Here is a 71,392-nt window from a genome sequence, read left to right on the forward strand (position 1 = left end):
CAACTGCAAGCAGCTTCTAGAGTTTTTCTTGCAGTGATTGACCCCTGACCGCTCTAATGATATCATCCTGCATACATTGTTAGTTGGTTGGTTGAACTTCCTGAAGATATTTCACATCATACTTGAAGTGCTACATGCATAGAAGGCCTTTTTGAAATTATTTTACCATGGTTTAGCATATTTTTCTCAGGTTCTTTTTTTATCTACTTTTGTTATCAATCACAGATTAATGAGGAATATTTCAACATAAAATTTCATTGGAGAATTTTTCTGCATATAAAACCCAGAAATATTGTGTTTTGGGTCACATCCATTATGCAGCAGCTACAATCTTATCCGTTGCCAAATATCACTACTTTGGTAGTTTCTTGGTCTTTCTACCACTATATCTCATCCCAGCGTGGGAATTCTTCCAAGATATTGTAACCAAAATGTTGACAAGACCCCAAAATTTCATTATGTACCTTTACTGACCACAAAATCCCCCAAATGCAGCAACTACAGTATGATCAGTTTCCAAATATCACTACTTTGGTAGTTTCTTGGTGTTTCTGCCACTGTATCTCATCCCAGCGTGGGAATCCTCTTTCCAGATGGTGACAATAGTGTTTACAAGCCCCCAAAGATTCATTACGTACCTTTGCTGACCACACAACCCCCAAATGTAGTAGCTACAGTCTGATCAGTTCCCAAATATCACTACTTTGGTAGTTTCTTTGTGTTTCTGCCACTATATCTCATCCCAGCGTGGAAATACTTCTCCAAGATGGTGACCAAAATTTTTACAAGCGCCCAAAGTTTCATTTTGTAGCTTGACTGACCACAAAACCTCCAAATGTAGCAGCTACAGTCTGATCAGTTCCCAAATATCACTACTTTGGTAGTTTCTTGGTGTTTCTGCCACTATATCTCATCCCAGCATGGGAATCCTTCTGCCAGACGGTGACCAAAATGTCGAAAAGCCCTCAAAGTGTCATTATGTACCTTTACTGACCACAAAACCCCCAAATGTAGCAGCTACAGTCTGATCAGTTTCCAAATATCACTAATTTGGTAGTTTCTTTTTCCGCCACAATATCTCATTGCAGATTGGGAATTCTTCTGCCATATGATTACTAAAATGTTAACAAGCGCCCAGACCACAAAACCCCCAAATGTAGAAGCTACAGTCTCATCAGTTCCCAAATATCACTACTTTGGTAGTTTCTTGGTGTTTCTGCCACTATATCTCATCCCAGGGTCATTAAAAGTACATGATGATTCTTTGGGGGCTTGTCAAAAATTTGGCAACCATATCGCAGAAGGATTCCCACGCTGGGATGACATATAGTGGCAGAAACACCAAGAAACTACCAACGGAGTGATATTTGGAACTGATCAGAATGTAGCCTCTGCATTTGGGGGTTTTGTCGTCATTAAAGGTACATAATTAATCTTTGGGGGCCTCCCAATATTTTTTTTAACCATATGGCAGAATTATTCCCATGCTGGGATGAGATATAGTGGCAGAAACACCAAGAAACTACCAAAGTAGTGATATTTGGGAACTGATCAGACTGTAGCTGCTGCATAATGGATGTGACCCCAAACACAATATTTCTGGGTTTGCTACGCAGAACAATTTTCCAATGAAATTTTATGTGGAAATATTCCTCATTAATCTGTGGTTGACAACAAAAGTAGATAAAAAAAAGAACCTGAGAAAAATATGCCAAACCATGGTAAACTAATTTCAAAAAGGCAATCTATGCATGTAGCACTTCAAGTATGATGTGCAATATATTCAGGAAGTTCAACCAACCAAATGAACAATGTGTGCAGGATGGTATCATGAGAGAGGTCAGGGGTCAATGTTTTTCCTTTTTTGAAAAAAAGTAGATTTGGAGACTTCTCATAACATCAACAGTGCAAGAGCTACGCTACTCAAAGCGGCAGCGTAGCGAAAGCGTAGCGGTTTTAGCCTTGCGTTGCTCAGCTTTTTGTAGCGGGCTTGGCGCTTCGCTATTCGCTACATTTTTTATGGGGAAAAAAATAAAGAAAATAGCGCGCTTTTTTTAGCGGAGAGTAGCGGCAATTTGCTACGCTTCTCGCTATAGTAGCGTAAAAAACGCTACTGTAGCGATTTTGTTGCGCTACCGTAGCACCATTCAACCATCAATACTGACCATCATAAAATGATGGAGGATTGATGTTTGTGTACTATTTCTGGCATTTTCCACCAGAAGGCAGACATGCCCGCTACTCTTTTGGCACAAAAGCAACCCGGTTCGCTACGCTTTTAGCGCTAAAAAGCGCTATTAGCGCCAAAAAGCGCCAAAAAGCGTCAATTTTTCCGCTGCGCTATACTGTAGCGAAGCAGCAAAAAAAAGCGCTTTGCTACGCACAGGCCAAAACTGCAGTAGCGGTTCTGGCGCTTTGCTACCGCTCAAAGTAGCAATTTTTTGCTAGCGCTAACGCTACTCTGGATTCAGAGTAGCGTGTTTCCGCTTCGCTACGCAAAAGCGCCGCTTTTTGTAGCAAAGCGTAGCTCTTGCAGTGTTGATAACATCAATTGTCGAAGTAAAAAAAAAAGAAAAAAATATTGATCCCTCTCAGCCACTCTGGATTAATCCTAAAACTTGCAATGTCTTTTTTTCATGAAGAAGTGAATGGTGTATGTAGAAATTTATGAATGTTATCAGACAAAAAAGGAAGATTCCTGTGGCTTGAAGCAAATACAGGGGGAAGGAGAGAGATTATAGAAGAGTATTAAGGAGACATGGAACACAGACAAAGGTATCAAGATGAATAAAAAAAAATTGATCAATATAAATTGATCAATATACGCTATATTGATCAATATACGCTATATTGATCAATATAAATTGATCAATATACGCTATATTGATCAATATAAATTGATCAATATACAACATCGCAATTTCATCCATCTTGGTAGTGAATGCCCCTCATGGCTCCATCAACCCGGCCATTGATGGCCTCTTGAAAGTCCCAATCCCCTGTGACTCTCACCCGGCCTCCTTCCTGTCAATCAAGCGGGATAATCACGCCCATCAAGACCTTGGCGAATTACATTCGGCCAGACAATGAAAACCAAAGGTCTGTAGCCCGCTGCAAAACAGTACAGGAAGGTTCAAATGCAACTGATCTCCCTGGTCCATCCCAATCCCAGAGAACTCCTGCCAATTCTAGACAAAAATCAAAAACAGTTGCCACCTCCAGCTTGTTGACCCATAGTGCTCCCAGAAACCAACAGTCTACCGTCTCAAAGCCAAAAAAGAGGAAGTGGAATCCTGCAGACATTTCAGAATCCAACCCAGATGTATCAACAATGAACATGACTCAGGATTTGGATGAAGATAATGAAAGGGGAAGAAAGAAAGCAAGGCCAAAAAGAGGTGTAGATGATGTTGACTTGTATTTTGAGCCTCCGACTCAAGCCAACGGTGTGGTGGTCTAAATGGTAGTCAGCTTCAGATCCAAACTTCAAGATCAGCCCTCAAGAAAACCACCCTCAAGGCTCAAGATTCTCTCAGATCCTCCTTCTCCCTTTTCCCCACTCTCCTCTTTCTCACTTTTGCTCTTTCTTGGTCCTAACACAGATCTGTCTGTGGGTTTATTCCTAGTTGTTGTCTTGTTCTGGTTTTTGTTTCTTCCTTGTCTTTTGTCATGTTTATCTCCATTTCTCCTGGTTCCTCTCTTATTTCTTATGTTTCTTGTTGGTTTCATGTTTTATCTCTTTGTTCTATTTCTCTGCTTCTTTTCCTCTTTGTGTTGTCTGTTTCTTTTCTTTTCTCCTTTGTCTGTGTTGTGTGCGCGCGCATGGCGCGCGAGGAGATGATGACATGTCTGTGACAGGCCTCCAGGAATCCAAGTTCCGGGCAAACTTGGAGGATAGGAGGCCATAGCATCTGCTCTGATCCAAGGCGGCTATCAAGAAATCTATCCAATCCTCGATTCTTTTCCGATCCATTTATTCTGAGCGCGATACAACCGCCAACGAAGATCCAACCTTTGTTGTACCCCCAAAACCACTTCCCCCCCCCCAGCTATCACTTTGAATCCTTACGACTCATCCGGACCATCCGTGAGGGCAGTCACTCGACACCTTTTCCCCTCCCAGCGCTGCCGCCGGCCTAGCACCGAGCGGAGCTCCATATTTGGTCCCCCGAGCCGGGATCGAACCAGCGACCTCAAGATTTACAGTCTCGCACTGTGGTTTTGAGGCCGTTTGGCGGTTATAAATTTCTTTTTTTTCCTTCTTCTTTTGGTTCCCATCCGTTCGAATCTTAGAATCCTAGCTGAACGGGGCTTTGATTCTCTTCCAAATCAATTCTCAAGCATTTGCGACAGGAGGCGCGGATCCCTTTGAGGCGCCAACGGTGCCTCAGAGCACATCCCATCCATCCATCGCCGTCGATCTTGTCTCAGGATTCAGTCTAGTCCGCGTTTTAGGATCAAGACGTTTCTGGTCCTCGATCCTTCTTTCTTTTCTTTTTTTAGGTGTTCAGCGGCGGGGCATTAAGGTTGTAAAAGTAAGTCCCCACCAAATCAGTTGCACCTCCGAAGTCTCTACATCGTCATCAAAACATCACCGCCACGCTGTGAGCCGCCTTTGTCCGTCAAATTCTTTTCCCAGATCCAAGCCGGACGTTGTCTGGCCGGAGGCCAGCTCGGATGGTCAAAATCGACAATGAGGATCGTGACCTTGAATTCGACGGTACGAATGTTGAGGTGTTTCTCGATGCATACCAAACGGCGGCTAAAGAAGACGGCGCATCAGAATTTGACATGGCCTATCAGCTCGCGTGCTTCATTTCGACGTACGATGTTCTAGATGTGGTCGAGACCCTCGGTGGATTCGAGGATCACGACTGGGCGAAGCTCAAAGCATCAATGCTTGCTCACTGGGGTCGAGCTGACGTATCTCGGTTCTTGCGTCAAGATCTTGAAGCTCTAGTGCAGACGTGGTCCGCTAAAGGAGGAATTTCTTCAGTTCACGACTACCAGATCTTTCGGCAGTCCTGGGATCCGATTCAGTCATCCCTGCTTAGGAACAATCAGATCGGTACCGTCGAAGAGATCAAAACCGACTTCTATCTCGCCTTCTCTGTTGGCATTCAGGAGCAGATCCGCACTGAGCTCATCAGGCAGAAGATCAGGATCACAACGCGCGATCGTCGTTTTCAGCTCCCCGTTTTTGAGAAGCTCAGCGAAGCCGTTGACAAGGTCATGCAGAAGCTGGAAGACGACCATTATCTCAAGGAGTTCTCTGGTCTATCCAAACGTTCGGCAGTCGCGGACAACAGCTCGGGAACGCTGCAATCCTCAAAGCGGCGCTGTGAGATGGAGCCCTCGGATTTTCAAGTTCCTCAAGATCCTATGTCATATCCCAATTGCCCCGTTCGCCGCGTCAACATCGTACAGTTCACGCTTCAGGATCTACAGTTTCTAGCCCGTTCGTGGTTGGAAGAAGAAGGCCGCTCATTTGCTGAGGATTGTCCAGCCTTTCGTCGATCTTGGGATTCACTTGTTGCTGCGCTAGTCGGAAAGTTTCTTTATATTGACACCCTTGAAGAAGTGAAGAGCTTATGTTATGAAACATTCTCTCTGATTGCCCAACCTCCATTGCCGAGCTCACCCGAACCGGTACATACAGCAAGACTTTCCTCAACTCAGTGTGGAGATGCGGTCTTAGAGCGAACGACTGAAGATTCAAGAGAAGCTGGATTCGCGTTTGCCGAACGCCTTTCGTGGTCGGATTCACCCGCTTCCCCGTCAGAAGTTCTCGTCGCCCAAGAGATCAAGAAGCCTGTTTCAGATCATAAGCCTCCCTCAGTCATCACAGCCAATCCCTTTTCTCGAGCCAATCAATCGGATCCTTCTCAAACGCAAGACAAAAATCACAAGATTTCAGATTTTCTCCCTGTGCCTTGTCCCCCGGGTCTCGGACCTTTTGAGGATCCCACGCGAGATGAAAATCTAGAGTCCTCCGACCTTCCCTGTGTTTCCTTTCCTCCAGGCCTTAGGCCATATAAGGAGCTTGCGCGTACGGGCTCAGATTCAGAAGAAGAATACATGGACGTCGAGACCAATCTTGTTCAGGGATCAACTGGAGAGCTGCATTCAGCGGAAGGACTTTCTTTCAACTTGATCCCGTCGTCTAATCCTCCTGTCTTCCAGTCGGAAGCTGGCCTCACTCAGGAAATCTCCGTCAACACGTTAGATCCTTTTTCTCAATCCGATCAACACAATCCCTCGCAGAAGCAAGATGAGAATCCCCTGTCTTCGGAACCTTCTTCTGTTACTCCACCTACGGAGGGCATAGCCTTTTCCCCTGAGCTTTGCGATCAATTGGTCGAAGAACTAAGTCCAGCTACACGCTCTTTGTTTGAGCTAAGTTTGAAGCGCTCTACCGCTGGTGTTGGGAAGAGAATACTTCCTCCGGATCGTGCCGAGCTTCATATCAAAATGAGTCTAATAATTGACAGCTTTGGTCAATCACCTCACTTTTCAGATCGTCAAATCAACTCAAGCGGTTTTTTACTTCCTCTCGTTTCGCATGGTGAGGCCGATCCTGGACTTGCATGGAGCCGAACCGGAGTAGGTTCCAATTCCCTTCTGACATCCAAAGATCGCCTCCGAAATGAGGGTAAACTACCTTTACTTCAGCTGGAGCGCGGTCGAGGAGGTTTAATTTTAGCGGAGGGGGAGAGACTAGAAGTAAGTTCTCTCCTTAGTATGCGCCTCCGGGTAGATACCCATCACGTCGCCAAAACTCTACAATCTGCCACTTTTGTGAGCTGTACCCAGTTGCCCTTTTGCGTTTTCAGTTTCATTTCATTACGGTCGACTATTCTCGATCATCGGAAAAGGACGGCGCGGGCTTTTCCATGTCAAGTTGGCAACGGGCTGGAAGCGTTGAAGGATTCATTTGTTACGCTAGTGGGAGAATTCAACGCTCTAGCCTTTGTTTTTGATTCCCAACTGGATCCTCTTCTTTTCCTCGGTTCCCTTCCTCAAGCTAATTCAGGAGAGTGTTTAGTTTTCAAGATTCCTCATGCACCCAATTTTGATTCTAGTCGACCTCTGTGCCATGAAGTTGCTTCTCTCCAGCATTCACTACCTTCTGTCACGCTCAAGACTGGCTGTGGAGGTTTCAAGTCTGGAAATCTTTTCGCTCGATCTCTGCCCTCTGTCCATGAGTCAAATGAAGGATGCGCGGACGTCCGATCCGAGCCTTTTGATCGATCAATTGCAGAGCGGACAGACCATCCAAACGATCTGGGTAGCAGCTCTCAAATGATCTCCAAGCTTGAAGCCTCTCTCCAAAGCGTTCGAGCCTATTCGGATCACACCTTATCATCTTCTCAAAGGACTGATCATCAAAAGATTGCGAACATCACTAGAAGCAAAAACAAGAATGTTTCCTTTTGCGCGACAATCCGACCCATTGCTCCTTGTCCGATCAGCCAGCCCCGCCAGCTTGCAGAGCCCTTGGTTTGGCTTCAAGAACTGCAATTTTCTAACAATTCAAAGCCGCTCCACACACCTGAAGATTACCTCCGAAATGAGGTTAAACTACTGTTGTATCATCTCAAGCAGGATTTGACTCCGGTTTCGTCTCAGGATCCTCGTATGAATGGAATCAAGACGTTTCAGGATTCCAGCGCTGGCTTTTTGTTTCACAATCATGTTTTGGCTCAATCTCGTCTCCGCAATGAGAATAAACTACCTTCCGACTCTCGTCTCCGCGACGAGAATAAACTAGTCTCGTCTTTGAAGACCCTCCGCGATGAGGTTAAACTAGGCTTGTCTGCAGAGACCCTCCGCAATGAGGCTAAACTTCCGAGCCTCCGCGACGAGGATAAACTAATGATCCTCCGCAATGAGGTGAAACTACCTCTCCCAAAAATAGGAACTCGAGCGCAGGAGGAGGAGTTTGGTATGCCGCGGAGGAAGGAGGAACTAGAAGTAAGTTCTCTCCATGTGTGCACCTCCGGGCTAGATGCCACTCTGTCAAAAACCCTACGACCTGCCACACTCGTGAGCACCTGGCAGGACCCTTGTTTTGTTTTCTTTATTGCTCCAGGTTTTCCCCTACATCCTCAAGACCCAAGACAGATGAAGAGCAGTCTAGGGACAGACTGTAAGTGGTGGGTGGATGTGGTGGTCTAAATGGTAGTCAGCTTCAGATCCAAACTTCAAGATCAGCCCTCAAGAAAACCACCCTCAAGGCTCAAGATTCTCTCAGATCCTCCTTCTCCCTTTTCCCCACTCTCCTCTTTCTCACTTTTGCTCTTTCTTGGTCCTAACACAGATCTGTCTGTGGGTTTATTCCTAGTTGTTGTCTTGTTCTGGTTTTTGTTTCTTCCTTGTCTTTTGTCATGTTTATCTCCATTTCTCCTGGTTCCTCTCTTATTTCTTATGTTTCTTGTTGGTTTCATGTTTTATCTCTTTGTTCTATTTCTCTGCTTCTTTTCCTCTTTGTGTTGTCTGTTTCTTTTCTTTTCTCCTTTGTCTGTGTTGTGTGCGCGCGCATGGCGCGCGAGGAGATGATGACATGTCTGTGACAGGCCTCCAGGAATCCAAGTTCCGGGCAAACTTGGAGGATAGGAGGCCATAGCATCTGCTCTGATCCAAGGCGGCTATCAAGAAATCTATCCAATCCTCGATTCTTTTCCGATCCATTTATTCTGAGCGCGATACAACCGCCAACGAAGATCCAACCTTTGTTGTACCCCCAAAACCACTTCCCCCCCCCCAGCTATCACTTTGAATCCTTACGACTCATCCGGACCATCCGTGAGGGCAGTCACTCGACACCTTTTCCCCTCCCAGCGCTGCCGCCGGCCTAGCACCGAGCGGAGCTCCATAACGGCCAAGTGGGTTCCAATCTTCATTAATTTTTTTCTGGCTGTTGTTATCAATAACTTATTATATGTATCTTGTTCTGTTCTCTATCAGACTGAAGGTCCTAAACTTTATTACAAATGCAGATGGTGCTCAAAGACTTACAAACAAGGAAAGGACATTTGATTAAACTTGATAAAACATTGAGACGGCGACAAGGGACGTTCGGCATGTGCTGAAAGACAGGCTGCAATCAAGGACGGGGAAAAATTACCTGTCACTTTGAAGGATAAAGCAGCTGATGCAAAGACCCACGGAATAAGCACAATAACAAAGTACATCCAAAGTGCTGCCTTTGATAACCGTACTCTGAACCAGATTGTCATCATCTGGCTCATCAGCACAACTCAACCTTGGTCGCGTTTCAGTGATGCGATTCTCGTATTCTTGTACAACTACACCCGCTGTGGGGTAAAGCTCTATTCGCGTGTTTGGGCTGCGTCCGAGGCCCATTGGCTGTACATCAACCTTCAAGACAAATTAAAGGAAACATTGAAAGTATGTAGTTAATTCTAATTTCCTTTCCTTTCCGATTACAAATTCCTTATGTTGATATCCTGGGAGTTTAGTCAATCACCTCTAAGATAAATTTAATCCACAACGTATGGACAACAAAAGGGAATTGTCAAGCATTCACGGGCATCTGTTTCACTTACATTGATGATGATTGGACGTTGCGAGTAGGTCATCTGGCTTTGAAGTACATTGCTTGGACCCACAAAGGAAAATATCTTGCCATACCTTTTGCTCACATCATTAAGAAGCTCGGACTTCAAGACAAGATGATTTTTTTTTATCTAATTCATATTTAACTATTACTTTGTTTGCTAATTGGGTCTCTTCTTGATCTACATACATCATAGGACAAACAACTGATTCGGGCTCTAACACTTCAAGGATAATTAAATTCCCCAAAAAAATTACTTAAAGTTTGAAGTTGGGAAAATCATTGAAAAAAAATCACTTCCTACTGAAAAAAAATGCTAACTGAGCGTGCTCAGCCAAAAAAATAAAAATGTGTCAGAATGAGTAAAAAACAATGGGGCACATTTCTGGGGTGATTTGTTAGATGGGCCTGCATCAGGCCCGCATGGGCCCATACCAGGCCCGTTGGGCCCATTGAAAAAGCAGTATTTGTTTGGAATTCCCATGCTCTGCTAAAATATGAAATGGGTCAAACCAAATAAATAATGAGGGGGCACATTTTTTGGGAGATTTTTTTACGGGCCTGAATGAGGCCCACATGGCCCCCACAAAGCCCACTGGGCCCATTGAAAGAGTAGCCTTGGTTAAGAAAGCATATGCTCAGCTAAGAAAAAAAAATGTGTCAGACTGAGTTAAAAACGGGGGGGGGGATTTTTGGGGAGGCTTTTTGGACGGGCCTGTATCAGGCACGTACGGGCCAACAGGTTTCCTAGGGGAAGGGATGGGCCTGGACCTACATTCTGTGAGTGCACAAATGTCATACAGATGTCAGAAGCCCTTCAATATCTTCTGTTGATCAGTGGCCAATTGGTGCTGTTCTGAAACATCATATGGGCATTCTTAACCAAGAATACTTTTGAGTTGGCCCAACCAGCTTTGGGTGGGCCCGTATGGGCCTGATTCAGGTCTGTCAATAAGCGCACCCCAAAAGTGTGGCCCCATATTTTTTACTCAGGTTGACACATTTTTGTTTCTTAGCTGAGCATATAAGGCATTCTTGACTAAGGCTACTCTTTCAATGGGCCCAGTGGCAACACTGAAACAAATACAATACATGGAGTGTATCTGGCAAACATTTTTCATTGAAGATGCAGACCTACATGTCCTATTTTTTTTTTAGCCATTATTATGTATATGATGGCTGAAAACAAAAAATAGGACAAGTAGGTCTCCATCTTCAATGAAAAACGTTTACCAGATACACTCCATGTATTGTATTTGTTTCAGCGTTGCCAGTGGGCTTTGTGGGGGCCATGTGGGCCTCATTCAGGCCCGTAAAAAAATCTCCCAAAAAATGTGCCCCCTCATTATTTATTTGGTTTGACCCATTTCATATTTTAGCAGAGCATGGGAATTCCAAACAAATACTGCTTTTTCAATGGGCCCAACGGGCCTGGTATGGGCCCATGCGGGCCTGATGCAGGCCCGTCTAACAAATCACCCCAGAAATGTGCCCCATTGTTTTTTACTCATTCTGACACATTTTTATTTTTTTGGCTGAGCACGCTCAGTTAGCATTTTTTTTCAGTAGGAAGTGATTTTTTTTCAATGATTTTCCCAACTTCAAACTTTAAGTAATTTTTTTGGGGAATTTAATTATCCTTGAAGTGTAATAACCGTACCATGACAACCACTGTTGATAATATTATCCTGGACCTCAACCTCGCTGTGAGCCCCCTTCCAAGGTGTCACACAAATATCACAAGACACAGAGCAGGACCCATATAGTCCCGGCTCCTCCTCACCTACCTAACTCTGCAGAGATACTGATCTCTCAAAGCTAGGTATGTCCTCTTTCTCTCTTCTCATCTCTCCTCCTCTTTTCCCTCAGTTGTAGATGGCAGAGATACTGATCTCTCAAAGCTAGTTCTCCTTTCCCCTGCAATTCACCACTGTTGGGCACTAGAACCTCCGAGACAAGTTCTCTGCGCCACCTACTTGGCCTTCAGTAAAGAGTCCAAACGGGACTCTTACACTTGCCGGGAATTGTCAGGTTTCCAGTTTCTCCGCTCACAATTCTCTTCCCTTCCTCTCTGGCCACGTGGCCCCGTCTCCTGTATGGCCAAGTGGCCCTGTCTCCTGTATGGCCAAGTGGCCCTGTCTCCTGTCTTGTCCTGTAGTCACTTGTCCAGCTTAGCTGGACAAAACCCTGTTCCTGTCCCCTGTCCCCTGTCCCCTGTTCCTGTCCCCTGTCCCCTGTTCCTGTCACCTGTCCTGATTTGTTTGGCCGAGTGGCCATGACTTGTCTCCTGTTCCCTGTCACCTGGCCTGTCCCCTGTTATTGTTGTTAGGCCCCCCTTTGGATCTTGCTGGGGGGCTCTCTAGTTGTTTGGCTAAAGTCCGCTCCTCGGACATGAAATAAAAAGGATCGAGTCTGAGCAATTTTCATCCAGAGCCACCTTTGGCAGCTCCTTGTTCCTGTTCTCTTTCACCCAAGAACAGTCCCCCCCTTCATCGCCTCCTCCTGTTGAGCTGAAATCCTAAGAATCACATCCAATGCTTTTGCCACAAAATAGCTCTTATTTTGACGGCTGGACTCAAGTCAATCAATATTTCAACCAAGGGTTTGGCTCCAGCAAGACATAGCACTCTGGGATTTGTCCCAGCACTTGGAACCATTGCTGAAGGTGGTGACATAATCCCCGAGCAAGGTTTTCCACCAGCTGATGCCTCAGACGACAATCCACTCCCTGCGGGCTGTTCCGATGGCAGTGGTGATTGTGATTCTGATGCTGAAGGTGCGGTGCACAGCAGCGTTACACCATTCCAGGTCTCGGAAATATTGACAAAGGTAGACTCAGTGATTCAACAAATCACAAGCTCTGCCGCCAGAAGAGGTGAATTTGATATTTGGCACAAGAAGCTTGAGTACACCGGTCCAACACTTATTGCCGGTTATGGGATTTGCTGGAATATCAAATGGCAGAGCCGGGACTGTGCCTACCAGGCGCGAGAGATTATTGACAAGCTCATCAAGAATGAGAAAGACCGACAAGATCGTGATGATACCGGGACCAAAAACTTCTTCCACAAGTATGAGATCAGTCAAAATGATTGGGATGTTGTAAAGAGATTGAACAATATACTTAGTGTAAGTATTCTATTTGTTTTTTCGTGTTTTGAACTGATACTTTTACTGATTGGATTCTTTGTGTTTATATAGGAATTCTATTTCATTACAAAAAAAATGGAGGGTGATCATTCCTCCGGATCTCTCATGATTTGTGAGTACAAGCACATCATCAACTTCTTGACAAAACAACGCGGCTCCACCTCCAAACCCAAGTTCAACACAATGTTGGATAAGATGATTGAGCGGACAAAAATCTACCTCAATGAGACACTACAGTGTGACACCGTCATCCTAGCCACAATCTTGAACCCAGCTTACCAACTCTCAGTTTTCACACTGTGGTTCCAGTCACATCACATCTATGCCAAAGGGTTAATTGAAAGCAAATTCGAGCAATGCAGGATAGAAAAAGCAGCATACTCAGCTGATACTTTGCAGTTGTCTTCTGCCCGTGTCTTGAATCAACCACCACCATCCCAACATTGCCGGGAAGTTGAAAATGTTGATCTGTTCCCTGACTCCGCTGAATCCGCACCCAACAACCAGCTGAAAACATACCTTGGAGGTAAATACAAGATTGCTGTGGACTGGTCAACACAGATCAATTCCTCAAGTGGTGGAGAGTAAGCCCTCTTTATCTCACCACAACTGTTTCTTTTAACATTAAACCAAGCTAACACATTTTAAATTTATATCTAGGACCATCACCAAGAGTTTCCAATCCTATCATCAATGGCCAAGGATTTCTTGGCGTGCGCAGCCAGCTTGGCAAGTGTTGAGCGGTGTTTCTTGGCTGCCTCTGACATTTGCGGATGTGATTGCAGGATGGATACCAGGCCAATGGAGATTTCAAGCAGGCGCAGGCTTTCATCAACGCAGGATATGAAGAACTCAGGGAGAAAAAGAATGAAAATCAACTTCCAATTGCAAGTTCTAGCAATTCTGAAAGGGGGTTGAGAAATCGACTCCCAAATCAAGTTTACGTCGCGCGGACCGCCGCGCGACGTCTGTCCCGGGTCCCCATGACCCAATTTTGACCCGGGGGCATTTTGGGAGTCGATTTTGTAATTCCGCGATCCCAAACAGGAGTCGGAATTTTAATTTTGCAAAAAATGCCAGAAAATAAAGAAAACTTTATACCTCCACACTGGGGCACCCAAAGCCCCCCAAAATTTTACAGCACTCTAAATACAATCTATAGAGCATATGTTAAGCTTCACGGCATTAGCACACCTCAGGGAGACCCTGTGTAGCCGGGGGAGGATTTGGTGGATTTCCTACTGACGCAATGCGCCATGTCCTGAGATACGGTGATCCAAATGCCCCCAAAATTTTACAGCACTCTAAATACACTCTCTAAAGAATGTGTTAAGATTCACGGCATTTGAAAACCTCAGGGAGACCCTGTGTAGCCGGGGGGGTGGATTTGGCAGATTTCCTACTACTTATCCTCACTTGAACCCTCTATATATTCTGATCAAAAAGAGATAAAAAAAACTGAGGGCGCTCAAAGGATTCCCTGCCCTCCTATCTACAATTACCAATACAGACCGCAAAAATATTTTCTCAGGACATGGCACATTGCGTTAGTAGGAAATCCGCCAAATCCGCCCCCAGCTACACAGGTTCTCCCTGAGGTGTGCTAATGCCGTGAAGCTTAACATATGCTCTAGAGAGTGTATTTGTTGAGGCTAAAAACCCTTGACTTTACATTGCTCCTCCCCGACCTCCTCTTGTCTCCTGATACTCCAAATGTGGAGTTTGTCCACCCCACACTACAACAGTATTTATGTGGCAGAAAAACTTTGGGGGCATTTGGATCACTGTATCTCAGGACATGGCGCATTGCGCTAGTAGGAAATACGCCCCCGGCTACACAGGGTCTCCCTGAGGTGTGCTAATGCCGTGAAGCTTAACATATGCTCCAGAGAGTGTATTTAGAGTGCTGTAAAATTTTGGGGGGCTTTGGGTGCCCCAGTGCGGAGGTATATCCCTGAGGTTTGCTAATGCCGTGAAGCTTAACATATGCTCTAGAGAGTGTATTTATGTGGCAGAAAAACTTTGGGGGCATTTGGATCACCGTATCTCAGGACATGGCGCATTGCGCTAGTAGGAAATCCGCCCCTGGCTACACAGGGCCTCCTTGAGGTGTGCTAATGTCGTGAAGCTTAACATATGCTCTAGAGAGTGTATTTAGAGTGCTGTAGAATTTTGGGGGGCTTTGGGTGCCCCAGTGTGGAGGTATAAAGTTTTCTTTATTTTCTGGCATTTTTTGCAAAATTAAAATTCCGACTCCCATTTGGGATCGCGGAATTACAAAATTGACTCCCAAAATGCCCCTGGGTCAAAATTGGGTCATGGGGACCCGGGACAGACGTCAAGCGGCGGTCCGCACGACGTAAACTCAATTTGGGAGTCGAATTTTTAATTTTTGGGAGTCGATTTCTCAACCCCCTTCTGAAAAATATTAATGTGATTTTTATTTATTTTTTTGTTCCATCCCTAACTCTCTTCCTCCTCCCCCGGCACCACCACCACCAAAAATAAATTTATATAGTTCAGTATGCTTCTAATGCCAAAAAAAAACATGATTGGTAAAATAAATCCACCGCTCCAACTGATACTGTAAATGTAGCGCATCAATTTCTTGATGCGCTATAGTGATTTGAGAAATAATGAATTGGGGGCACCAATACATTGCAGCGGTAGCGCATTGGCACAGCAATGCGCTACACAGATTTCCAAATACATGCATTGGTGACCATTTACGATACACTGTAACAGCCATTACGATACATGTATCGTAATGGTTTCAGCGTGGCTAAAGGCAAGGAGAGAATTGGAAGTCTATAGTGTGATATTGGGGAAAATGGGAGAGCATAGGATCCTCCCTGCCATTTGTCTCAATCCTGTAGGGCCAGACATGCAACTTTAAAGGCAGGTTGCTACGCTACCCCGAGGAGGGTATGCTTGTGTTAAGTTTGGCTCCGGGGGTGATTTTTGGCTTCGGCCTTGTTTGACAGATGTCAGGTTAAAACTCAGCAAAAAAAGATGGTACATATGTCTTAAAAAAATACTGAGTTGAGGCAGAAAAGGTCCAAGCTTTTTGGTAAAGACAATAGCAGTTTCTAGAGTTTTTTTTTCTAGTGTCATGCACAACAGTTGTATTTTGAAAGCTGTCTTAATCTAGGATATAGCAGGGTACCTAGAGATGTCTTAATGTGGACAGGAAGCTACAGGAAGTCTGCCGTGTGGTTGGAGCCATGGTGATCTGCAGATTACATGTGCATTGCAGACAAATATTTGAGAGGTAAGTATAAGGATGTGAACCTGACAATAAGGAACATGTTGCGTCAGCACAGGCGCGGCACAGGTATTGGTCTCCAAACTCGGTAAAGAGAGAGAGAGGAGACGGTACCCGGCTCTGCCAAGAGTAGACTATGTACTACAAGTGTAGCGCCGCAGTAACTAGGTCTAGTATGATGATGGACTAAGTTATGTGCGCATACAACTATTGTCTTTACCAAAAAGCTTGCGCCTCTTTTGCCTTGACTTGGTATTGACATAAGACATACAGTTGTTTTTTCTCCGGGGTTTTATCCTGACATCTGTCAGACAAAGCCAACGCCAGAAATTACCCTTGGAGCCACCATTCTCCAGTAGATGATGTTGGAGTAGAGCTAGTGAAAATCCGGGCAGAACCAGGGCAGTTTGTAGACCCTGGGACCCATCCCTCGAACTTAGCTAAGTCCCTCAATCGGAGGCACGCAAGCGTTGTCGCGAAGCAACCCTCCGAAGGAGGGACTTATGCCCTACCTCGCAAAAGAGTAGGCAGCAGATGTCTGTTTTCAGCTTTTTTTGCTTGTCCCTCCGTTGAGGCTACGCAAGGACAGCTGGGGCCAAGTCAGCTGCTTCAAGAGATAGCCAAGAAGCATGGCTCTCTGCTGGTATCTTTCTTTTATCTGTAACACATGAGCTTGATTTTTTTAAAAAAAAAAATAAGAGCTGCTAGGTTTTGACAGGTGTCAAAAGTATGGCTTTGACCGAGGCCTGTTTGAACAATGCCCTCCCAAAACCCATGAACTCCTTTTTGTTTCATTTGGGATTCAAGAGTGTTTTTGGAGGGATCCGACCTCAGGAAGGTGGAAAGTGAAAGGGCAGATGTAGGCGGACAAATCTGTCTGCTCAGATTCTCAATGGCTTTTACTTGAGTCGAGATATCAAGAGTTGAAGATTCTGAAAATTTTCCCCAGCCAAATGGGATTTCTGCTGCCTACTGTTTTGCGAGTTAGGGCGTAAGTCCCTCCTTCGGAGGGTCGCTTCGCGACAGCGCTCGCGCGCCTCCGATCGAGGGACTTAGCTAAGTTCGCCCATCCCTCAGCTTTCCAACTCATCGCCCTCTGCTCCAACGGAGGGGCCAATCAAGAGCCCGGCCGCTTTCCGACCTGACAGGGAGAATGAAGGCCGTGAGACATCCAAGGCAGAAACACAATTTCAAGTTTTTACATCCTCTTGCATAAATCCATAAAAAGAGAGCGCCAGGTCCAAGGTTAACGGGAAAGATAATATGTGATTTGCAAGGGATTTCCGAAAACAATTTTTTTAAATTCTGTCCAAGCTTAATCTTGGAAAAGACAATATGTACAAACTATGTTTGCACTCTTGGCTACCCGTAGCTCTAACAGTAAGGAATGAGTTGTACAACCTCTACTATCAATCACCGATCATCATCGAGCAAGAACAAGACCAATACGGGCGATAGCGAAAAAGAGGTGGACGTCAGAAACTTTGATCTCTGCCTATAGAGTGACACCAAAACCTAGGTTGGGATTAGTGAGATGTGATTGATGTCGAGACAAAAATCGGGCATCAGACTGCCATGGTTGCGTCAAAGATTGGTAGGCATGTGGGCTTAGATACGATGGGGCGGGGGACGCTAGTAGGAGGAGCGAGGTAGTAGAAAGGATAGCAAGTTGAAGAATAATAGTTGCTTGTATTACCGGGGTCTGTTGCTCTTCAAAAGACACACGACTGGATGAGTGCTGATTGACGAGAAGAAGATGGGATGTTGACATTGTGGGTAGATGCGAAGTAATCGTGGAGGAAACAAAATTCTTCGCGACCTTATCAATGTCGTGTTGGATTAATCTTGGCTTTAAAAATATCATTTTGACCCCTTCTGAGGTGGATGAACGCCTCGATCCCAGCAGACGAAGTCGCAATGAGGCGAATCAAGGGACTCCGAGCTCGGGAGAGGCGAAAGAGTGGTCAGAGAAGGGGCTTCGAATGAGCCGGGGGGAGATGAGACAGAGGGATTTAGAGCTGATCGATCTCATCGTCATCATCCTGAGGAGAACAGTTGCTCATCTTGGCAAGAGTGGGAGTGTCGTCAGACTGCTGGAAACTCTCGAGGGATGGCAGCTTGAGCGAACTGACTAGTTCGAGATAGGCAGGGGAAAGAACACAGGTGGGGTCGAGTGACTGTGCTCGTTCGAAGTAGGCCTTGGCTCTACCAAACATGACATGATCCGAAATCGCGTCCAGATACTCTAGACGAGGCACGACAGGCCAGAGAGAGAGAGAGAGAGAGATGAATGAATGGGGTTGATTAATACGCTGGGCAGACGCGGGCAGACCGAGTGCCGACGCGTACCGGTGAGTTTCAGGGGTCTTCCCTCGGGCTCATCAGGATCATCGGAGGGTTGTGGGGGAGGGATGAGGGATAGGGTGACAAGGGCGGCATATTCATGGAGTCCAGCATGCTGAGAACAGGGGAGGGATGATAGCCAGAGCTGGAGCTCATCGAGGGCCTCTCTGAGTCGACCAACAGATACCAACACAGAAACATATTCGATCAAGACCTTGGCGGTCTTTTGGAGAGATGAGCCAGAAGAAAAAAGGGACGCGTGAGCTAAGTGTAGCAGGGAAGTGGGAAAGCGAGGACATACCTCCTGGTCGCTGAGGTTTCTGCACGCCTTGAGGTAGTTGAGATGATTGTCGATTGCGGACTGATCAGCGAGTGGGGTGGAGGGATGGGGCAGATTCATGACTCGAAGACCGAGGTCCCACAGCGCAGGGAAATCGACCTCCCGGCATCTTACGAGGATAGACCAGATCTGTCTGGCCTGGTCGTGTTGGCGGCGCAACAAGCACAGCTGGAGGAGGTCGAAGAGCCGACGGATATGGAACTTGCGAGGGCCTCCAGTGGCGGGGTTAACCGACAGCCGCTCGGCTGCCCTCCTGCTGGGGAGGAGCTCAAAGATCACGGAGGAGGGGTTCATGGGGGGAGGCCCTTGTCCGGCGGTGGCCGGAGGGAGTGCCTTTTGAAGGCAGCAGGGCCGAACCACAACTCGGCCGGGGTGCAGTTGCATATGCATGTGCATGTGCATATGCATTATGCAGGCTGCGCCGCCCACATTGCATACAGCAATCGGCCCACTCCAGCGTGCGCCGGACTCGCATACACCCACAAACACTCACACACGATGACCGCCAGCAAGACCGCCCAGCAGGCCCACCACCACCGCTCCACCCTTTCCCAGACCAACAAGCGATTCAAGGCACGCCACGCAACGAAGGGATCGCTCAAACAGGTCGCCAAAGGTTCGCCCGCCCCGTCTGGCTGGGCTGCGCGCTCTTCTCATCCGGATGCTGACCGCTCCTCTTGATCATCTATCCAGGCAGACTCGAAAAGGATGCGAGTCAGGGCAAGCCAAAACATGCCAGCCAGTCCGGCCAGAAAGCTCACCGGAAAAACCAAGCAAAGCAACTCCAGGCACACAAAGCCGCACTCCAGGCAGGCTGCCAGAAGGTGTTCTCCGGGCCCAACCCAGCCCCCAGGGTCATCGCAATCCTAGCGCTCTCCGGAGATCTCGACCCACTCGCAGACGTCTTGAACCCAATCCGAACAGCCGCCAATCTCGCCGACCCCATCCACCCAGACTCCCGGACGATCACCTTCACTTGGCCCCATTCTTCCCGCTCATCCCCAAGTCTGCTCCAGTTCGTTCTCATCCCACATCGTGCCCCGCTCGGCCAGGTCCTCTCCACCGTCGCCGCTTCCGACTTCCTGATCACCTCTCTCTCAGCCGTAGAAGAAGTCACCCCCTGGGGTGAAACGACCCTCAGAGCTATCCAAGCCCTTGGGGGTCCAGCCTTGGGTGTCCTTGGACTGGTCTCCCATCTCGAGTCATTAAACGGAACCCGTGAAACTCAAAAAACCCGCGAAAGTCTCACGAGCTTCCTCCGATACTTCTTCCCTGAATCTCTCCTGCTCAACCGGCTCGTCTCAGCTGATAAACCTGAAGAAATCTTGGTTGCTATCCGGAGTATTCTCGCCAAACTACCCAATCGAGCCGCGAATGGTCTCCCCATCGGGTGGAGAGAGGGTCGAGGTCGGTTGGTGGCCGAGAAGATCGACTGGGAAGATGGCACGTTGAAAATAACCGGCCATGTGCGGGGCGGACGTTTCAGTGCCAACAGACTGGTCCATTTACCCTTCTTCGGTGACTATCGGGTCAGCACGATTACTATGGCTGAAAATGGAATGGTCGTCTCGGCCCGCACCGATGAGGAAGCGGATGATCTCGTCTCAGAGAATTGCCCTTCGGCGGGTGATGAACTGATGGCCGAACAAACCTGGCCAACCGAAGAAGAGATAGCTAGTGCACCAGCCCATCAACAGGCGAACAAGAAAGCACGACGTGTTCCCGTTGGTACCAGTGAATACCAGGCTGCGTGGATCGTGGACGAAGATGGTGAAGGTATCGAAGATGATGACGAAGAAGATGAAGAGATTGAAGGAAACAATGAGTTAGACGAATCCCCAAACCACTCTCAGGGAGATGAAGACGAAGACGAAATGGAGGATTTGAAAGTCAACAACCAAGCCGGCTCGTCCAAGGATGTACACTTCATGGATCTGTCCGAAGAAGCTGAGCAAGCCGATCTAGCCCAGTACCGTGCCGATCGACAACGCGAGCGAGAGCGCGCTGCAAAAGAAGACGACGAGTTTCCCGATGAAATAGATACTCCTCTAGACGTCCCAGCTCGACAAAGATTTGCAAGGTATAGAGGGATGAAGAGTCTTCGCACAAGCGAGTGGGACCCTTACGAAAATTTGCCGATCGAATATGGCAAGATTTTCGCTTTCCAAGGCTGGAAATCTATGGGTCGAAAGCTGGCTCAAAAAGCAAATGAACGGGAAGCAGGAGCTGTAAGAACGTTTGAAATGCAACTCTACCATCTTACCCAGAAGCTGATTTAAAGTCTTTTGGATCTTCAAGGGACCTGGCATGTTGATCACCCTTCACGTCGAGCAATTCCCACAGTCGGGCTTCGAAGCTTTAGTATCCTCTCCTCAACAAACCCTAGTCGCCTTTTCACTTCTGAAACACGAGCACAAATACTCCGTGATGCACTTCACAACCCAAAGAAATACGGAGTTCGAGGGAGAAATCAAATCAAAAGACCCGCTGATAATGTGTGCCGGGTTTAGATTCTATGAGGTCCGGCCGATATGGTCGCAGCCGTCGATTCGAGCCAGTAACAATGTGCACAAGTTTGAACGATATCTGCGACCTGGTAAGATGAATATCGGGAGCGTTTATATGCCTGTCACCTTTGGCTCCACAACACCCGTGCTCGTTTTCAAACAAGAAGATGATCCCGACCTTCCAATCAGCCTCGTCGGTAATGGAACTTTGATCGGTAGTGAACCGCAGAGGATCATTGCCAAACGGATCATATTGACCGGCCATCCGTACAAAGTTCACAAGAAAACAGCGACCATTAGGTATATGGTAAGTCACGCCCACTCGAAGCCCGATGAACCTAGTTTCCTTCAGACCTGTTCCCAGAAAATCTTGATTGAATCTGGTTGGATTCTCTTTTTTTTTTCGCAGTTTTTCAATCGAGAAGATATTGAATATTTCAAGCCGATCGAGCTGAAGACGAAGAAGGGGAAAGTTGGGCACATCAAAGAACCACTAGGAACGCATGGATATTTGAAAGCGAAATTTGATGGACCAATCGACCAGATGGATACGATCTGTTTATCACTCTACAAACGATGTTTCCCGAAATGGTCGACCACCAAATTGATCAACTTGGACCACCATCTTGCCACTGTTTTCTTCAAGTCCAATCAAACTCATAATACGATCCCTTCCGCCACGATGGAGATTGATTGTTGAACACCCGTAACCTTAACTCTTCTACCCCCTGTCATCTTCACTATTGTTTCTATGTGATGTCTTTTTTAATTGCTATGACTTGATCAAAAAACTAGAAACATTTGTCGTCCATTTCACGCTGTCTCCGCTCTTTCTACATGAACGCGTAGTTCTGCTGAGCAATGCATATCCGTATTACTGGCCAATCCAGGGCAAAATACTATGCTTTCTTGCGGATATGAGAAACAAATGACCTGGGGATTCCTGCAGAACAATCAGATGCTTAGCCCTAGAATTGACACAAAAATGGCCTGAGAACTTGTGCGCCAGCTGTGTAAGCCTGGAACAAGAACACGGATGAATTTTGCGAGGCAATCGGTGAATATTTCCCTCACACACGTTCTACTTCCAAGAATCACGTTTTTTTTTTCGAAGTCCATCGAGCTATGCACCTAACAAAAACTTGCCTGTGTTTGATCCAACGGAAATATGTAATACTTTGTGCCAATGTTGCAGTTAGGTAACTTGGCATGATACACAAAGCAAAATTTCGAGGAGATTTGATTTCAGATGGATCATGGATGGATAGTATGATCCATAAATAAATAACTTCATAAAAAAATTGAGGTTTACTGCACAAATGTGGTACAAGACTTCAGCTTGGTTTTGATTGGAGTTCATGAGTCTGACATATAAGAGTTACAACAGTTAAGGCTACAACTATGGCGCTAAGATAATGAAAGTATAGAAGCTTATAAGGATACAATGGTTTTCGACTGCCTTTGAAACTAGGCACAAGGTGTAGATAGAGAAGTAGATATTTTGATGTGTTACAGTACAAGAAAGGGCGGAAGGAGTGATAGATTTGGTAATCTTTTGATACATGATGATCCTGGACACAATTCTGCAGCAAGAGAAAGTACAGAAAAAACAAGAGAAAGCCCAATATTACAAGCACTAGAATTACAAAGAGGATTGGCATGAATGATTAGAAACAAGAGGAATGAGAAAGTCTGCGATAATCGATTGCTGTGGGGAAATGTTCAATGGAAATTAGCTTTCCGCTTTGGACTGGGGTCTAAGGAGAAAAGAGAAAGAATTGAATACTCACTAGAATTGTTCATTCAAGCGGGTTTGGTAACGCTTCCCCCAGCAAACTTGAGGTCCTTGACTTCTTGAGGAAGGTCGTTGGCGGTAAGAACCATGCCGTTGCGTCGTGAGGCTGGTGGTGGGGGTGAGGGAGGGAGATTCTTGAGCTCTGGAGGGAGCTCGTTGGCGGCAAGAATCAATCCCTTGCGGCGCTGAGAGCGCAATGGGGATGGGGGAAGGGCAGGGGGGGTGGTGATGATCATGCCCTTTCGGCGCTCTGCTCGGGATGAGGGAGGGGGAGTAGCGCATTTAGGGGCCGGCTTGGATGCTGGCTTCTTCCTCTTGATGATCGGGTCGCGGGAAGGGGCCCCAATTGGACAGGTGGACGAAAACATCTTGCGGATAGGCCCGAGATTGCTATGCCCCCCAGGCAAAGCAATAGGGCTTTCTCCTTCTTCATAATAAGAAAAAAGTAAGATATATCAGAATTTACCTCGAAGAGAATGTTGCCAGGCCAGAGAGAGATTCGGCGTCACAGGTGTGAGCCTCACCTGTTATGGGCTGCGCGCAGAAAGAAGAACACGTTAGAGATTAATGGATAGCGGTGAGAATGGGCAGAAGAGGGGGAGAATCCGACAGGAGATGGCTACTTGCCTTGGATCAGAAGAGAGAAACATAGGACGCAGGAGTTAGACTTTTTCGAAAAGGCTTGGAGTGTTCAAGGAGCTGAGAAGAGCCTTTCTAAGGCGTGGTTGTTGCTGCTGTGGAGGGGGGGGAGGAATATGGGGAAGGGAATGTGTTACTATACGAGCTAAGAGGAAGGAAAGGATGTAGAGTAGGTATGAGAGGATTCCAGGCAGTACCTACGCGCTTGGGTCAGGGAGAGATGGGCGAGAGGTAGAGGGGGAAGGTGAAGAAAGAGACTAGGGGAGGGAAGATGAAGAAACCCAGGCAAGCTGCGAGTGTATTTAAGCTATGTAGATGGCTCAGCAGTGAATACTGCTGCTGCAACGGTTTCCTACTACTACCCTTTGTTGCCCTTCACAAGTACGCGCGCGTTTGATTTGGCCCTCTGCTGAGCCGATCCACGATCACAACTCAGTAAGAAACTTGTTGTAAAAGCCAACCTTGGACTGTGATTGGCCAAACTTTGATACTATCTGCTCACAACGCGGATGTAGTTTGAACAGACGCGTTGCTCAGAGTCTTCGAATCATTCCCGCTGCAAGGATAGATTGAAATCCAAAAATTTGAAGTAATGCAATCTCATTCTTTCTTACAAAAAGTATCCGGAACCCCATGGAGCTTTATGAGCTCATCATCACCAGCGCCTGTAAATCTTTTACTCGCCTTCGAGAACAAAATGAATTTCCTAAAGAAGTACGAGAGTCATAACACAAATGACACAATTAGCAATGAAACTAGATTTGATGATAAAAGCTCCAGGCTGCATGAATTGCGACTGCCTTTGAAACTAGGCAAAGGTGTTAAGAGGTCCATGTCCAGACCATACAAGTAGATACAAGAGACTTCTGTATGTTCTATAGTAGAACTAGTGCAAGCAAGACAAAGTGTCCGAGGAAGACGAGGTATTCATGAAAGACGAAGTATACAAGCAAGATTTGAGAGAAAATATGAGAAGGGAAATATAAAAGAGTTGCTGCGAGCAATGAAGGACGGAGCCAATTAACTATTAATACGGCATTTTCGAATCCGCAGAGTAATTGATTGCGGGTGAGTATTTACTTGGCTTATTCATTCAAGCGGGTCGGGTGGTGGCTTTGCCTTGAAGGTCCTTGATCTCTTGTGGGAGGTCTTGGACATTGAAGACAATGCCCTGGCGGCGGGTTGGTCGAGATGAGACCTGAGGAGCAGCAACTTTAGGAGCTGCCGGGCGTGATCGCTTCAAGTTTCTGTGGCGAGTGTTGTCGCGTGAAGGGGCACCAATAGGGCAAATGGGGGAGTCGGTGTCGTAAACGACCCGCATGATGCTATAACCGGAGATTTAGGAAGAAAACAGCGACCGGAGGAGTTAAGATGCGCGGAAAATAAGCAAAATTGAAGGACTGAAGGTGTAGGGATAGCTTGCCTTTTTGCCGGAGAGAGGAAGCGAATAAGAGTAAAAAGGCCTGTTTTAAGCGCTAAAGGCCGGCTTTCTCTAGGTATTGATCAGAGGTGATGATCGCCACAAAAAAATGTTACTCTGCAGATCGGAAAATGGGAGAGCTGTCGGGGATATCTATGAGTATTGGAGGAAATTTTACTTACGCGCTTCGCAAGTAAAGAGATGGGGGAGGGAGTGCGTGTGTGCGTGGGGAGGAGGGGGGAGGGGATCGGAGCTGCAGAGACTAGGGAAGAGAGCTGGAGGGTCAAACAGTCGGTGTTTTTAAGCACAATGGCTGGCTCAGCATTTAATGCTGCTGCGATGGTAGAATGCTGCAACCACCCTTGGTGCTTCGCCCCTCTTACGCGCTGGGGTAATTTGGCGCTCCGCTGAGCTTTTGCCACATGGCAGCTTGTACGCGTAACTTATGCACCGTGATTGGCCAGAGGCAGTAAACAGTAAAACTCTACTAAGTGAAGCTTTTGATATTGGAATTTTTTTCGGGGGAATTGCTCAGCAAGCTATGTGATCACAGCTAACAGAGAACTATGTGCCGAGGGTATTTTCGAATCATAGCCGTGACAATTGCTAATAGAATGTCAGAACTTCAAAAATCAACTTCACATGCTTACTACGCACAAGCTGGCTCCCATCTTGGTTTGTCTGCTACCCAGATGGCAGGAGGGATGAAGAGGTCCATTAAAGAATGTTAAAGACCCTTACTCTTGTACTTGATTACGATAGAATTGGAATCAGTGCATATACCCATCGACCCTGAAATTTCTACCTCCATTTACTCTGCAACGGATGTACTCATGGCTGAAACCCGTCGCATGAATCTTGGATTTCTTTTCGAAGTTGTGTGCACTGGTTTTACAAATGTACCATCAACAGTTCTATTCTTTTGATTGCAACAAATAAAAAGCGTTGTGTGAGAGGTTTTCAACACCTCGGTTCGGGACCCACAGTTCAGTTCAATTTAACGTGTGGGATGAGGTCTCCATCTGAATTGTGAGCTATCAAGTCAGAGGGACAAGGGCAGCTACCCATGCTGTTGCCGTTGGGGAGTTGGCCCAAGCCAGGCTAGACGCTAAAGATTCTTGCGGCTCAAAGGCAAGCCGAGCAGGGGTCAATCCAGAAAGCGCAGTATTGCCAAACTTAACACAAGTTCCTCCCGCCAGGGAAAGATGACATTTCACGCCCTTTCGCGCATCGTCGGAGAGGCTCAGTTAAGCTCGAGTGTTGCATGTTGTCAAGGAAAATCTTCTTCCAAGCAAACTTTCAAAATGGAATGGGATGATGTGCTCCAAGTTTTTCGGAAACATACTCCCTCACCCAATACCGTAAGCGATGAGTTCTAGCGCATACAATCCACCCGGCCAATTAAAGCCTTTAGATGGATATCCCCGACGTATGAGATGACATGCGGGAGTGAAGAAAATGAACTGCTCCACAATGGTCACTCTCCGTTTGATCTTGACTTGTAGGCTAGATATCGCTAGCAAAGCTCAAACTGAAGAATCCAGACCAGTTGGTCGGCGCAAAGGGATAAATTAGTTTCCGAGATTTGCAAGAGTCCAAGAACCCGAGCAACCCCCGCAGGAACCGGGACTCGGCTGGACGCAGCCGCCGAAGAATTATTTTGATCAGGAGCGAAGAAAGGACTTGGCAGACTCGAAGAAAATGGCCGACTCCGCAATGGGGTTTTATCAGGCACAAGGTGGTATGTACAGATCAGCTAGATGTGCATTGCTACAAACAGATATTAACCAAAAATCTCCTCTCCAGACTTGGTTATTGAAAGGTTCACCAATCTTATCGATTCGTATAGTCCAGATGGCGATGAGTTCCCTTACGACACTTGTCTTGATGACACATTCTCTATCGAGCGAGTCAACTTGAAAAAAAATCAATTGAACCAGCTCCAAACCAATCTTCTACCGCTGCTCAGCCGCCAAGTCACACTTCTCGCAGGATTACTCGACCCCTACATTTTACAGAGCAAACCAGGCTCAACATTCAAGTTAATTCTAGGGATCCAGTCAGAACTTGATCTGACCTTTAAGCAAATACAATCGGCCCTTTACATTGTTTGTCCGGAGTCAGATCTGATTTCATCTACCCGAACCGATGACCAGCACGCCAGAGAATTGAAATCCTTCAGAACAAGGGGCCTTTTCCAACTAATTACGGAGTCTTCGACACTGTCAGGAATCATGCTGCTTTTTGGGGAGGCCACCGACTTCATTAAGTACTACGGGTTTTCCACCGAGGAAGAAGAAATCGAGTCTCGCGATATAAGTTCTTTTCTAAAAGACATAAGCGACCACGTATCTTCGACTCGGAAGCGAGTCAAGTCGTCAATTGACTGGATACAGGCATCGGATTTTGATCTAGTGCAATTTCATTGGCCTGGGAAGATAAACTCTCTTGAACAACGCCTCAAAACGATCGCGAAACTCATCAAAAGAACGAGCCACTCAAAGGCAGCGGATGGACAGTCTCAGACCCCACGCCTCAGCGAGCCAGCCTTGCAGCTAGCTACATCATTACTACCGGTTCTGAAACTATGTCGACTCTTCTTCAACAAAGTATCAAAACGGGGTATGAATGACCAAAAACGACTCCCATTGTTCACGGAAATGCGTTCCGACCAATTGAGATCACTGAGCAAATTGGCTGAACAAGTTCGTAGCGCAACCCATGAGTTTGTTGAGTTCGTGAGGAAAGCGGATACGACCGGCGATCTTCTCACCATGGTCACCAACTTAACTCTGACAGCCGAAAAGTTTGAGAGTTGTTTTGAATCTTCTGTACTTCTCATAGCGTTTTACATTGTTCCTCTGATCCCGGACACCAATGGTTTTCCAACTCAAAAGTACTACCAATCCTGGCTTACTACATGGCACCTCCAGCTCAGTCTGGCCATGCAAAACCTTAGGGCTGCTGCAAAATTATTTGGAAATATTGCTTGATATTTCACATGCCAGGAATTACAGAGAAAGAAATTGTAAAAACACAATATGTTTATTTAAAAAGTTTTTGTACTGTTACGGAATATGTCTACATAATCTAGTTGAGAACATCTTGGGTTTGGAGCAAAATGAATCCCTCAACTAATGTGTTTGTTGTTGAGAACTGTGCCTTGCACAGCAAGAAAGACTCGTGCAACTGGCACTAGTTGACATGAAAGATTCTCCTGTGTAATGGCTGTTGTAGTGTTGACCAAGAATTCAGCAGGTTTTTTTGCACAGTCACTGTGCATTGCAATTTGAAGCTTGGTGAACAGCAACCTTTGACAAAGGCCTACATGGCACACAAGCTTCTTCCAAGCTCTTGCATGTCAACTGGTATCCTGCAATTAGTCAAGGTCCGCAGATAGATCCAGCAGCATTTGCCATTGGTGGATCACAAATCCCTGTACTTTTGCTGGATGAGATCAGCAAGACCAAGGCAGGATGGATGGAATGGAAATTATTTACCAACACTGTGAAAAAAACTCAAGAAACTGCTGCCAGTTGGCATGCAGTATTACAAAGGCGCCTTTCTAATTTTGCATGCCAACTTGCAACAGTTTATTGAGTTTTTTTCACAGTGTAAGCCCATCAAACCCACAATGTACAAAAGGGTAAATTTCAATTGATTGGCATTATGTTTTGGTCAAACTGGCTGTTTGTCTTGTTGCCTGAATTTTTCCTTGGTTCTGGTGATGCTGAGTAAATCCTGGTAAATATGTGCCATTATCCACTAGATCTTCCTCATTCCCAGCAACAGTACAACCAATGTGATGCAAGTATTGTGCATTGGGCTGTATCACATTGAATTGAATCTGGTATACATTGCATCTGTAACGTATCGGCCTGCCAATGTAATGCACACTTTTGCAGATTGCATGTATTGGCCAGCCGATGTGATGTGCTGTATTGGCCAATGGGATGCATTTATCACATTGGTTGCAGCATTGTTCCCAGTCCCCTGTGGTGTGGTGGAATAAAGTGGTACCTTCACAAATTGACTGGACCATTCCTCTGCAAGATTATCCCAGAGAAAGTCAGGTGATCCAGAGAACTCTGCTCTGCTGCTCTGCAAATGCTGTAGGGCTCAGAGCAGGGTAAATAAAGCAAAGCACATAAAGTAATATAGCTCCCACCAGGAAAAATAAATCTTCACTGGACTACAGGTGACATCAGCCTAAGTCCACTGAGCTACCCACCAGTTGCACAGTTGGCCGCATGTACAGCCCCCTGTAGGAAACAAAGGGGCCATTGTAGCCTAGTTGTGGTAGTGCCAGAGCTGGAAAAAAGTGACAGCCATTGTTGCTTGATGTCACCTGATGTCTGTTGACAATTAATTTTTCCTGCTGTCCACAAAATTAAACTGTAAAATGAAGCTCCATCACATAAGAGATCCACCACAAAACAACATGAAAACCAAAGTTCAAACTTAGTCGGTCTTCCCTTCTGTGGCAGGCAGGTGCCTCTTGCGCAAAGCACAAGTAGGGTTGGAAGTGGTTTGGGTCAACCCGCTGGGTACCCAACCCTTGTTGGGTCCGGGGCTGGGTTTGGGTTGGCTTTTGTCTCAAAAACTGGTTTTTGACCCAACCCGCCACATGAAAGAAGTTGGAAACTTTAAAGTACAAACTTCTTTTGTAAGTATAAATATTTGTGAAGTACAGTTATGATAAAGAAAAATAATGATAGAAATTAACCTTTAAGGCAGATATAATCTGCTACAAATGATTTGATAATAACGGTGTTCAAAGTCGACTTTCATAAAATCATAACACCATAAAATCATGAAATTCTAAGCCAAAAAAAAAACATGTAAACCCAAGCACTCAAATTAGAGCAAAATTTCTAAAATGGTACATATAAAATCATCATTTGAAAGTTTTATGATTTTATGATTTTATGTAATGAAAATTTTATGATTTCAACTTTGAACACCTGTAAAGTGAAAAACTAGACTATATACATGTAGACTATAGGCTAAGTTGTGGGTGTGTAGGTTAGAAGCATAATACATAGGGAAATGCTAATACACTATCTCAACAGTGTTAAGCTCAACCAAAGTTGGGCCAAAACAAGGTCAAGTGTGTGTGGCCAACCCCAAAGCTGGCTTGGCCCTCCAAAGGAGGGACTTGGGACTAATGTCAAATTTTTGGCCCTTGAGCTTGGGGCTGTTTGGCAGCAAAAATGTCACCCTCACATTTGCCCCACCTTCCTGGAGGAAAACCCTTTGGCCAAAAGGCCTGACTTTTCTCTATCTTTCTGCGCTAGACAGACCACCAGGGGCTGTAAACTTCTCTGTCAATAAATTATTGAAGTTTTCATTTTCCTGTGTGTTTGTACTACCTGAGTAACTGTATGGATTTGTGGCTAATATGTTCCCTGTGCCAATTGAACAAGGTGCCTGTAAGAGAGACCCTCAATCACATGCCAGGGAATGGATACTATTAGCACAAAATATGACAAAACAGTTGTGGCCATAAAGCCAAGATGCTAGACTACATGCCAAAGTTCACGGCATGTTAATTGGCTTGATGGTTTGGGAGTTACAAGTGTCTGAGTTGCAGAAAGGCAAAAAAGCCACAAAAAGTCACAGGTCCCAGGCCACGGTGTGGAACCTCTCAAATGGGTGAGATGAGCTTGGAGGGGATAAGTATGATAATATACTTGGGTGTTGGTAAGACTGCCCTCCTGGAATAACTCTGGGAGAAGGGTTCACTAAGAATAAAAAATATTTGTGGCTGACTTATATTCTAGTGAGGACTATCACTTAGGGTGTTCAAAGTTGACTTGCATAAAATCATAACACCATAAAATCATAAAATTCTAAGCTGAAAAAAATATGTTGCACCCAAGCACTCCAATTAGAGCAACATTTCTAGAATGGTACATATGAAATCATCACTTGAAAGTTTTATGATTTTATGATTTTATGCATTGAAAATTTTATGATTTCAACTTTTATGGTGTTCAAAGTTGGTTTGCATAATTTTATGCATGCATAAATCATAAAATCATGAAATCTTTTTTGCAGGGGATATGACTGTCTGATTGTGTAATACAAAATTTCCTCACCAAAATATTTTTATGATTTTATGATTTATGCATGCATAAAAATATGTAAACCAACTTTGAACACCATATTTGAACACCCTTACTAGAGTCTTACAAGGACAAACCTACAAGGGAGAAAGTTAAGGGTTGAGGGAGGTGAATGGTTGAAGATTCAAGGGCTTATCTGGTTCACTGTCAAATTTTCAAAAGGTAATCTGTTCTGATTTCAATGATGGTTTCTGTCTCTGATAATATTCCTCAATGATTATGGTGTTCAAAGTTGGTTTGCATAATTTTATGCATGCATAAATCATAAAATCATAAAAATATTTTGGTGAGAAATTTTTTTATTACATAGTCAGACAGTCATATCCCCTGCAAAAAAGATTTTATGATTTATGCATGCATAAAATTATGCAAACCAACTTTGAACACCATAGATAAAGGTGATGATTGCTAGTATGTATCATTTACTATTCTAATGCAAGCATAAAGGAAAAAAAGGGAACAAAACTGATGAGTGTAATCTTTATAAATCATCTAGTACATTGGGGAGGACCCTGGAAAGCCCCAAACAAGCCGCCTCATGTAATTTTTTGCTAATTCTGGGTTTTGGATACATGGGCAAATTGGGTTTTTCCCAATTGCACCTGGTTTGGATGCGTAGTACATGAGGAGGAGTTTTTGGGAGAAAGGCCCACCGGGGCAAAATTAGACAAAAAAAGTTTTTTTTTTGGCTGGGAATTGAACCCAAGACCTAAATAGTTGGTTTTTCTTTCCAGGCAAGCCCAAAATATACCAACTACATTAGGAACATCTTGGAGAAATCAACCAATTTAGATAGCTATTTGGTGATTTACATGCCCCCGGATACATGTTACATGAGGCGGCTTGGTAGGGACTCTCCGGGGTCCTATTGGGGTAAATAATAATCAAGGGAAATAGTGGGGCGATGCCTTCCCTGTGCAACTGGTTGGGGTTTGTGTCTGGGTTTATTCTGCTCTGGGGAAGGACATTTAGTTGGGGTAATTCCACTACTACAACTGGATGGGGTTTCACTAGAATATTTTTCAGGCTAGACTACTACTCTTCAGGTGGGGTGACTAGACTGGATGATGGAATAGTACTAATTATGCTAGATGCTGATGGGGTTATTTATCTAGGAGTGATTTTAGCCTTCTTGATTATGTATTTATCTGTAGTATGTATAAAGATGCTCTTGTATAAGGAATAAGAGGAAATATCTTGTGAAATGATTGATTTGTGACTCTTTTTGTGATATGTAGTCATGTAACAGATAGGGAATAAAAGAGCAAAATAAGAGAAATAATATAGCTAGGCATATGTAATAAAGATGGGACCCAGGATAAGTTGACCTTTCAATTCTGATTCTGCTATAATAATGTGGGATTTTCTACTTATATGGGCTTGAAATACTATGTATGGGTTTGAGTGATCTCACCACAACGGCTGGGACTTTACTCACAAGCCCCTCTTTCAGAGGTTTGCTTTGTGAGAAGGGCTGGATCCTGCGGGGTACCCGGCAACTTTGAGCTAGCCCAGCGCCCGTCCCGCGGGTATACCCGTCACTCGGGTACCAAAATCAAGCAGCCCAAGCCTTACCCGCGGGTATTGGGAACAGGAACAGGGTACCCACGGGTATACCCGCGACCCATTCCCCACGGGTAAGGCCCGTAAAGGCCCAGTGCTACTGCACCCACTTTGCGCCCATGAGCCATGAGGGACCCAGTCCAGGCTGAGGGACCTTTGTACTTTTGATATGTGCATTTTTTTTTCTCACTTCCTCCACGCGGGTGCAGATTGGTAGCCGCAGCTCACCTGAAAATCACCTTCCTAATACCCAATATACCCGCGGGTATTTCTGAGGCTGCCCGTGGAGCGTACCCCCCGGGTAGGCCGGGTACGGTCCAGGCAAAGAGGCTTCCTGGACTCGCAGGGCAGACCGCGGGTATACCCGGAGAGGCCAAGAACGGGGGCCAGCCCTATTTTTGAGGCACCTTTAGCGCGCCGGGTCCCCCGGTCCCTGGAACAAGGGGATTTTGCTAAGCTAGCCCCCCCCCCCCCCCCCCTTGACACATTGAGAGCATTCACATTCATTGGGTTAAGTTGACAATTTTGGGCAACTTAGCCCAAGCGGCAACCCAAGCGGCAATCACATTGGTGCGGGCTAACCCTGGGTCAACAAGCCTTGGGTTTGATTTGGTCAGCTAAATCTAGCAAGCCTTAACCTGAAATCTAGCCTCAGGCTAGGGCGGTCTGCAACACATTTCAGCGCACTTTAGCCTGAAACTGACCGAACAAATGTGAATGCCCACTTGAAGGCAACCTTGTCAGCTAACCTGCCCATAAACCCGGGCTTATTTAACCCAAAAACTTAGAGCAACCACATTGGTCGCGGTTTTAGCTTGGATTAGCATAACTAATCCAACCCCTCAACCGCATCGGGTCAGATTAGTCTTGGAGTAACTACTTCCAGGAGTAGGAAAAGGAGTAGTGAGATGTAACTTTGCTCCCCGCTAATCCTGGGAGTAGAGCCGCCCACAACCCTGGAGTAACTCATCCTACACCACACACCTTGTCACCTCCAACATGCCACCTCAAAAATCACGTCAAACTAAGACCACCACCCAGCTCTCTGAATTGACACCAGCCACCCCAACAGCTCAGTCCAAACCTCCAACCCAAACTGACCCTCCTCCGAAGCGCCAAGGCCCAAACTTTACCCCCAAGGAAGATGAGAAACTTGCGAAGAGCTGGGCTGTAGTATCTCAAGATGCAGTCACATCCAACAACCAAAAGGCTGCCGACTTTTGGGCTCGAGTCCTAGACGATTTCAATCAATTCACACCCGGACCCAAACAAGATGCGGATGGTTTGTCTACCAGGTACGTTGTCTCCAACAAAGTGGATCCTTTTATGAACCAGTGTATTCATTTATAAATTGCTCCCTTCCCTTCCCATCAATCAGATGGAAACCCTTGCAACAGGCATGCCTCAAGTTTGATGCTCTTTACAATTGAATTGCCAATAACCCGGCATCTGGTACTTCACCCAATGATTGGATGTTGAATGCGCAAGGGATGTATCACAAGCAAGTCCACAATCACTTCACCGCCGACCAAGCGTGGATCCTCCTGAAGGATATTCCTAAATTCAAAAAACTCAGCGGCAAAGCTAAGAATGGTCAACCTTCCCACACATCCGGCTTCGAATCACGATCACCAGATACCCTGTCACCAACTGAAACATCAAACTCCAATGTTCCCGCGGGAGCTACAAAATCAAAAGACTGGGAACGACCTCTGGGGATCCACCAAGCCAAGCGCAAAGTTACCGAAGATGAATACAAGCAAAAGAAAATGAAGCTGCTTGAATCCTTGGAGAAGCAATCAGCCAAGCGGACTTTGGAAGCAATACATGCGAATGAAGAAGCCACCCAAGCAAACAATATTCAGGCAGAGTGGGTTGCTCTTGATCAAGAGAAGAATGAAATGACTCTTATGTTTCAAGGTGTCAATGCCTGCACTGACAAGTATGCTCAAGCTTACCTGCTAGCCAAGAAGAAGTCCATCTTAGACCACTTGATGAATGGTGGTGATACCTCCAACCGCTCTGTCCAGCGATCTTCAAGAGCCTCCAATCAAAGAACCTCAAGGCCTCCAACAAGCGAGAATGAAGGAACCTCAAGGCCTCCACTAGCAAAAATGATGGAAACTCGAGGCCTCCGACTAGCAAGAAGGACAATGATGATGATGAGTTGGAAGAGGAAGAAGGTAAGTCGGAAGAGGGAGAATCAGACTGCGAAAGCAACTCCAATCCAACTCAAACCCAAAATGCCGTTGGTCCAAGTCAAGAGGAGGAATTTCCCCTACATCCTGACCTTGCATTAATGTAGCTTTCACATTTATTTTTTTCATTTCCTATGAAATCTTATCTCAATCTGTTCTCCTTTTTTAAAATCTTCAATCCATGAGAGAAATGAAGAGATCAATCAATCTCTATGAGATTGTCCGATCTCAATTGATCTCAGAGATTGATTTATTGATCTCTATGAGATCTATCAATCTGTTTGAGCTCGATGAGAGAAAAAAAAGTGCAAGGGGCTTTGATTTCTATTGAGTGTTCAGACTCACTGGTAGCTCAAGAGAGAAAAACAAATCAATGGAGACAGGCATTGATTTCTATTGAGTGTTCAGACTGGTAGATCAAGAGAGAAAAACAAAACAATGGAGACAGCAATTTTGAGAACAAAGCAATAGAAAACATGATGGGCTTTAATTCCAATTTTTGAATTCACTTGTCCTCTGAAGATCTATCACTATTGTGGTTGGATGTGTTGTCATCAGATGTATCAGATTGGACTGCCTTATCCCATAGGTTTATGATGAGGTCGCTGGTCAGTTTACAATTGATAAGCTGTGATCTCATCTTGATTTCTTGTACGCGTTGCTCAAGAATGGTGTACGGTGTATCTTGCGGAGGAATGAGCTTTGTTGAGGAGGCAAGTGGAGGGTACAATTTCGGCTTGGCTTGCAATTCCACAATCATGTTATGAAGGATAATACAAGTCTTCAGGATTGCTGTAATGCTGTTTGGGTACCACTGCATAGCTGGTTTCTTCAGGATTTGGAATTGTCCTTGTAATATACCAAATGTACGTTCAATATCTTTTCGGACCAATTCTTGTCTTTTGACAAAGATCTTTTTAGCCCGGTCCGCAGTGTCTGAAAGTTATTTGGACTGAATCAGAGTCAACCAAGGATTGTAGATGCCATCAACAAGATAATAAGGCATTTTATATGTGTTTTCGCCGAGTTGGAACTCTACACCCCAGGAAGTCCTGTCAAGTAGCGACTGAAAGAGTAGCAATCAGTCTAGAACGTTCTTGTTGTTTAAGCAACCTGGTGTTCCAAAAAAACAGTGCCAAACCCAAGTATCCTTTGTTGCGGTGGCCTCCAAAACAATTGTTGGTGTCTTTTCCTTCCCTTTGAACTGGCCGGCTGATTCTGTTGGCAACGATGCATCTATTACGCTACGGTTAGCGTGTAATACCCTAATTTAGCGGGTTTTTAGCGCCGCTACGCTAAACTAAATTGTAGCGGGCGGACTATTACAATTACAGCTAACTCAGATTGGGCAAAAAAGTGCAATTTTTGCTACGAATTACAGCTAATTTAGCGTAGCGAGCCGCTAATTAGCTGTAATTTAGCTGTAATTTAGCGTTAGCGGTTTTTAGCGGGTTGGTATTACGCTAAAAATTACAGCCCTAGATTATTAGCGAAAAGCGTTACAATTTAGTTTTAGCGGCGCTAATTACATTTAGCGTAATAGATGCATCGTTGCTGTTGGGCAATTTTTCCAAGCCCAGTGCATGCAATCAAGGCTCCCAATACATCCTGGGAAACTTCTTGCAGCATTCTCCTCCAGAATCCTCTCCAAATCATCGTGGTTTGGAGCTCGTAAGTACGTTGGTCGGTAAAATTCTTGGATTGCCCCGCAAAAAACTTCCATGTTTTGTCTGGCAGTTGTTTCAGCAAGCCAACAGTATTTGTCCGTTGTGTCAAGCGGAAGTCCATAGGCTAGTTGTCAGATGGCTGCTTTTATCTTCTGATGGGGACTCAATCCCAGTTTTCCGGTGCAATCCTATCAAGAAAAAGGATAATTTCACTGTTTGCTGCTTGGAAATGGAAACATGGATACGTACTGCTTTTTGAACAAAAAAAGGATAATTTTTGGTGAGATCCTCTATGATACGGACAACCAGACCTCTCTCCATATGAAACCTTTGGCAAAAGTCGCGAGAGTTGTAGCGGCTGGACTTGCTGAAGTAATCCTTCATCATTGATTCATGGTGCTTCAAGTGATCTCGGTCTTTGTTTGGCTGCCGCATTTTCTGGGGTGGTGGATGTGTTTCTTCATCGGAATCGCTAGAATCAAGCTTGTTGTCAAGGTCGCTATCTAGAATCTGTTGGACCGTTCTCCGATTCTGCTGAGCAATCCTGCAAACAAGTAACCTGCGGCGTCGAGATTCGGATTGATCGGGAAATGGAAGGACGCTTGTCCCAAGCATTGTGCTTGGTTTCGAAGCCGATGCGGTTGTCTGGAGTAAGTTGAAGGGGCATCAGTTACTCCTCATTTTGCTCCGTACCGATGTGGTTGCCTCCCCGGGGTAGTGCCAATCCGGGAGTAAACTTGAAATTTAATCCCGCACTTACACCCCGCACCGATGCGGTTGCTCTTAGCGAACAAATGCGAATGCTCTGAAAAGTAGATGGGGTTCAGGACAAAGTCCCACTGGGCCAATTTCAAGCAAGGGTGTCACACCACAAAAAATGCAGGCTATTGAGTAGAGAAGTTTCCCTCCTCAATGGTCAGTCTACAAACCATTCATCAAGGAGGGAAACAGCTCCCCTCTCTTCTCGATTACCCCAGGTATTGCCCACCAAGAAGGGAGTCTTGCCTCTTTGATGACCACCTGAATTGGTAATCAGGAAGGAAAAGCTCCCATGCCAATGCCCATTCATGCGTGTTGTCAAGAGGAGGAGAGGTCTCCCCTCCTTGGCAATTTTTCATGATGACATCCGAGGGCCAAAAAGGGGCCGGAGTTGTTGAATTGACCGGCTTGTCTGCCGAGTTGTTCGGCCCAGCGCTTGATCTCGGCCAAGCGGGCCTGGGTTGTGTGCCAAGATCTGCCTGCCCCCTGGGCACATCTGGAACCCACGATGGCACGCGGCCAAGCGGGAGTTGGGTGTGTGCCCAAACGGGCTTGCAACACCAAGCAAACCAATGTGAATGCTCTTCTGCCACCTTCCCGGACGGATGACGTGCCGGGTCCCGGGGATTGATGCGGGAGGGGAATAGTTCGGGGACTCGGGGAGTATGCACACCCCGCGTCGAGCAATTTGTACACGGGCCTACATACACCTTGGTCAACAATCAACAACTGCTTGACTATCCCTCCCAGCAACCGCTTATCACGACCATGAACGCCTTCGATTTTATGCGTGCCGGTGCCGCCGCTAAAAAGAACGCACCGACAGCCGATCCGAGCTCGAATCAGCCACCAGTCGCGTTGCCTTGGATTGAGAAATACAGACCCAAGTCGATCGAGAGCGTTCAGGGTCAAGAAGGCACCACGAAAATTCTTTCCAAAGCTCTCAATCGGGCAGATGTAGGTTTGATCTTTCGTATCTTGTCACACTTTCTACCTTTCTCAACCTGTCGATCGAAACGCAGCCCGTACTAACTTTGGTGGTCTTCCTGGCTTGTGTTCTAGTTACCTCATATGCTGTTTTATGGTCCACCTGGAACCGGAAAAACTTCTACAATCCTTGCTTTGGCTAGAGATCTATTCGGGTTAGTACTTCTTTATCAAAATAAAATAAATCAAGCAAATGAAAGTACTTTCACAATCTAAATATTTCCATTAAAAACAATACATGCAGACCAGAGCTCATGAAGTCGCGCGTCTTGGAATTGAATGCATCCGACGAACGTGGAATCTCAGTCGTGAGAGAGAAAATCAAGAACTTTGCCAAAGTTTCAATCAGTCCAGCTACATCGTGAGATCCCATGAACATATCCGATCAACTACGACACTTAATCGCATATGTGCATGTCTTCACAATTTGCCTGATCCGAACTGAGTTTTCCGATTCCAAATTATCTAGTGGCTATCCTTGTCCGGCCTATAAAATTATCATCTTGGATGAAGCTGATTCGATGACTCAAGATGCTCAATCCGCCTTGCGAAGAATTATGGAGAACTATTCAAAGATCACTCGATTCTGTTTGATTTGCAACTACGTTACCCGGTAAGGAATTCGCAAACTGATAAAAATCTTTTCACTAATCTAACTTTCTTATCGCTACGAGGAATGCCACTTTGTAGAATTATAGAACCCATCGTATCACGCTGTAGCAAATTCCGATTCAAACCGCTATCAGTTTCCGGAACTCGATCCAAATTAACAGAAATATCGACGCTAGAGTCGATCAGGATTTCGGACAAAGTACTTGATTCATTAATTTCAATCTCGGCTGGCGATCTACGGCGCTCGATTACCTTTTTGCAATCTGCCTCAAAGTTGGCAACTTCGGAAGAAATCATAGAAGAGGATATCGAAGAGATCGGAGGAATCGTGCCTCAAAAACTGATGGGACGACTGCTTGAATGTGTTGGGATTGAAGTTCGAGGACAGCCAGGTGATGGTGGTGATGGGGATGTTGAGATGTCAGAAGTCGAGCAGAGAAAAGGTCGCCAGAAAACACCATTTGAGAAAATTCAGCATGTCGTCGAGAGCGTCCTACGAGAAGGTTACAGTGCTGTTCAAATCATTAATCAGGTTCGTCTTCCAATCCATCTCACAAACAACTTCGCTTACTTGATTTGCTTGACACTGAGACCAGCCCACCTTCTTCTTCGCCCCATCTCACCATTGTTCCTCTATCTCTCGGACGACACCATTTTCGTACTTTCCTCTCTTTTAAAAAACAAAACGTATAGCTGCATGATTTGATCCTTCTCGATACGCTGATTCCCTCGAAACCAAAAGCGCTGATCTCGGTTGCTTTGGGTGAAGCTGATAAATACTTAAACGATGGAGCAGATGAAGGCCTGCAGATCTTGGCGGTTTGCTTAAAGATATCCAAGGCGATTCATCAGGCTTAATAAAAAATGTACATCAAATATCCTCCGCGCCAATTTGTTCCTCCCAGGGGACTTGGAGCATCCACCACCGTCTAGGTAAGCTACCAGCGAGTCCTGCGAGGCATGGTTGCTTAGCTAATGAAAAAAACCCTCCCTCATTGCTAGGTATTGGCTCGGTAGTCAACACAGATTTAGATAAAGACACTGCTGCCACCCTTGTGTCTACATAAATATGTTTGTACACAACTAAAGCCCTGTTTAGAGCCAATATAATCGCGCAATATAATGTGGATTGGATGCACCAGGGGAGATATGTTCCCACTCCCCAGGGAGTGCCAGAGCTGAATTTTATGTGAGTTTTGGTTGGATGTGGGCCTGATGTGGATTAGTAACTCATCCCTAAATGAATCACAAAGTGGATGGAGAAGTGATTCAAAAGTCAGCCAGAATTGATTTGGGACTCAACACAATGCTGCATAGAATTCTCTTGTTTTCTAGGTACAACTGTAGGAAAAAACATGATGAAATGATATTTCACCCAAATCCAACTCATCAATTGCTCCTGTTTACTGATGTTGAAGGATAGCAAAGCAAAATTGGCATTCTCAAATGTAATTCCTCTGAAAAAATGGGTTTCTTGTAATTCACGTTATATGCCCTCATGTACAAAATTAAAGTAAAATTCAACTTGGTACCATTGGGTTTGGAATTTTGGAATGTGGTTTTATGTTGCAGTAAAATTAGTGAAACCCATTTTCTTGGAAATGCGGGAATTAATTTGAATTTGGCTAAAAAAATGGTGAATTTTTTTTAATAGGGTGAAAGTCTGAGTTAAGTCAAGTTTGGACTGCTGTGCCACCCCAGTTTGGCCAGATATCCTTGCCTCCTCACAAAAATAATCTGGTGAATTTTGCTTTTCAAAATTCACATGTGCACATGCAAGTGAAATTTTTCGCACTTTGCAAATAGTCACCCTGATGTACGGGCGTACTTTGATGAGGAAATATCACAGGATGGGCCTTTCATGGCCACATGAAAAGTAAAAGCTTTGTGTTGAGACACCAATTGTTCCCCTGATGTACGTGAGTACATGAGGGGGACAATATCACCTTTCATATCTCCATGAAAAGGACACACTGGTCATGGAGTCAAGAAAGGCCTATATTCTGGATGAGTTCTGGATGAATTCTAGATGAGTTCTGGATGATTTTTTGGCAAGTTAGGGTTCATTTCAGGATGATTTCCACAGCCAACTTCCAGTCTTTTTCATACCTATCCAATTTTTATTTACCAAAGGCCTCCAGCACAGTTATGGAAAAACATTGCGGTAGGGCACTCCCTGGGGAGTGGGAAAATATCTCCCCTGGTGATGACTTCCCGTCACATCTGAGACCCTCGCAGTTTTGGATATAGACCCAAAAAGTCTAGATTTTTGCAGGACATCTAGCTTTTTGGGCTCCAGATCACTTTTGGGAGACCCTCAGATCTTGAAGGGAAGTAACCCATTGTTGTGACATCTGATCAAGTTTTGGCAGGCCTCATCACATGCCACATAATGTCAGGCAAAGAAACTCATGTATTGCCTGGATTATATTGGCTCCAAATGGGGTCGGTTAGTTTAGCTCGCAGCTAGCTATTTTAGGCCGTGTTTGGTGGTGTCATATCACACAGCGTAATGTTCAAAATGCAAGACCATTGCATATTGTAATTTTTTTTTTTTTTACAATATTCTTTTGAAAGTAAGCTGTCATAAAGCTTGATAGTTTACTCCCAAAAGATCATGCCCAAAAATGATGTTTTACATAATGTAAAGGGGCATGCCCCAATTATTTATTGTGCAATAATGACACTGCCAAACAGGGCCTTAGTCATCAAACTCAACACACCGGGCTGAGCTGAGCATTCACATCCATCGAGTTAAGTTGACAATTTTGGGCAACTTAACCCAAACGGCAATCACATTGGTCTGGACTAATCCTGGGTCAACAAACCTCAGGTTTGATTTCAGGCTAAGGTCAGCTAAATTTAGCAAGCCTTAACCTGAAATATAGCCTCATGTTAGGGTGGTCTCCAACTCATTTCAGCTGACTTCACTGCCAGCATAATTAGCTGGGTTAAGGTTATCCCAGTTAAACTGGGATGAACTCAACCAATTTAAACTTGGTTGGTCTCAACTGATGAAATATAAATCTAAGGTACCCCCCTTGGATTTATATTTCATTGGTCAAGATCAGCCCATTCTAAATTGGTTGAGTGCATCCCAGTTGAACTGGGATGACTTCATCCCAGCCAAATATGCTGGCAGTGCTTTAGCCTGAAACTGACCAAACAAATGTGTTTGCCCACTTGAAGGCAACCTTGTCAGCTAACCTGCCCACAAACCCAGGCTTATTTAACCCCTAGCAAACAATTGTGAATGCTCAAAGTTTAGCTAAATTTAGCAAGCCTTAACCTGAAATCTAGCCTCAAGCCAGGGCGGTCTCCGGCTCATTTCAGGTCACTTGAGCCTGAATCTGACGCACCAAATTTGTTTTCCCACCCAAGATTGCCTCAGTCAGCTAACCTGCCCAAAAAACCAGGCTTACTTGACCCAAGAATTTTGCAAACAAATGTGAATGCTCAAAGCCTCAGCTAAATTTGCAAGAAGCTACGATTTGAGCTAACCCTTGTGTTGGATTTTTGTCCTCCTGGACTCTCCTCTTTTTGCCTTCTGCCTCCATTCCCCTTCCTAGTCACCTCACTGTACTCCATTAGCCTCAATCTGCTCACTACTTATGCTCAAACACATCTTATGATATAGTTGTACTTTGTGGTCATGATTGCCTTCCGTACTTGCCTTGTGACCTTGTCCCTGCTGAGATTAGACTGTCAATCTTTCCCTTGCTCCTTATTCTCTGATGCGTGCGCGCTCTGCTTGTGACAGACTTGTGATACCTTTGAGATTTCCATATCCTTCTATTCATTTTCATTTCATATTCATTATGCTGTCTCCCACAAGTTGATCCATGTATGTAGTCTACATAAACATAGCCTACCACATGCAATCAACCCCATTGGTTCATCTCATTATTTTTCCGCTTCACCCTTGAGCCGCATCCAGTGAGCACTCATACTCACTGTCCCCCTTCCTTGAGCCTTTTGGCCTCTCTTGTTGTGCTTGCTTTAGTCATTGCTTCCGGAGTCAAATTTCAACACCTTGCTAAGTGCATACAGCCAACAGTAAAAGGCTGGGCTGTGCTACAAAAAGCGCCTGTTTTAGCGCAGCGCAGCGGGTATGCGCTATATGCCTGGCCCAAAAAGCTGTAGCGCAGCAGCTTTTGTGCTGCGCTATGGCTACGCATAGCCCACCTGCACTTTTTCCCTAGAAGAAAAAGCACAAGCTGTCAGCCTTAGAGTCATCACAGCTGACCTAAAAGCTGCCTGTTCTACCTTTGTTACATATAAATTACTTTATATCTTTTTCATCTTAAGAGATAACCTTGTTTTGACTTCATATTCTGTTTCCTCATGCAATTTTAACCCTAGTTACAACTTATCAATTCCTTGTAACTATACTCCTTCCCTGAGTTACTGAGTTATGGCGCCCTTGCGCAGTTGTGACGTGTCAGCGCTACCAGGCGCGCCAAACCACATGTACATATGTAAATTACATAAGCAAACTGTGAAAATTTTCGTAGTCAGGATCCCCCTTGCCTGAGGCGGATCTACAGACTTCAGCACACCAGAACCACCACCCAGATAACCCCAGGATCACCACCAAAGAGCCTACTCTACTCCCAGTATACCTACCGTCACAGGCGCCTAGGATATTGACAGTAAGTAACCTCTTTCACTGAACCTTGATTATCTCAGAGGTACAACTCTGTGTCTTGCTTGATCTGCCTTTTCTTCTTGCTTTGCTTCCTCCTTGATCACAGGGCTGTCCCTCCAAATCTATAGGCCTTTGCCTCCATCTTGATTACAGGGCTGTCCCTTCTTATCATCAGGCCTTTGCCTCAAAATCTAGGTTCAGGGCTGTCCCTCAGGTTTCCCTTTAAGAACCTTGACTGTCCAGAGAGAAGTCTAAAAAACTGTGGCTGGATTAAGACTTATCTAATCCAGATACCCTCCTGAGAGGAAGCTGTAGCACTTCTTGCACAGATTAGCAGCACTCTTCTGAAGAGTAGCATTGCCAGTGGACGTGCATTCCCACTAGAATAACCTAGTACTTCTCTTCCTTCTTATCCTGCTTGGTTTCTCTCTCTCTTTCTCTCTTTTTCTTTTATAGTTGTAATTTCTTTATCCCAAGAAATCCAACTATTGCCCCCCCATTTCTTGTGTCCTGCTGTCACTATAGAGACTCAGGCTCACAATTGGGGGCCTCATCGGGAAAATTACTCACCTTTTCATAATTCTAGACTGCTATAAAGCCAAAGGACTGATCATCTTGACTAAATCAAACAAAAAACTCTTAAAATTCGAAAAAATCACTTAAAAATTTTTCTACATATCCTACTAACGCTGAAATTCTCCCAAAATTATCTAAAATTGCTTTTATATTGATAAATTTCCTAACTGAACCCTTGAAAAAATTTTTTACGTCTTGTGTACTCGTGAAAGTGCAGAATTGCGACTCCTCCGTGCCGCTATTCACCCCTTCGTCGGACTTATCCTCCCCAGAACCCTCCATATCTTCGAATCAAGAGGAGATAGAGAAAAACGGAGTACGCTCAAAAGATTCTCCTGCTTCTCATCTACAATTACCGCAGTTGACCGTAAAAAAAATCTTGACGGCGCAGAATAGCGCAGACGAAGAAAACTACGACGACAAAATAGTAGCAAATCCTTGTAACGGAAATTTGATTAGTAGCACCGCGTGGACTCCTATTGCTACCGCAAAAGCGCCGAAAACTCGTCGAAAAAGGACCGTAGCCCCTGTTAACATAGCCGAGTGGACCTCTAATTCCTCTGCGAAGCCAAGCGCAAAAGAAAACAAGAAAAAATCGTCTTCTACTACTAGGAAAAGCAAAAGGATTTCCGCTAAATCCAGATCTTCAGGTATTTAACCTTAAACAACCCTTAATCCTCCTTTTTACCGCTTAATTACCCTCTTTTCTTACATATAATCATCATGCCTCCTCACCTTAGAAATGGCCGAGACCTCTCCGAAGAGCTCCGCCACCGGTACCGCCTTAGCCCAGCCGCCGAAGAACGGCTTCGAAGGGCTAGAAGCAGCCTTGCCGGAACTGCAAGAGGATTTCCTCAAGCTCCCGGAAGAGGAGCCGCTCCCCCCAGATACCGGGATCCCTCCGGCCCTATACCAGCCGAGGGAAACTTCCATAGCCCTAGCGTCGAGCAGATCCACGCCGGTTCCGCGGCCTATCGACAGGGAACAGATAGACTTGACGGTGAACCTTCCTCCGACGAGTCAACCGCCCTCCCAGCCTATCAACCCAGAGGGCATGAGATCCACGGCGCCGCCCAATCTAGCCCTCCTTCCGTACACTCAGAGCCCTCGACGGGAGGAGTCCTCCGGTCCCATGGACCTTATCCCGGAAGAGGAAGAGCTCTCCAGCCTCATCAGCATGTTCAACGAACAGTTCGACCTATTTGTCCGCGCCAGGGAGGCGCAGAACACGTTAACCATGAGGCGCCTCCTCTCCCAAGCATCTATGACGCAGGAAATGATAATAGAATTGGTTGGGAGGAAAGACGGTATCCGTCTCTGTCAAGAATGGATACCCAGAGACGAGCTACACAACCTGGAAGTTTCTCTAATGAACCAGAACAACGGCCTAGGTCCGCAGAACTCCACGGCGCAAGTATCCCGGCCTCATTCGCAGCTAGCTTTAGTGCCGCACGCCAGCCAGCAACCCATTCTAGCGACGCCAACGCCAGAACCCACGGGTTCTCAGCTACGAGCTATAGCGCAGGAGTTCCAGGGTCCTATCCCCTCCAACCAGGCTCAGTTTCAACAGCAGCCTCAATCCCAGCCGCGCCTAGAGAGCCAACACTATCAAGGAACTCCCTTGCCGCCGCCGCCACCGCCGCAGACGCTCCAAGTGAGGCCGCCACCAGCTTCTATACCGCGGGAGGTAGTTCAATTATTCCGCCCCAGCCCGCATCTTCAAACTGGCGGCTACAATCCACCCCATTATCCTCAAATGCCGCAAGAATTCGCAGGCCACAACCCCTCTCATCCTCAAAGCAACTGGAGAGGATCAGGGAGGAACTGGAGACGCCCTCAGGACGACACTCAGAGAGTTCTGGAAATAGGAGAATACTTAATGAGAGCCACCAGAGGAGTGAGGAGAGGCTATGGACGCGGGAGAGCCAGAGGGAGAGGCCCCTATTAGATGAATCCTTGCCTAAAAGTTCCTTAAGCAGTGATTCACCTCTAGGCCTCAGTTTAGATATTGATAACCTCTCTGATCCTTCAAATAGAGAATTTTTTCTAAATAATCTTAACTCTGAAATGTCTCGAAATGGTCCTTTGTTTCTAGAAGAAAAATTACAAGTCTTGTTCTCTAAATTTCTCTCTGAATTATCTGGTACTGTTGAAACCATCCCTGGTACTCTTCTTGAATCTTGTGTCAGCAATTTTAAAGATGTCCTGAATCATTCCATTCTTGATCTGTTTAAAAATGAATTCATTCCCTTTTTGCTTGATCAAATCCTGAACAACATAGGTGAAAGTGCCAGAGAGAAGTCCACAGTGAATAACAATGTGTTAGAACAACTGAAGAAACACATAGATGATAAGTTTGAGACTGTTCAAGATTTGATTCTGGTAAATGAATCACAATGTCATTCTAACATGGATACAATTGGCCAAAATCTGAAAGATTTTGAAGAGAAAGTGAGCAACAATCTTACTTCCATTGGTAATCAGATCAATGACCTTCATGCCAATGAGCACAACAGATTTGAACAATCTAAGAGAAGATTCAGTGACATATCTTCTGTAGTAAACACTGTGAGCTCAAAGCTGGATTCAGTGTTAATACCAGATGACAGAGACCATCCCCCTCATCTCTTATACAATAATCCCTTCCAGAATGTCCACCATGAGCAACAACATGAACACAGACCACCTCCTCCTGTTCCTACTCCTGAACCCCAGAGACCACCAAGAGATAGCTTTCCTAAACCTGCTAGCAATACTCCTGACGCTAAGACCCAAGAGGAATTCCCCTACATTGATCATGGAGCAATAGACTTTGAAATGAGGAAAGAACTGTGGAAAAGTATCCCCAAAAATGGAGACTGGGAGAAATTCTCTGGAGAATTGCCTTACAATCATGAGCTTTGGATTAAAAATACTGATATCCTAGTCAGAGACTACTTGATGCTGGATAACATGATAATCAGTAGATTAACAATCTTGTTAACTGACACCGCAAGGAATTGGTACCTAGGCATTAGAGATGAATATGGAAACAAATCTTGGGCTTGGTGGAAGAATGCCATCAGAAATAAGTTTGGCACTGAGAACTGGAAATGGAAAATGCAACAAGAGTTTGAGAATGATCACTTCACCTATGATGGGAGGAAAATCCACAAATGGTTTGGTAATCAGAGAGAAAGACTGAAAGCTTATCAACCTGAACTCAATCAGTATCTTATTTGTGAGAAAATCTTAAAGCAGTGCCCTCCAAACCTTGAGCATGCTATTAAAAGCAGATACAAAAGAGATGCCACTGAAATGAGTTTTGAGGATATGGTTATAATTGCTGAAGAGGTCATAGACAGAGTCATGAAAAGGAACAAGCCTGTGACAAACAATTATAACACTCCAAACAGATCCCAATGGAGAAGCAATCCTGCCCCTGAGAAAACTGATAAGCCAACTGACTCCTCTACCAAAAAGAATCCTGTCTCTGCCCCTGAGAAAGAAAAACTTATATGCCATTTCTGTAAACAAACTGGCCACTTCTCCAGGGAATGCCCTAAGAAGAAGAACAGGATCAATAATGTAGGAATGGATGATGATGATGATCCCAAGAGTGACAATGGAGAAGATCAAGGTGAACCACATAAATCTGAATCAGAACTAGATGAAGAAGAAGAGAATCATAGAACCAATCACATGATTCTTGCCATGGACAATGGAAATGGTGCCAATTATGATCCCTTAGTTGATTTTGACTTTGGAGCACATGCTGTAGAGTGTGAAATAAACCAAGATTTCTCCATTGCTGAAATTCAAGCTGAAACTCATCAACCTCAGACCTGGGACAAATCCTGTCAGTCTTCCCACATAGAAGATGCTAGACTGATGAAATGTAAGCCTGATAGAGGAAAAGCTCATCTTACTGGAAAAGCAAATCTTACTACTGTCCTCATTGAATCCAGAGAACAATCATGTCTTCTTGATAGTGGAGCCTCTTGCTCAATCATCAGCAACAAATTGCTAGATTCTATATTACCAGAATGGGAAAATAAGCTCATGCCAATTAACCATGCTAAATTTCACAGCTGTAGTGACCAATTACAGCCCATGGGCATAATAGAAATGGCTTTGATTTTTCCTCACACTAAAGGTTCCATTAGAATTCTAGCAGAATTTGTAGTCATGAGAAATGCAAGAATTAACTATCTTATCCTTGGAAATGATTACATGTCTCTTTATGGCTTTGACATCACAAACAGCAAAGAGAGATTCTTTACCATTGGGAATGAGAACAAGAGGAAGAAATTCAGCTTTAAGTCTCATCATCTGGAGAAAATGAGCCCTTCCAATGAAATTTCTGCTGTAAAGAAGTCCCATCCTCAACTGCAGAAATTTATTATAGAAGAACTCTGTGAAGCCAAGTTCAGTGATAAGTTGACTATTGAGCAAAAAGAGAAGCTGTTTGAAGTCCTCTACAATAACAACTTTGCCTTCTCCAACACCAACCAGCCCCTTGGTGCCATTAAAGGTCATGAAGTTCATATCAAGCTGACAACTGAGAGACCCTATCCTCCTCTCCTCAGAAGACCTCCTTATCCTGCCAGCCCCAAAAGCAGAGAAGCTCTTGAGCAACACATTGAAGAGCTAGTAAACCTGAATGTTCTAAGGAAAGTTGGTCATAATGAAGTAGTTGAGATCACTACTCCTGTAATCATTGCCTGGCACAATGGAAAGTCCAGAATGGTAGGAGACTTCAGAGCTTTGAATTCCTACACTGCTTCAGACAGATACCCCATTCCTAAGATCTGTGAGACTCTGAACAACCTGGCCAAAGCTAAATATCTGACTAGCATGGATGTACTCAAAGGTTTTCACCAGAATGTCATTGCAGAAGATTCCAGACATCTACTCAGGATTATCATGCACAAAGGAATCTATGAGTACCTGAGAATGCCCTTTGGGATCAAAAATGCCCCCTCTCATTTCCAGAGAATGATGGACATTGAATTCAGAAAGGAAATTGATGAGAAGTGGGTCATTATCTACATTGATGATATCATCATTATGTCAAACACCTGGGAGGAACACCTCAGTAGGATAGACAGGATCCTGAAAGTTGTCATTAACATGAACATGAAAATCTCCTTGAAGAAGTGTAACTTTGGATTTGATCAGATCAAAGCTCTAGGCCATCTTGTGTCTGGTATTGCCATAGGAATAGACCAGAATAAAGTAGCTGCTGTCCTCCAAAAGCCTGTGCCTAGTAGTAGGAAAGAAATGCAATCATTTCTTGGTTTTGCTGGTTACTACAGACAACACATTGAGAAGTTTGCAGAGATAGCAAAACCTCTGACTGAACTGACAAGGATTGATGTCATATATGAGATGACTCATCATAGAATAGTAGCCTACAACTTGTTAAAAGAGAAACTGACCACAGCTCCATTGCTACTGTTTCCTGACTGGGCCCATCCCTTCACACTATATGTAGATGCTAGCATGACTGGTCTAGGTGCTGCTTTACATCAAGTCCAAGTCATTGAGGGAGTGAGAAAAGAAGGACCCATTGTTTTCATATCCAGACAACTGAAGGACAGTGAAACAAGATATGGTGCTAGTCAACTTGAATGCTTATGTCTGGTTTGGGCCCTGGAAAAACTCCATTACTACTTAGATGGCAGTGTCTTTCATGTTGTAACAGACTGCACAGCTTTGAGATCACTGCTGAACATGAAGACTCCCAACAGACATATGCTCAGGTGGCAGATTGCTATTCAGGAATACAGAGGCAATATGACCATAATCCACAGAGATGGGAATATTCACAAGAATTCTGATGGACTGAGCAGGTGGGCTTTACCAAATGATCCTAGTAACCCTGCTTATGACCCAGAAGACAAGGATGATGATAGATTCCCCATCATGGGCATACATGTCTCTACTTTCAAGAATGAGTTCTTTGACTCAGTGAGAGAAGGCTACAAGCAGGACAAGAACACTACCATATTGTCTGAACTTTTGTTGAAAGATGCTAAAGATGCCCAGCTAAAAAATTCCTTACAAGATCCTTGGAGAAAGCTATATGATGAAGGAAGATTCTCTATATTTGATGGCCTCATCTACTTCAGAGAGAAACACAACTCTGTCCTAGTCCTAGCTGACAAAGAAAGTATCAACACCATCTTGCATGAATGCCATGACAGTGTCTACTCTGGTCATCTTTCTGAAGATAGGACTTTAGAAAAAGTAGCTGATACTGCTTGGTGGGATAACTGGAGACAAGACACTAGTGAATACTGCTCTTCCTGTGATAGATGCCAGAAAGCAAATAAAGCCACAGGCAAAAGATTTGGACTGCTCATGAAAATTGAGGAACCTTCAAAACCATGGGATGTTATTAACATGGATTGGGTAACTTCCTTGTCCCCTGGAGGAGCTGCTAGTTTCAATGCTTGTCTGGTAATAGTGGACAGATACTCTAAGACCCCTATATTTGTACCCTGCTTCAAGGATGACTCTGCCATGGACACTGCCATTCTGTTTTGGAACAGAGTAATGCCTAGGACTGGCATCCCCAGAATCATCATCTCTGATAGAGACCCTAAGTTCACATCTGAATTCTGGACTGGTTTACATAGTATGTTAGGAACAAAACTCTCTTTCTCCACTGCTTACCACCCTCAAACTGATGGATTAGCTGAAAGGATGATTCAAACACTTGAAGATATGATCAGGAGGTTTTGTGCATATGGTCTAGAATTCAAAAACAATGATGGTTACACTCATGATTGGGTTTCACTTCTACCAATCCTTGAGCTAGCATATTGCACCAGCATACATTCAACCACTGGAAAACCTCCTGCCATCCTGGAAAAAGGCTGGATCCCAAACCTTCCCAGGAATTTCTTGAAGCAAGACTCTGTAGACATTCATCCTACTGCTCTTGCCTATGGAAAGATCTTTGAGAAAGCTAGAAAACATGCTGAGCAATGCATAACAGAAGCTACATCTTACAACAAAGAGAGATGGGACAAGAGTCACAAAGAACCATCTTTTAAAGTTGGTGATAAAGTCCTAATATCCACAGCAAACTTCAACAACCTGTCTGGCCCTAAGAAGATGAGAGACTCCTTCACTGGACCATTCCTTGTAAAAGCTTTACATGGGAAGAATGCTGTAGAAGTGATACTGACTGAAGAGTTTAGCAGGAAACATCCCACATTTCCTGTCAGCTTGGTGAAACCATACAAAGACCCCAATCCAGACAAGTTCCCTTTGAGACAGAAAGTCAAAGTTGTCATTCCCCCCATGGATAAGACCCCTCAGAGTAAAGTCATACAAAAGATTCTCAGAGACAAGAGATTGAGAGTGGAAAACAGAGATGTTATGATGTACTTAGCTAGATACAAAGGTATGAGTGCTGATCATGATGAATGGCTCCTTGAGAAAGACATCCCAGACTCTGCTATCCTTCTCAGGAAATTCAGAAGTGAGAAGAGGTCTAACCCTGTGGTTTAATTTCTTACAGAAATCCAACCCTTTTGGTGGTAGGGAATGTCAGCCTTAGAGTCATCACAGCTGACCTAAAAGCTGCCTGTTCTACCTTTGTTACATATAAATTACTTTATATCTTTTTCATCTTAAGAGATAACCTTGTTTTGACTTCATATTCTGTTTCCTCATGCAATTTTAACCCTAGTTACAACTTATCAATTCCTTGTAACTATACTCCTTCCCTGAGTTACTGAGTTATGGCGCCCTTGCGCAGTTGTGACGTGTCAGCGCTACCAGGCGCGCCAAACCACATGTACATATGTAAATTACATAAGCAAACTGTGAAAATTTTCGTAGTCAGGATCCCCCTTGCCTGAGGCGGATCTACAGACTTCAGCACACCAGAACCACCACCCAGATAACCCCAGGATCACCACCAAAGAGCCTACTCTACTCCCAGTATACCTACCGTCACAGGCGCCTAGGATATTGACAGTAAGTAACCTCTTTCACTGAACCTTGATTATCTCAGAGGTACAACTCTGTGTCTTGCTTGATCTGCCTTTTCTTCTTGCTTTGCTTCCTCCTTGATCACAGGGCTGTCCCTCCAAATCTATAGGCCTTTGCCTCCATCTTGATTACAGGGCTGTCCCTTCTTATCATCAGGCCTTTGCCTCAAAATCTAGGTTCAGGGCTGTCCCTCAGGTTTCCCTTTAAGAACCTTGACTGTCCAGAGAGAAGTCTAAAAAACTGTGGCTGGATTAAGACTTATCTAATCCAGATACCCTCCTGAGAGGAAGCTGTAGCACTTCTTGCACAGATTAGCAGCACTCTTCTGAAGAGTAGCATTGCCAGTGGACGTGCATTCCCACTAGAATAACCTAGTACTTCTCTTCCTTCTTATCCTGCTTGGTTTCTCTCTCTCTTTCTCTCTTTTTCTTTTATAGTTGTAATTTCTTTATCCCAAGAAATCCAACTATTGCCCCCCCATTTCTTGTGTCCTGCTGTCACTATAGAGACTCAGGCTCACACAAGCACAGCCCCAAAAGCCGTGCTTTTACCATGAAATAGCACAGCAAAAAAACACTTCTTTTGTGCAATCTGAGCGCTACACACACTTTTAAGCTACAAAAGCATAGCGCTGCAGCAGCCCCACTGCGCCAAAGGGGTATCCCAGGCAAAGGCACCCCACCGGTTGAGCATATGTGTACCAATCTGGCATATCCATCCATCCAGCTGCGGTGTGGACCCTACCAGCACCCCTTTTTTGCTCCCTTCCTCAACAAACCACCACCATCAAATTGTATGAGCAATTGCCCTTTCTTGAAACCTCACATCCTTCATTTAGCGTGATCAACCAGTGTGTGTTTTCTCTTCTTCAACTGTCAAGCTGACCGTTGTTGAATCACCACCACCACCAAATCCTCAAATATTAATCACATACACCCTAAATATTCCCTAAACATTTCAATTCATTCCTATCTACCTGACTTATCCTGCCCTCCAAAAATAATTGTGTGCTGGACTAAATTCCAGGTCACAAAAAAGAAGAAGAGTGATGAGACTGCCAAAAATAAATGAGTATTTGTATAAAATATACATTTCATTTCTATCTACCTTACTTATCCTGCTCCCCCCCTTTTATTCAAGTCAACTTTGAACACCCTAAATATGAAACCCTTCTTTAAAACAACACAGCCTACATATTCAGATGATAGGCCAATGTTCTGATGCACAATCTATTGAAGACCAGTCATCCTGTTAAGGATAGGTCATCCGGGTGACTGGTTGTGCTATCCTTTGTATCCAATGACCAGTGTACCAATGACCGTTCTTGATGTCCTATCAATGACAGGTCATATTATCAATGACCAAAGAGCAGTTTTACAGAGATGAGGGTGGATGCTCTTATAAGCACTTCAAGTATGCAACCCCCCTCCCAGCAGCACATCTTGGCCACACTAGGGGTACACTTCCTGGAAAGCGGGTTTGTGGATGAAATGGGAAACACTGGCTTTGTGAATCCATGTGGATTTCACTTTTCCCCGTCGGTATCACCACACTGTCAAAAAATTAACCTAATGAACATCCTATCCACCCAGTATAAGACTGTGCTTGCAGATGCTTGTGAGGCCCGTTGGTCACTGAGTTTCTGCACTATTTTTTCAAATCCTGCTTGAATCCAGCTGGCAAAATTAATGTTGTGTCAAGAGAAAAACCCATGAGTCTACATTGCTCCTCCCCGACCGCCTCTTCAGCACTCCATACTCCAAAAGTGGAGTTTGTACACCCCAACTCTCAACACCCCCCCTCAAACTCCACACAACTAACAACAAGATTCTAAAAAACATGATATAAAAGAAAAAAAACATAACAGAAGATAATTGGAGTTGGTAAAAAGATGAAAGAAAACATAGACAAGTGAGGGAACAAAGTCGGAAGATTACGGAAACAATTTTTTCATTGAGTTTGAGTGAATTGTTGCCTTGACCGGTTTTGTTAAGAAATCCGCGATGTTGATGTCAGTAGAAACCCAGTCGAGCTTGATGTGATGTTCGCGGACAGCGTCGTTAACAAAGAAAAAATTACGTTCAAGGCTTTTCATTCTTCCCTTCGATGCGTTATCATCTGAGATTAAGACTGCCGCTCTGTTGTTGCATTTTATCGATAATTTGGGGTCAATATCGAGAGATTTGATGATTGGTAATAGAAAAAGAAGAAAATCCACTGATTGACCTAGAGATATGAATTCAGCTGCGCATGTCGATGTTGCCACCACCTTTTGCCTCCGGGAGCCCCAGGCCACCGGAGCACCGAACAAAGTGATTACGAAACCCGATGTCGATCGTTGAAACTCTCCACCCCAGTTCGCATCCACCCAAGTCGTCATTTCATCTCCCGATGCCGATAGCTTCAAACGTTTTGATCGTGTCGTGTAGATATATTGTACGAGATGTGACAAAGCCTCCCAGTGTGAGTCGTTAGGATTCATACTGAACCTGGCAAGGTAATTAACCGCAAAGCTTATGTCTGGTCTAGTTCCCAACGCCAGGTAATTTATCGAGCCTATTAGTGATTGATATAGTGTTGCTGAAACCGGTTCCCCCCACGAAGTTGTAAGATTGTCGCCAGTCAGCGGGGTATGAGTAGTTATCAAGAGTTTTTTCACTTCCTTCCTGTACTTTTCTACTAGCTGGTCGATAAGCATGTGTTGACTGAGAAATATTGCATCATCTTCGTACTCAAGTTGAATGCCAACGAGTTTTTCAGGCTTTGAATCCCACTTGAGGCGCAGGCTTCGGTCCATGTTCTGTCTTAGAAGTTCAATATCCGGTTCGTTGTTGCCGAACACGATCCCATCATCCACATGAATCCATACTATAATGATGGAGTTACCCTTCTTGTACCTGTACAGACACTCCTCCACTTCGTCGCATTCAAATCCCCAGCCGTGGAGTAAACTCTTGAAATGTTTCCACCAGCAACGGCTGGCCTGACGAGTGCCGTATAGAGCCTTCTTGAGTTTGAGTACCTTCCCATTCAGATGAGGAAATAGCTCGACGGGTGGATCGACGTAAATAGTCTCTTTGATTGGACTGTGGACAAAAGCCCCGGTAATGTCAAAAGAATTGATTATCCAATTATTCCTTACCGCCAGAGTGAGCAGTATTCGTAATGTCGATAAAGAAGCTGTTGGAGCAAACGTTGAACGAACGTCCTTTCCAAGACGTTGTTTGAAACCTCGTACAACGAAACGGGCCTTCAGTTTGTTGATTGAGCCATCCGTGTTACGCTTGATGTCAAAAACAAAACGAGTGCCGATGGAGTGTCGATTTTCTTTTTCCATGATGTCAAATGTGTTGATTTCCGTTAATTGATCCCATTCTTTGATGCACGCTTTACGCCACTCGACCCCTGCCTGCGAGCTTAGAGCCTGTCGTAGGGTGGATGGAATATCTGCGTCGGACGTAGCTTGTAAAAGATCGAGTTGATTATCTTGTTCCTCACATATTTCCGCTGTTTGTTCTTGTCCCAAAGTCAGAACTCTACGGGCAATCGGGTTATCAGCCAAAGACGTGGGAGAAGGAAAGAGAATTTTCCCTTGGAAATCCAGAAAAAAGGCACACTCAGAGTTTATTACTTTCTGAGTAATGGGATTCCAGAATAGCCATCCCCTCTCATCATCCTGGTAGCCAACTAAATATCCCATCCAGCCGCGTTGATCGAGTTTACAGCGCCGGTCTTTTGGAATGTGAACGCTGGCACGAGAACCGAAAGGATAGAACGTGTTGGCACAAGGTTGACGACCGGACCATAGTTCCAACGGAGTTGATTTACAGCGCTGGTTGGGAATTCTGTTGATGAGGTAGCATGCGCATCGGTAAGCGTACGACCAGAGTTTCGAAGGTATCTCAGAGTGGGCTAATGTTGTTCGGGCAATGTCCCCCAATGTGCGATTTAGACGTTCAGCTTCCCCATTCTGCTCTGGTGTGTAAGGGGATGTAAAGATTATCTGTGATCCAACAGATTTGAGGTAGTCCGAAAGAGGTTTTACACCATATTCTTTGGCATTGTCGGAACGAATGAACTTTGGCGCCATCTTGAAGTGATTGACCATTTTCTTGACGAGAGATATTAGAATTTGAGGGACCTCAGACCGAGATTTCATGGGAAAAACAAAACTGTAGGTAGTCGCATGATTGCGGATTGTGAGAAGAAATTGATTACCGGAGACATCGGGATCGAAAGGACCCATGACGTCGGTGACAAAGAGATCGAGTCGATTTTCCCGGGGAATTACCTTGGGTAGAGAATGGCGGCGTCTTTCGCTTTTAGTCTGTTTACAAGTTTCACAGATGAAAGGAGTCCAATTTTTCAAGTCAAAAGACGGTACGAAACGTTTCAGGAAATCTTTCACAATCGTGTCGGAGATGTGGCCCAATCTACAATGCCACTCATACGCCGGAGATATGGATTGACTGGAAGACCGAGTCGAGACAGCGCGAATGTCGGAAGTAAAAAAATTGAAAGAACCCGGAGTGATAACCCAGGACCGATGAATGAATTTAGCGGTGATAGAAGCGAAGTTTGAAATTAAATGAATGTCGTGGTTGGGGAGAAAAAATGGTTTGAAGCCGGATTCAATCAACTGGCCGAGACTAAGGAGTGTGCCGGTCATCTCCGGACTGTACAATACTTTTGGGATTGTGAGGGTACCATCCCCATTGACCATCTTGAGGTATCCACTATGTGTCGCCAACATAGATCCGTCGGACGAAGCCAGCTTCAGCTTCATGGGCGGGATAATTGGAGATAGAGAGAAAAAGGATTGGAAAGAGCCGCTCACGTGGTGGGTCGCCCCTGAATCCAAAACCGTGCCATCGCCGGTAGCACCCTTTGCATCCACACCCACAGCCGATCGAACCACCACATTCGGATCCTGTCCTGTGGGTGGGTCGTTTGGGGGTGCCACCTGGCGGGCGAAACCGGAGACGGGGCGACCATTGATGGGGGTATCAGGGGGCGGCAGGTTGGCATCCCTGCGGAGTGTTGGACACGACGACCTCCAATGCCCCGACGCCCCGCAGTACGAGCAAGGTTTACCGTCAAAAACTGCCGGATTGCTTGGGCTGGTGTTGCCCTTTCGGATGTTATTGATAGCAGCTGATATGTCGTCGACCGTGGGATGTCCGGGCCGTCCCACATTTTGTTGTCTTTGCTGATTGGGAAAGTTGGTCTGGTTTCTCGGTTGGCCTGGCAGCCCGCTCCGAGGGCTAGATCGACCAAGCTGATTTCCTGGGTTGTTCCAGACTGGTTGTGATGAATTACCCCACGCCGAACTTCTGGGAGCTGACGAGTTCGGGAACGTTCGGAAGACTGAAACATTGGGATGTTGATTGGAATCGAACCGTACGCTCTCGCCGTACGCGGAAGTAATGATCGTTTTTATGTCTCTGGCAGTAACGTCCTTTTTGGAGCCGAGTTGCAGTGATATATTCTGGAAGAGTTGAGAGCGGGACATTGAGGGAGGGGTAGGGGCGATGGCCTGTAGAACAAGGCTTTCGACGAGGGAAGGTAGACCTGCTCCCACCTTCTTAAGATCTGAAAAAATATTGAAGGTTTTGTTGAAAAGACCCTGGAGTTGTGACGGTTCAGTCGCTGGGCCGGTAATCCGTAGTTCCAAAAGTTTATCGACCAGTTCGATCTGTCGAAAACGAACCGTTCCTTGGAAGTTCGCCTGAACTGCCTCATACGCGTCTGTCCCTGAAGTACACCGATTGACCAGAGACGATAGCTCATCGTGGACCGTAATTTGGATGAAATACAGAAGGCTGTTGTTCTCTTGTACCGATAATTTCTTGTAGTTTTCTTGATCGTCAAAGAAGCTAGAATGCCCGAGTGTAAGTAGGATAACCCTGGTGAGTCCCCGCTTCCATTTGGTGAAGTTGCTGCCGTCGGCGGCCAACTGTTCGACATCTTGTTTATAGATGCTTGGCTGTTGAAGGAATTTGTTCTTAGGGGAGACGTCGGTTGTGCTGGCTTGTGACATGTAGAAAATGGGAGATTCTGGTATCGAAATGTTCTCGGGGGAAGTCGGTGACGTGTCAGAAGAAGTTTGGGGTGTGAATCGTTCTCGAGGTATGTTGATAAGTGGGCGGTATTCGGGTGTTGGGATTACAATCGCGATGGGTAAGCCGAAAGGTTGTACGACAATTCGTTTGCCTGATGAAATCGGGGCCGATGGTGATTCGTCGATGTGCCGGGTGATAACTTTAGAAAAGATATAAGATACTTCCGAGATGAATGGTGAAGGGGGTCGATCTTCTTCCAAAGGGTCTGGTTTTTCTTCAACGGGAGACGGTGGTAAAGGGGGAAGTGCGAGTAAAGCCTTGTACGCTTTTGTTTGTTTCGGCCGTTTCGCTCGAGTTGGCGGCGGCAGTGGTCCAGAGATCTGAGGTTTTTCACATCGAGTACTGACCATGCACCTATTAGAGCCTGGAGAGATTCCTGGTTGTATCGGCTATCGAGATGTTGAGCAATCGAGTCTTAATCTGTTGTGTCGAGAGAAAAACCCATGAGTCTACATTGCTCCTCCCCGACCGCCTCTTCAGCACTCCATACTCCAAAAGTGGAGTTTGTACACCCCAACTCTCAACAATTAACTAAGTCCAAAGGTGGAGGTGCCAAAGGGACTTATGCCGTATTGGTGATTTAGAACTGAGAGCTACACCCAAAACCACCATGCCCCATACATTTTGCTATAGCTCTGCAACATCCCATGAATCCATCAATATTTCTTGATAGTCTGAAAGCTGCGCATCTTTTCTAATTTTTTGATGCACTCTAATCAACATAGGTCCTCCTACTTTTCTCACAATACCATCTTGAAGATGGCGGACAGCAAAAGCCAACTGCAAGCTCCTTAAAACAGTATCTATAGTGAAACTCCATGAATTGCCTCAAGAAAAAAAAATGACAGAAAGGGTGCAGGATGCTTGTGGGAACTTGTATTTGCCCTGGTTCAATCCAAATCCCCAGGGAGCCAATTCAAAAAACAATGATGCCTTGACCTTTTTAGCCAGCATGAGGTTTTTTTTACTAAATTCCTTGTATCTTGAGTTTGGGAGGAAGAAAAATACACATAAAGTTGGCAAGAGATAGCCAGGCTTCTGATGATTCTAAGTATAAGTGTAGAGGGTTATTACACAAAAACAGCACCATGTGGGGGCCTTAGCATAAAAAAGGAAGGATTATCAACATTTCTCTCAAGCAAAATTCACCAATACGGCATAGGTCCCTCCCAGAGGGAGGCCAGAGGTAATTATTTAAGTTAGCCCAGCTGACTTTCACAAGTCCTTCAAATTTCACACAGCACACTCTAAACCCAGCAGCGGTACATACTATGCAAAATGGTTGGAAAAGTCCTCACAAAATCAAACACCATTATTTTATTGATCCAGGATAATGAGGATTGAGGTTTGGATTTGAGAAAGATTGATTGATGAGATAAGGTTCTGAGAGTCGAGTTCCGCAAGTAATAAATTTTGATGTCATTCAGGTCAATATTTGATGATGTTGCTGCACAATGTGTTGTGATGCGTGCACAATGAGCTTGGAGACCAGCAAGTTTCAACACTGATGCTGCCATGATTGTCATCTGGTAAGGCATTCTCCGCTGCATTTATCACGGTGTGTAGATCATTATCAACAGAGTCACCATCTGAGTCCTGTTCATAGAGCACTTTCTCCTCCAAGAGCAGATTAATGTTGGATTTTGGGGATCTGCTGGAAGAATTCACTCAGCTGGCAATGTGTCCTGCTGCACAAAGCATAATGCAAGGATTTCTTTACTACTGGTTCCCACATGAGCATTAACTTTTCATGCTTATGTTGGACCAATTCCAACTTGTCACTCACAATCCTCCTTGTGGGATATGTAAATTACCAAACAAAGATTCCAACTTAGCTTTGAGTTTGCTATCAAAAGAATCTAAAGAAAAAGCCAACTTGAAACCCAAAATCAATGGATTATTAACACTGCAAGAAAAAGTCAAGCAACTGCTAGCAGTTGAAATGTGGGTTACTGCTGTGGAACTGCTGTTCTAGCTCCACCCAAACACATGTAAGCTTTTTCTTCAAAGTGACTGTGCATTGAAGCTTGGTCAACAGTATGCCTTCACAAAGGCTTTTGTAATATCACAAGCTTGCTTGCAGTTCTCACATGTCAACTGCTTGCAGTTGCTTGACTTTTTCTTGCAGTGATTTGCTGGGGAAAGACCAACCAAATACACATTGATCAATATTCCTTTAATTCAGCTTGTTCCAAAACTGAATTGCCCATGAGAAGAATCTTTGCAACTCAATAGCCAGCTGCACCAGTTCTTTTGACAGCTCTGTTTATGAAGCTTAGGGCAAAAACCCGTCAAAAATAAGGGTTTTGGGCCCTAGCACTATAACTGTGCTGATTTAAACACTAGTAATGTAAATTACTAAACTTGTTACGTGGTAAATAAGGCCACTACAAGGGTTTTAAACACTCTTTTAAAAAGAGGAGGATTTATTATGTAATTAATAATATATAATTATTAATTACAGGGAATAAGTTTGGCGTAAAAAGTAGGTGGTAAGCGCTTAACCTGATTGGCTGCTTGTCAGAGGCGGGGGTCTTACGACAACTACTTATAAGGATAAAGCTTGTAAATATAATAATAAGGGATTTTTGATATTTAAAGGTTTAATCCAGTGGATTTTACGTGCAGGGGATGGTTTAAAGGGAAAAGGGGCTACAATGGTAGCAGGGGAGAATATTCACGGCAAACTTACAGTTTATGGGCGGTGAATGGTCTGGGGGATCTTTTCCTGAGGGCCAAACAGGCCTCTATTTATAGAGGGGACTTCAGTGGGCGTAAACACTGAGTCCTTTTCTCCCTATGGGAGTATCCAGGGGTGTAGCCGTGAAAAGGGCTTGGCTGTGGGTAATTTAATTGTATTGTAATAGACTAATTTCCCTGACTCTGTCACATGACATGTTTATAACCAATTGTAATGTGAAAGAGCTTTAGTAGAAGTCTACATAATACTTTCACGGGGTATTTTTACACGAGTAATATTACTCATTAATGTACAACAGTTTAATTTTATGTACATTGTTTGTTTTAATAAATTTATGTATGTAATACTATTTTTGGGCGCTTTCTGGGGCCAATTATTATTTATACAATTAGTACATGAAGGAATAGGAATAAGGGGGTACTTTAAGTGGGTGACCCCCCTTAATTTATGATGAGGAATCTGATTCTGCAATAATAATTTAATCCAAAGTGTGGCATGCATCCTGGTTTGCACAGCCCAAGGGTCTTTTGACAAGCACAGATGACTGTTGTTCCAGAAATCCAGTTGAAGCTTGACAAATTCTTCATAGCTTATCAATTGGTTTTCCGGTCAACTAAGCTGATCTATGGTATTCAAAATTGCATATGTCACTGTTTACATAAAATCATAAAGCCAATTTTGGCTGGGAGATGTCAGCGTGCATGAAAAAGTGACATCTCCAAGTCAAAATTGCAGTTTATGATTTTATCTAAAAAAATCTGATGCAATTTTGAATACCATAATCGGGAGCTTGGTTTTTGAGTTAATCTGTCCTGCAGTTGCAAAACGTTTTGAAGACTCTAGTAACTGCCTTCTTACGACGTGCAAGTGCTTTGAATATCTTCTCTTTCAAAACTGTGCCTAGTTGCTCCCTGCGTGCCTTGGAATCATAGCTTCTAGCTGTAGAATAGAGGCAAGCTTCAGGGTCCCAAAAGTAATGGGAAAGGAACCTTCCACATGCATTATCTTCTGCACCCCTTCATTTTCTCTCCAGATTCTATCCTCGGGGCATTTGAAGGATGAAGTAGACAAGTTTTGGTGATGCGGTTGTGCGTATTGAACAACAAAGTTGTAAGATTACATCCAATGCGAGTGGGTAACTTTGAAACTAGGCACAAGGTGTTAGAATAATACAATTGATAGTTTTTTATCTAATACATGACAAGATGCATATGGATGGCTGAAGCAAGACAATGATATTGTTGAGCTTACTATACTGTTGTCAAGTCCACTCTCTGTTTCCTGCTTCAATCTTCCTTTCTCTCACATATCACATGTTGTGACATCTCCCGCTCATCAGTGTTCACTCTATATAACCTGAGCCAGCAGCACTCGGAAAGGCTTTTCTTCATCCTTTCCGAACACTCCTCACACATCGTGTCTGCTGTCTCAGTTTATATCAACAGATATGATGTTGCAGAAGCTATATTACAAGAGTGGTACAAGAGAGGTGAAAAAGGATCCAAGAGCGCAAAGGTTGAAAGAAGATGGAAAAATACTTGATGTGGAGAGGGTGGGTGAAAGTCAAAGTCAACAAAATAGTCGTCACGCGTTGACTTGATGACCCCGCAGGAAGTTTGACTGAAAATAAATGTAACTATTTACGGTTTATTCATTCAAGCGGATCCGGTGGCGAACTTGGCTCAAAGGTCCTTGAGCTCTTGTAGGAGGTCTTGGACGTTGAAGAAAATACCCTGGCGACGGTTTGGTCAAGATGAGACCTGGGGAGCAGGAACTTTGGGAGCTGCCGGACGTGATAGCTTCAAGTTTCGGCGGCGAGAGTTTTCGCGTGCCGGGGCGCCAATAGAGGAAATGGGGCAGTCGGTGTCGTAAACGACCCGCATGTTGCTACACCTGAGATGTAGTAGAAGACAAAGGCCGAAACAGTTAAGATGTGCTGTTCATAAGCGACATCAAATGAGAGAGGGTGTGGGGACAACTTGCCTTTTTCTCGGGGAAGGGGAGGGATAAGAAGACTTCTTGATTTAAGCGTCAAAGGCCGGCTTTCTAAAGTTTTTGTTGAGCGGGATAAACAGGAGGGGCGGTTACTATATGGTTCTGGAAGGGAAAAGGAAGGTAATCTGTGGAGTCGGATTGAAGATTCTTACTTACGCGCTGCGCGGGGTGAAAAATAGAATGGGGAGGGGGGACAGGGGACGAAGCTTCAGGGGACGAGAGATGGAGGGTGAAAGAACTGGTGTATTTAAGCGAGTTGGGCTCAGCAGCCAATGCTGCTGTTGTGGCAGGAAGCTGCTGCTACCCTTTGTGCTTCGGCCCCGTATGCGATGTTGTTGTTTGGTGTAAGAATTCAGGTGACTAAGGCCCCAATTATAAACGCAATTTTGAGATTATTTTGAAATTATTTTGAAATTGTTTTGAAATCAAAACCAACTTCGTTTTGAGTTTTTTTCATTTCAAAATAATCCCAAAACTCTTCAAACACACCCGGGAGGGGTGTTTGAGATTCCAGAATCTCAAAATTGGTGGAATCAAAATTTTGAACAGGCAGTATGCCTGTATGATTGCCAGGCCACTGGTGCCTCAGACCCCCCCATTTAATGGCTGTATTGGGTCGGCGGAGTTCGCCGGGCGGGGGTTGGCTGGCACATGAAAAAAACTGCTGCTGCAGTACCACTACCCTTACAAACACCTCCAGGAAGCCCGGGACCACCAGGGGCAATATGATCCTGCCCTTGGCGGCGGGACCACGGGACAAAACGCTTGTCAATACGGCTACGATCTCGCCGCAGATGATCCAAACGTCCATGGAGCCGGCCGCGCGTGCGTGTTGGCCTGGCGAGGTGTGGCGAGGTGTGCGGGTTCTTTTTTGGTTCAGACAGCCAAGGCTGAACAGGCAAGCTGTATTCTAACCAGCTTGCCCGTGTCACAGACATCTCGCCCCTGCCTGCCCACTCCGGCAGGCTACTTGCTCAGGGATGCACAATTGTTTATATGTGTACCCTGTTGTTTGAAGTTTTTCCGAGAGACTTTGGAAATCAAAAATCTTTCATATTGATTTCATTTTTGTTTCAAATTTCTTTTCAAATAGTTTCAAAATAAAACTCGAATATTTGTTTATAATTGGGGCCTAAGAGCGTGTATTTCATCAGACCTCTAAATCATGAAATATATGTACAATGATGACAGTAGAGAGAGATAAAATGGAGAGGAGGAAATGATGGAGTCTGAGCCTTACCTAAGAGCAGGATTGAGATGGTAAGAGACGGGATGATATGAAAAAGAAAAGGATATGAAAATGTACAAGAAAAGATGCGATGAAACGGTCTGAAAAAGAGTCGAAGACAGGGGAGAAAGTAGCTTCTGGCTAAAGTGATCTGGTGGTCGCACGGCGAGACAAGGTCGAGAGCCGAGGAATGAAGGGGTGAGAGGATTCAGGAACAAGGCTTTTAAGGCGATCTGGCTATGGGATTGAAACTGTGAAGAAGAAGTGCAACAAGGGAAAAGGCAATCAGAAGGTCAGAACTGAAGGTCCTTTTATAGTAAAAATACCCAGTGTGTCTTACTCTGGTGTATGCCGATTATCGTTGCATGGCACTGGCCCATTAAGGGTCCAGGTTAGTTGCGGTGTCAAGGCCTTGACCAGTCTGGCCGTAATCTTTCTGCTTTGGGACTTCGCCTAGGCGGTAGATGCAGGTAAACTGGTTAGTGTACAGTTCCTGAATCATCAGTCAGGACTGATATACAGGTGTGGCTTACCTGTGTTGCTAGGGTTGACTTGAGAAGTGGCAAAGGCTTGTTGGTCGCAAGGGTGAGTTGGTCCCGACAAGGATGGCGCGCCGTTGGAGGAGTCGGGCAAAGTTTCACAGCCCCCCTTGCTTGGAGCCGTCAGGTGAGAAGCAACGAAGATCTTCAGTGAGTCCGACGTGAAAGCATCAAGCGCCTTGATGATGCGCGAACGCCCAACAGGTTTGGTTAGTAGGTCTGCGGTGTTGAGTTTGGTTCTGACGTATTGAAGTTGAAGAGTTCCGCTCCGGATCAATTCCCGCACAAAGTGCAGTCAAAGGTCCATGTGCTTGGTCCGGAACCCGTTTTGACTTATTTGACTGAGAGCAAGATCGATGGCCCCACGATTGCCGACTAGTATGACAGGAGTGTCAAGGAGTTGCTTGGGGAACACCTCCTTGATCAGGTTTACTAGCCAGGAAACCTCTTTGCAAACATCTGTCAACGCCTTATACTCCGCCTCGGTGGACGAAAGGGACACCGTGGTTTGCTTGCGAGATTTCCAGGAGACGATGTGCTTGTTGAGTTGGATGAGAAAACCAGTGTGCGATCGCCGAGTGTCAGGACAATTTGCCCAATCAGCGTCGACAGAGGCAACTATTCCTGTCAGAGCGGTCCTAAAGAAAGACAACCCTCGTCCCCGAGTACCTTTTAAATAGCGAAACACCTGCATGGCTGCGGTGTAGTGCGCAATACCCGGATGTTCAAGAAATTGCAAAAGCTTGCTGACCGCGTAAGCAATGTCGGGTCGAGTGAGAACGCTGAGGTAATTGAGGGAGCCAATCATGGCACGGTAGTTGACTCCCAGCTCTTGAAATCGACGAACGTCCTCCGCGCTTGCTTCCATAAGATGTATTTTTGGGTCGAGAGGGCAGGACGCTGAGGGCAGATTGAGCACCTTGAATTCCACCAATTTCCGTTCCACATACTGAGCTTGATTGAGTATGATCCCCTGAGGAACTCGGCCCAGCTTCATGCCTAATAGAAATGTTGATTCGCCGAGGTATTTGATCTGGAATTCTAGGCTCATTTGATTCTTGAAGCGCGTTGGATCTGAGCTGACAATGACCAAGTCGTCCACGTGTGCAAAGATCCAAGTGGCAGGCATGGAAGCTCGGAAGAAGACACAAGGATCAGCGACCGAGGTTTGAAAGCCGATGCTGCTGAGAAAGGAGCTGAGCCTCTTATACCAAGCTAAGGAAGCTTGTTTAAGCCCATAGATGGCCTTCCTGAGTTTCAGAACTACATTTCGTCCCTCAAGATAGCCCGGAGGGGGAGTCATAAAGACTTGCTCCTCCAAGTCACACGTGAGGAAAGCCGATTTGACGTCCAGTTGATGAATCTGGAGATTGTTCGTTATAGCAAACAAGAGTAGGACGCGCAAAGAAGCCGGCTTTCCAGTAGGAGCGTATTTCATCTCAAAGTTGAGTCCGTAGGTTTGGCGGAACCCCTGAGCGCAAATCCTAGCTTTGTACTCCGTGACTTCATTGTCCGCGCCAAGCTTCTTTTTATAAGCCCAGGTTGAAGGGATGGCATGTATTTGATCGGACATCTCTTGCTCTTCCCAGACTTGATGATTAATCATATTAGCCATCTCCTTTTCTTCTGCCTGTTTCCACTGCTCCCGTTCATTGCTGTACATCGCCTGTCGATGAGTCTTGGGTTCAACAGTCTGAGCGTTGAAGGCTTGAGGTTGTCGCCGATTGAAGTGAAGAATGTTGCTGGGGTCGATGGAGCTGTTGATATGAGTTGGGTGCCTCGGACCGTGTACTATGATGCGCTGTGGTGCCGGTTCTTGAGATTGTGCATGTATTTCGTCTTCCTCAGAGTGGTTGATGCGAGAGATAGGAACTTCATCAATCTCCATGTCCTCAGGAGAAGGATCGGATTCATTGCTTTCCGGATCTGGAGAAAACACCTCAGGGAAGGGAAGTGCCGCATCAGAAGCGAAGCTAGGCAGAGACGAGTAAGGGAAAGAGTCGAGGCTAGGAGCGATGGCCGTAAGAGAAGGAAATATCGATTCGTCAAAGTACGCATGCCAAGTTTCAAACACCTTCTTGTCCGCAATTCGAACCACTTGATAGCATGAATAATCATTGCTGTAGCCGATTAAAATCCCTTCCCAAGCAATGGGATCAAATTTGGAAGTTCGAAGTTGATTAGGCTTTACGAGCCACGTCTTGCAGCCGAACGGTCGAAAAATTTTTAGGTTAGGAGCTTTTTTGAACAGCTGTTCGACTGGAGACGGTCGGTTCTTGCCTACTGAGGGTAGACAGTTGGTAACGGCCATGGCGGTTCTGACAGCCTCCCCCCACCATTCCTTGGCCAAGTTCGCTTGCATGATCATGCAGCAAGACATATTGATAATTGTTTTGTTTGCCCGCTCCGCGACTCCATTGTGCTGAGGTGTATATGGTGGTGCAATGTTGTGTTGAATGCCCGAATCACGCAGATGTTCGGATAGATTCTTATTAACAAACTCCCCTCCCCCGTCGGTGATAAACTTTTTCATGTTGTGCCCGGTTTGGTTTTCAAAGAAGCGTTTGAAGTCAAGGATGGCAGATGTCGCTTGAGATTTTTCCTTGAGTAAAGTAACGCTGATATAACCCGTGTGCTGATCAACGAGAGTGAGGAAATATCGAGCTCCTGAGTTGGTTGTTGGAGTGATTGGTCCGACAATGTCTCCATGTACTACCTCAAGTGGAACCGAGGTGGGGTTGAAATGACCTTTAAAAGGGAGACGAGTGGCCTTGCCCAGCATGCATGGATTGCAGTTAGTTGGCTGATCAAATCGAAAATCAGGTAGGGCCAATTTCATTCGGGCGATTCCAGCGTGCCCAAGTCGAGAATGCCAGGTGTGAAAGGGAGTGGTAGCGGATGAGTGAGTTTGTGTAGAAAGGAGGGTTACAAAGCTGGAGACTGGACCGATGGCGGTGGTGAACTCAAGAACCCCGCTGCTCATGATGCAAGAAAACTTGATTGAATCATCGATGACAACTAAGAAGCGCCAGTAGTCCGCAGTGAGCACGAGTGAGATCTAGGGAGAGCGAGGACACACAGAGAAGAAGAGGAGACGGTAATCACCTCTTGAGGTGATACAAACAGAGGCGACTATATGAGTGAATTGCATGGCAAGAGAAGAAAGACAGGAAGTGACAAATGTGGAAAAAAGAAAGAAAGGAAACAAACCTAAGAAGCGCCAGTAGTCCGCAGTGAGCACGAGTGAGATCTAGGGAGAGCGAGGACACACAGAGAAGAAGAGGAGACGGTAATCACCTATTGAGGTGATACAAACAGAGGCGACTATATGAGTGAGGAAAAAGAGAGAAAGAGGAAATACAAGCTCTGGTACGGGAGATCTAACTACAACGAAGAGAAACCCTAAACTAAGTATATCTGCAATCTCTGAGTTCTCCCTTGCCTTGGTCATCGACCCCTTCCGCCTGTTGTGCGGATGTCACTGTACTGTCACAGCCCCCCGTGCTTGCTAGGCAATTTTTAACGAAATGTTGTTGAGTGCCTTCCGGATCTTGAATGGCGCAAGAGGTTTAGTCAAGAAATCAGCTTGATTATCATCAGTTTTGATGTATTCCACTTTGAAGTTGGCTTTGCGCTCGATGTGATGACAAAGCCAGTGATGACGGACGTTTATGTGGCGGGTTCTGTGCTGGTATTGAGGATTCTTGAGGAGTGCAAGGGCTCCCCTGTTATCACAGTAGAGAAGGGCTGAGGTAGCTGGCAATTGAAGCGACAGATGAATTTCAAGGAGAAGTTGTTCAAGCCAGCGAATGTCTTGACCCGTTTTGGAGCAGGCTCTATACTCTGCTTTGGTGGTTGATATCGCTGGGCCATCATCGTCTTGTTTTTGACAACGCCATCCCCCTGCACCGTAGTAATGGACAAGACTCCCCGAAAACGATGCCGAGTCGATGCCGCTTTCATAACTGGCGTCAGCGTAGGCGATGATTCTCCCGGTCTCGGAGGGCGGATGGCCTAATGTGAGCTGAGCATGAGTGGTCTTTTTTAGATAGCGAAAGACATGCTGGACTTGATTTTGATGGGTCCGTGACGGATTGTTGAGGAACTGGGACAGATAACTGCATGGGAATGCCAGGTCGGGCCGAGTGCATTGCACCAAATAGTTGATGAGGCCGACGGCACGTCGATAGTTGAAGGTTTCTGCAACTGAGCACGGATCAATGGGACAGGTTAGGGTATTGAGTGGAAGGGGGGTCGAGGCTGATTTGCAGTCGGTTAGTTGAAATTCATCCAATATTTCCTTGATGTAGCAATCCTGAGCAAGCGAAATGGTCCGGTTGATCCGATCCCGTGTAACCCTCATGCCAAGTACCCACTCGCAGGGACCCAAGTCCTCCATTTCGCATCGGCGTTTGATGGCAGTCTTCAGGAAAGAAACATCGGGGCCCACAATGATGAGATCATCCACATGCACATATACAAAACAAGGTTTAGTCGAGTCTTGATGGATGAACAAGCAGGCGTCAGCTTGTGCCGGGGAGAAGTTGACTGATGAAAAGAAGTCCTTGAGTGCCCGGTACCAACACCGGGGACTTTGTTTGAGGCCGTACAGGGATTTCTGTAGTTTAAGACCATGGCCGGGTGGGACATCAATGTTGACTCCGTCGGGAACTTTAATGAAGATCTCTTCATCTGGGACACCGTTCAGAAAGGCACAGCGAACGTCCATCTGCTTGATTTCCCAGTCATTGGCTGCAGCTATTCCTGCAACCATTCGGAAGGTTGTCAGTCGGCCAGTGGGTGCAAAAGTGGCTCCGTAGTCGATTCCCTCCACTTGTCGAAAGCCGCGGACACAGAGGCAAGCTTTATACTTTTGAAGCTCTCCGTCTGCGTTATACTTCCGCTTGAACACCCAGACAGTATTGAGTGGTGCCTATCTTCATTGGAGCGACCACCCAGACTTCGTGCCTGGTGATGTTGCCAATCTCTACCTCGACTGCCATAAGCCATTCGTTTCCATCTAGGCGGCGCATGGCTTGAGCGAAGGTTTTTGGATCTTTGAGTGAGGCTGGCTCCCCAATGATGACGAAGGCCCGGTGTACTGGCGGATAGCCTGCCAGATTGGCTCGGTGTCTACGGGAGCTTTCCATGATGTTCCTAGGATCAATGTTGCTGGAAATGTTTCTTGGGGCTTCATCGTAGTGTGGGACATAAGCATAGCCTTTGACAGTGGATTGAGTGATGGGTATGGCAGGTAAGACAGTCTCTTCGGTAGGGGGTTCCGGCGGTACAGGGTTATCTTCAGCGGCCAGCGTAGGATCGCAGGTGCCGTTGATGGATGGATCATCGTCAGTGAAGTCAGATTGTAAGGACAGAGGGTTTTCTTCTGCTCCGGTTTCCGAGTCATGACTCTCAACAGGAGTTTCCAAGCTGACAAGGTCAGGCATCCACTCAACGATTTCACTGCAGCGTACGGAGGCATTGAGAGACGGAAATTCAGACGGGAAAAAACGAACATGATGGGTGATTTTGATCTTATTTGAGTCAGGAACCCACAGTTTGTATGACTTGTGGCCCTCTGTAAACCCGATTAATATCGCCTCCTTGCCAGATGGAGAGAATTTGGAGTGCCGCCACTTCTTCTCCTCCAGGAATACTGCTCTGCACCCAAACGGATAGAGTTGAGAGAGATCGGGTGGGCTTCCAGTCCATAGTTCAAATGGAGACCGCATGCCAATCAAGCTGTCCGGGGATCGGTTTTCCAAGTAGACTGAGGTTGTGACTGCCTCTCCCCACCAGGTTAAGTCGAGACCGGAGGTTAGCAGTATAGCTCTGGTCTTCTCCACTGTGGTCCTGTTGCCTCGTTTGGCAAAGGGATTCTGTTGTGGGGTGTATGGTGCTGACGTAAGATGCCGAACTCCCCGCTCCCGAAACAACTCGCTGAACTTGCGATTCACAAACTCCCCTCCGTTGTCGGAGACTACGGATTTCAATTTTCGGCCGGTGTAAGCTTTGGCTTGGAGTAGGAAGGTAAGAAAAGATTGGAAAGTGTTGGACTTACTCGGCATCGGGTAGATAAAGCGGTATTTACTATGCCCGTCTATTATCTTCAGGAAATAACGATTTCCCCCCCAAGAGGCCGGAGTAATGGGTCCGCACAGGTCCATATGGATACAATCAAGGAGACCGTTGACGGTTGGAAATGAGCCGGGAAAGGGTTGCTGAGTCATCTTGGAGACGTCGCAGTTGTGACAGCCAAGCTCTTTGATATGAAGATCAGGGTGCGCGGCTTTGAGATAGGGTAGACTGGGATGACCGAGTGAGTTGTGAAGAATGAGGGCGTCTGAGATGGCAGAGAAGGCCCTTTGAGAACCAAGTTCGATTGTGAGAATGTCGTCCCCGGTGCTACCAACACACATGATATCATTGTCCTTTACACACTTGAACTTTGTCCCGTTGTCAGTTGGAATGATTGCGTACCCCTTCCGAAGATAGTGTGTTAGCGGGATGAGAGAGTTAGAGAGGTCTGGCACAAAGAAGGCCCTGTCAATGTGAATTGGACCAGAACTAGTTGAGATGATCGCACGACCTTCGCCGACAATGGGGATGGTAGATCCGTTAGCCACATAAACTACTGAGGA

The 71,392-nt window shown here is 45.4% G+C and overlaps 7 protein-coding genes across 7 annotated transcripts; 4 read left to right on the plus strand and 3 right to left on the minus strand.

Moving 5' to 3' along the window:
• Positions 1-18,007: 18,007 nt before the first annotated feature.
• On the minus strand, positions 18,008-18,972 carry PtA15_7A35 (uncharacterized protein; the record flags this gene model as incomplete). The annotated part of the gene is made up of 4 exons (XM_053170958.1): positions 18,008-18,240; positions 18,345-18,366; positions 18,430-18,561; positions 18,640-18,972. 4 exons carry the CDS (start codon positions 18,970-18,972, stop codon positions 18,008-18,010), a joined length of 720 nt encoding a protein of 239 aa, XP_053021864.1.
• Positions 18,973-19,176: 204 nt separating this feature from the next.
• Positions 19,177-21,885, plus strand: PtA15_7A36 (uncharacterized protein; the record flags this gene model as incomplete). The annotated part of the gene is made up of 4 exons (XM_053170969.1): positions 19,177-19,294; positions 19,372-20,906; positions 20,977-21,492; positions 21,595-21,885. The coding sequence occupies 4 exons, from the start codon at positions 19,177-19,179 to the stop codon at positions 21,883-21,885; spliced, it is 2,460 nt and encodes an 819-aa protein (XP_053021865.1).
• Positions 21,886-22,988: 1,103 nt separating this feature from the next.
• On the minus strand, positions 22,989-23,348 carry PtA15_7A37 (uncharacterized protein; the record flags this gene model as incomplete). Its single annotated transcript, XM_053170980.1, has 1 exon — positions 22,989-23,348. The coding sequence occupies one exon, from the start codon at positions 23,346-23,348 to the stop codon at positions 22,989-22,991; it is 360 nt and encodes a 119-aa protein (XP_053021866.1).
• Positions 23,349-24,712: 1,364 nt separating this feature from the next.
• Positions 24,713-24,940, minus strand: PtA15_7A38 (uncharacterized protein; the record flags this gene model as incomplete). The annotated part of the gene is made up of 1 exon (XM_053170990.1): positions 24,713-24,940. The coding sequence occupies one exon, from the start codon at positions 24,938-24,940 to the stop codon at positions 24,713-24,715; it is 228 nt and encodes a 75-aa protein (XP_053021867.1).
• A 1,800-nt stretch (positions 24,941-26,740) lies between these two features.
• Positions 26,741-27,191, plus strand: PtA15_7A39 (uncharacterized protein; the record flags this gene model as incomplete). Its single annotated transcript, XM_053171001.1, has 3 exons — positions 26,741-26,780; positions 26,846-27,098; positions 27,164-27,191. 3 exons carry the CDS (start codon positions 26,741-26,743, stop codon positions 27,189-27,191), a joined length of 321 nt encoding a protein of 106 aa, XP_053021868.1.
• Positions 27,192-27,813: 622 nt separating this feature from the next.
• On the plus strand, positions 27,814-28,032 carry PtA15_7A40 (uncharacterized protein; the record flags this gene model as incomplete). Its single annotated transcript, XM_053171013.1, has 1 exon — positions 27,814-28,032. The coding sequence occupies one exon, from the start codon at positions 27,814-27,816 to the stop codon at positions 28,030-28,032; it is 219 nt and encodes a 72-aa protein (XP_053021869.1).
• Positions 28,033-38,122: 10,090 nt separating this feature from the next.
• On the plus strand, positions 38,123-39,811 carry PtA15_7A41 (uncharacterized protein; the record flags this gene model as incomplete). The annotated part of the gene is made up of 6 exons (XM_053171024.1): positions 38,123-38,311; positions 38,417-38,496; positions 38,586-38,702; positions 38,811-38,954; positions 39,032-39,485; positions 39,647-39,811. 6 exons carry the CDS (start codon positions 38,123-38,125, stop codon positions 39,809-39,811), a joined length of 1,149 nt encoding a protein of 382 aa, XP_053021870.1.
• Between the last annotated feature and the right edge of the window lie 31,581 nt (positions 39,812-71,392).

Source organism: Puccinia triticina, chromosome 7A (genome assembly GCF_026914185.1).
Source record: "Puccinia triticina chromosome 7A, complete sequence".
In the NCBI taxonomy this organism is placed as follows: domain Eukaryota; kingdom Fungi; phylum Basidiomycota; class Pucciniomycetes; order Pucciniales; family Pucciniaceae; genus Puccinia; species Puccinia triticina.